At 37.2% G+C, this 72,089-nt stretch overlaps 1 pseudogene; it reads right to left on the minus strand.

The window, feature by feature from the left end:
- Positions 1–24,822: 24,822 nt before the first annotated feature.
- LOC123822873 lies at positions 24,823–54,988 on the minus strand (annotated as a pseudogene).
- Between the last annotated feature and the right edge of the window lie 17,101 nt (positions 54,989–72,089).

Below are 72,089 nucleotides of genomic sequence, written 5' to 3' on the forward strand. Positions count from 1 at the left end.
GATGAGAACTCTTAGCAACGTTAAAATATGCAGTACAGTATTGTTTACTATAGTCACCATCCCCAGAACTTATTTATTTTATAACTAGAAGTTTGTACCTTTCACTACCTTCACCCATTTTTATCTACCCCCCAGCTCTGGCAACCACTAATCAGTTCTTTATATTCATAAGCTCATTTCATTGCTGTTTTTAAATTCCACATATAAGCTAAATAATATAGTAGTATTTGTCTTCATCTGTTTGACTTATTTAACTTAGCTCAATGCCCCGAAGTTTTATCCATGTTGTTGCAAATAGCAAGATTTAATTTTTACGGCCAAATAATATTCCACTGTATATACATAGCATATTTTCTTTATCTATTCATCTATCAGTGGACACTTAGGTAGCTTCCACGTCTTGGCTATTGCTATGAACATGGGAATATATACATCTTTTAGCAGTTGTGTTTTAATTTTCTTTGGAAAAAATAGTTTAGCATTAATTTGGATAGATAACTTAGTATTGCTGGATCATATAATAGTTATACTTTTAATTTTGGGGGGGAAACTTCATATTGTTTTCCACAGTGGCTACACCAATTTACATTCCTACAAACAGTGCACAAGTGTTCCCTTTTCTCCACATCCTCTCCAATACTTCTTCTCCTTTTGTTAATAGCCACTCTAACTGGTGTAAGGATATCTTCTTGTGGTTTTGATTTGCATTTCCCTGATGACTAGTGATGTGGAGCATCTTTTCGTGTACATTCTTCTTGGCCATCTGTGTGTCTCGAATCTCACTTATTTTTGAAAGTAGAAAAAAAATGGTTGTCCTGGCTGATGTGGCTCAGCTGATTGGGTTTCAACTCACAAATTGAAAGGTCTCTTGTTCAATTCCCAGTCAGGCCACAGGTCTAGGTTGTAGGTTCATTTCCCATTTGGGGCAAAAAGCAACCAATCAATGTTTCTTTCTCAATGTCTCTCACTCTCTCTACTTCCCTTCCCCTGTCTTTAAAAAAGTGGTGGATTATTTCAGTATTTGATTTTATTTTGATCACACTTTTAACAGAAACAAAGATAAAATAAAATATTAGATGAAGATCAGTGTGATTAAGTGGATGTAAACTAAGAACAGGCATAGGATATAGAAATGGCTTGAGATTGTCTATAAAAGGTGTATATTCCTTCCAATATTTACTTGGTATTTTGTTTATTGGTTGATGATACTGATATGCTTATTATATAAAGCACAAAACAAACTACACAGCTCAGTCTGACTTTGCTTCCTAAATAATTTACCAATTCTTCTGTAGTTCTTACACTAGGAATGATAACAATAGAATATATACCTACCTGACTCCAATATAAATGAAAACTTCTGCCCCAAAGTGGTTTTAACCTTGAGATTCCTACCCCATCCCAGTTTGCCAACTTGCCTTAGTAAATCTGAGATGATTTTTATACATATTATTCCATGTTTTTCTTTTCTCTTTTGGTTGTATCCTCTTTGATATTAAGTGTGCATGACATTTGTCTGCATAATTCAACTTTCAAATAAAAATGGAAAGAAATGACAAACTAGAGAGAAGACTAATTCACTCAGTTCCATTTCAACCCTACTTTTTTTAAAAATAAGATTTACCTCTAAATCAGGTGGAATTTATATTCAAATTACACAAATTACAGGGATACATGTATGACAAGAGTTTGTTTGACCCAGGCTGTAGACTAGTAGTTAACTATAATTTTCTAAAAAGGTTAATTTTTAAAATGTTGCTGGAAACATCCCCCTAGTGTGTCCATATATATGTATGAAGTACATGAGAGTATTTTGTAAGAGACAAATACTTTAGAATTTGACACCATCTCTTCTACTTTCTTACCTGCCTTGTTTGTTTGGAACAAAAGTTTGAAGCCAGCTAAGAGTTTCAGTCTTTAAATGTCTCCAGTATTCCAATAAAAGAGGTCATTACTAAAATTTCTCTATTCTGGGACAGAAGCAATTTGTCTAAGGATTATTAAATGAAAAAGTAGTTTATTATTAGACATTTAGAAGCTTATTCCCTTTGCATGCACTGATCTTCTGTAATCTTGCTGCTTAGCTTGGTGTCCAGAATATAGTAATGTGCATTATTTTTTTCTATTCATTTATATCTTTATTTTTAAAACTGAATTTATTGGGATGACATTTGTTCACAAAAACACACAGGTTTTAAGTGCACCACTCAATAACATTACCTGCACACTATATCATGTGTCCATTGCCCCAAACAAAATCTCTTTCTGCCCCCATTATCCCCTACCCTTTGTCTACGTCCACCTATACCTCATCCCCTTTCCCTCTGGCTATCACCACATTGTTGTCTGTATCTTTGTGAAATATATAGATATATATAGATATATATAGATATAGATATAGATATATAATATATATCTATATATATCACAAATATATATATTGCTTAATTCCTTAAGCATATATATATATTCCTTAATTCCTTAATTGCTTAATTCCTTAAGCAAATATATATATTGCTTAATATATAACACAAATATATATATTGCTTAATTCCTTCTCCTTCTTTCATCCAGTCCCCCAAACCCCATCCCCTCTGACAGCTATCAGTCTGTTCCATATATCCATCCCTCTGTTTCTATTTTGTTCATCAGTTTATTTTGTTCATTAGTATGTGTGTCATTAAATATTTGTTATATTGAATGTCATCAATTTTGGGGGATGTTCCCTATTTTGGCTAATTCAAAGAAATTAGTAGGATGACCTTTCCAGATTTGTGTCTAGCTTGCTACACAGATTTTAACATTCAACATGATTTCACAGTCATTGGATCTTTTACAAAGTTTAGGACATTTTTTTATGAGCCTGCCTGGAGGGGCCTCTTCCCCCATGGAGTTCACAGAACATCTGCACCAAAGTGCACAGTGCATATGCAATTCACTACTAAGCTGCAGGGCTGGGGCAGGGTTGAATGTGACAGCCATCACTTTAGCAAACTTCTACATGTTTTGCTGCACAAAACAGTGTGAAAAGCATTGACTGGATCTTTCCTCGGCTTCCCCAGAACTGCTTGAAGTTGGATGTTACTGTTGGCTTTCTAATTCCTTTTCTTTTTTTAATTCTCATACCTTATAATATTCTAATACTGAAGAAAACTTGGTATAGTAGTCTGGGCCTGTCATGGATTCCATTCAAGGAAAAAAGGAAAAGAGTAATGGATGAGAGAGAAAAAAGATGATAAATCTGAGCAATTATTAGGTGCCAGGAATTTTCATGTATTACATATTTTAGGCATTAAATATTTATTTAACAATCATTATGTACCAGGGATTTCATATATTATATATTTGCTTCATTTGATGTTCAGAGGGACCTATGGGGTCAGTAGGATTATAATACTCTTTTTTGATACAAATAAGAAGTTGAAGTTCAAAGAAATGAAATGATTTCTCCATGGAATTTGAATCTGAGCTTGATTAACTTCAAAGACCAAGCAGTCTCCATTCCATCCCCCTCCTTAAAGAGGTTCTACAAACAAAAGAACCTGTCCAATTTCCTGCAAGCTTACAGAACTCCAAATTTACTTTCAGGACCCTAAATATTGAGGAAGGATTCAAATTCCTTCAGAGATTTTGGAAACACAGTTAAGTAATAATTTTGCTTGCCTCTCACTATTACATCTACTTTCTTTCTTGGCTACCTTCTATTTCTGTTGGGTAGAGGGGCCTTGGGTTAGCAGCAATAGATCCAAAATGAAAAAGGCAATGATAGGCAATACCTCCAGGGTAGCAAAACTGCTATTTTTAGTAGGAAGTATATATGTCTCTAGTTGCAGCGATTGGCTGTTGGCCAAGAACACCCAGCTAGGAGAGTAAATTGGCAATGTATTTCTGTCTTCTGCCTGGGAAGGTGCCTATTGTCTTCATGCTGAGGCTTGGCACCCTGGAGCACTTCCCTCTCCACACTGCAGTATTCCAATCAGTCTTACTCAATGTGGCTGACACCCATCATCCAAAATGATTCCTCTCTGCTCAGTTACACAATTATCATTTCTATTTCCAGCTGGCAACAGCTTGTCATCCGTTCTGGGTACATTTCCATCTTAACAAAGCTTTTATCATGCTAGTACTTTGCATAAAAATTTTCAATATTTTTCCATTGTAATTAGAATAAAACATAACTCCTTGCTGTGGCCTATAAGGCCTCATATGATCTAGCCCAGCTCTTCCATTTCATGTCCCATTACTCTTTTCCTCACTCTTGAGACCCAGCCACTTGCTTATTATCAAACAATCCAAACTCATTTTCATTTGCTATAACCTGGTTCCTTCTCATCATGCAAGGCTCAGCTCATTTGAAATCTCAAAGGGGACTTTGTTGATCTTCACCCTTATTCAGTATCTTTCCCACTCACATTGACTTCAGTTTTATCACATCACCCTTTCTGTTTTTTTCCAAATCAAGTTGTACAGTCAGAAGTCATGCTTTAGATTTGTTAATTGTGTTTTTTGACTCTTTCCATTGGACTGTAAGCTCCAATTGGCAGGAGCCATCTCTAGCTGTTTCATACTATAACCCTTGCTCATACTCAGTACATATTGATCAAATGTGACAATGTATCAACACCAAGGTATAGCTGACCTTCAGTGGAATTCTAGTTATTATGGTCAGTGGGCAAAAACTTTGCATAGAAATAGCAAACAGAGGTGGTGATTAGGTCCTCTTTTCTCCTGAACTTTTCTCTTAATTACTGGCTTATGCAAGTCAGAAACTGGCTTAATTACTGGCTTATCCAGGCAATCCTTGTTTTTCTTCATTTCAATATGAATGAATTTTTAGTTACCATAGTTTAGCTTAATATACCAGTCCACCACCAACATTGTTAAAATTTCAGTCACCACAATACATTACCTGTGAGTAATTGTATAAAGTAAAAATTTAACTGCTAATTCTTCAATGCATACATTATTATAAAAATAACAAATCTGATCACATTTTTCAAAATCTCTCAGTGATGGCTCACTGAGCTCTGTTACCAATTTCACACACAGACAGTAAAGTTGTGTTGCCTCCTTGTCTCCCAGTGATAAACTCTTGTGACATTTTGCAAAACTAGTTACAAAAGGAAATTGGTCAATAAAGATAAAAGTCACTAATGAAACAAAACTGGTAATGCTGGAAGTGAAATTTGTATCAAACATAAATGGAATTATGTTGGGAACCATCCTGCCTGGTTTCAGAAGCTGTAATCCCCCATGGCTAAAGCTGAGTAAAAATACCTTAGGACCATAAGCCACTAAGGAGACAAAACTTATTCTCCTGGCAGGGGCATAGCCTCTGCTCCCTTTACTTCACCCTGCTTGGCCCCTGGAGGGTGGCTGGGTAGTCAATGATGGGTAAGATTCCTCAAGGGAGGAACAACCTAAGACAGGCACAGTTGCCAAGGGACCATCAGGGAAGGACTTAGGGGACTATAGAAAAGGGGTGATGGACCTCTTTAATTCACCCCTTGGCTTTGTTATAGCCTGAATCCTCATTCTATCTGTAAGAAGTCTCCTAATCACTTGGCTGCCTTACTTCCCTTGCCTGACTTAAGGCTAAAACAATGCTGGAGGTGAGCGTGGCTCTGTGCTGAAAAGGGCAGTTCCCAGGGCACAGGCACGTGTAAGAAAAAATGCACAAAATCCTGTGAAAACTGCTTTGCTAAGAATTCCTTCAATTTAAATGTTAAGGGTCCAAGCATAAAATGAGTCTATTTCCCAAAGTTTTATGGCCCTGCAACATCACTCTATCTATCTGACCTTGACTCAGAATAAGCCCTTATAGTTCTTTGAATGTTAGCCATTCTTTGATCATTACTGCTTGACAATGATTGATGATCTTTATGCCCTATATTCCCTATATGCCCTATATTCCTATGCAAACTAAACCTAATAAAAGCCCATTGAGGAAGGGGCTCATGAGCCCCTGGTCAGAGGAAAAGGCTTTCCTCCCATGAGAGACTGGTCAGCCTTTCCTCCCCAAGATCATGTCTTGGTAGACTTATTCTCATCCACAGCAGGCAGGAGGGCTCTACTGGATGGAGCCCCCCCCCCCCAAATTACAGAAGAAATACCCAAATGTTGACAATACTGCCATCTGGGGGTTCTACAAGTGCAGCCTGAGGATCTTAGAGAAGGGAAATTACCAACATAAATAAGAAAAGAAGTTGTGAGAGAAGGATAATGATGTCCCAGAGGCCATGATGCTGGCAACATCTTCACATTGAAGGACTCCTGAAAGATATTTTGTTACATTGTTGGTAGTAAAATGGCACCAGAATGTAACTGGTGATTGAACCTTGGCTCAGCAACCTTGGTAGTTGAGTTCTGGTTAAAAAAGAATTCAGGGCCAAGACTCAAATATAAGCAAAAGTTTATTAGAAAGTCACAAAGGTGGAAGATGAGAGCCATGGAAGAAATGAGCCAGCTGGGCTGTATGGGCTCAGGAAACAAGCTACAGAGGCAAAAGAAGGGTTCTTGGAGCTTAAGAGAAAGAAATCAAGGAGCCACGCCTAAAGGAAGAAGACAGGGGGTGGGGGCAGGGGGAGAGAGAGAGAGAGAGAGAGAGAGAGAGAGAGAGAGAGAGAGAGAGAGAGAGAGAGAGAACCTTAAGTCCTATGTTTTAAGGGACTATTATTTTAGCACATGTCCCAGGGGAGGATATCAATAGAATAGTTATCAGCTTTCCTGGTGTGTCCTTTCAGGGTCATGGTATCCACTGATTAGTTGGCATCAGGACCAGGCTTCATTAATCATCACAGCGGGCCCTGATGTCAGCCATGGCATCACCCCACCTGGCTTTATTGCTTTTCTGGGTGTGGAACCAAAACAAAACTGAGGCCAAGATGTTATCTTTAGTTTGACTAAAATTCTGTCTCCATGGTCAGCATACTCAAGGCTTCATTCCTAAGATTATTTGTTGTGGGTTAGAACCTCATTGTCCTGGCGGCTTAATGCCTAAGGGAATGGCCATGCAAGGGCTCGTATGGAAGTCTTATTCTCTGACCTTCTGGTTCCTTCTCCAAGGGGGTTTACCACATGACTGGTGGCATATGAGGGGAGGAAAGGTCAGGGGAGAGTTAGTATTTTTATGGTTTTGAATCCAACATTCAAGTCTTTAATACATTTTGAGTTTATTCTTGTATATGGTGTAAAAAGGTGGAATACGTTTTTTTTTATACATATCTTGAAAGAAACTTTCAAAATTCATAGAACAGTCATCTTGTTTCCCTTTGATCATCATAGTTGCTGTGTGCATGGTTTCAGCATACTGAGCATGGTCATTTTTACAGCTGTGCACTGCCATGCTAATCAAGGACTGACTACAGAGTCATAGGCTCACTAGCACCTTCATACACCTGACTATGATTCCCAAAAAAGAACTAACAAGCAGTATTTTCACTTAAAGAAAAAAAATGTGTTTCCTTTAAAGAACAGAAATTTTCCAGTGAAAAATATATCACTGAAATGATTTCCTTAAGTGTTATTTATTTTTATATAACATGCTTTCATAATGGTAGATTGTTAAAAATTTGGAAACTAAATAAAAATGTGAAGAATAAAATACGAATCACACTTAATGCTACCACTGTCTAAAGAAAGCAATTATTAATATTTTGGAGGATATTATTCCAGGCCTTTTTTATGTAGATATTATAATGAGATTTGAAGCATACTGTACATGTTTTTAAATTTGAAAATTGTTTGATGTAAATGTTATGTAGATGTTTAGACCATATAAAAATGATACATGATCTGAGAAGGAAAAAAAGCAAAGATATGTATGTGGGTGAGTGTGACATAATGGATGTTAGTATCTCATTGTGGGAGTTTGTTATATTTTGTTAAGCATCAAAAATAGTTTTATTGGCAATCTCATATACTGTTGGTGAGAGTGAAAACTGGCACAGCTTTTCCAGAGAACAATTTGGCAGCATGTATCAAAATTTCAAAAGTGAACATCCTTTGATCTAGAGTAAATTCATTTCTAGGGATTTAATAATAGGAAGTAATGGGAAAACTGCAAGGGTATTCATCAAATCTTGGTTTGTAAAAGTGAAAATAGGAAACCACAACTTATATGCAACATAATATGTAATTAATCAGATAAATTTCATTCATGTGTATAATGCAACATCATGGAGGTGTTAAAACCTATGTTTTCAAGATGGAAAATTGTCCAAAGCATGTTAAAAAAGAAAGGTCTATTTTTTTGTGAAAAAAGCATATATCTATACATAAATATATAAATTCACTCATGTATATGGAGAACAAGAAATGTAAGATGTATAATCCTTTAGTACAGTGTTTAGATAGCAACGGCTTCTCTGCTGGGCAACAGTGAAGTCAGGTGTGGAGCTTTCTCTGTGTCAATTATGACCAACCTCTGGAGTTCCCCCTCTGGATGTGGCTCTGGAAGGTTCCTGTTTCTCTGAAGTTCCACCACTTGAATCATTGCACTGTATTTTTATAGGTACTTCTGTCTCTACTCCTCCTACATGCTTGTGTCAGGTGGGTTTCCCAAAGCCTAGCTTTGATGCTGTGTCCTGTTGGGTAGTCCTCTCTCCTCAGTGCAGGGGCTCTTTAAGTTGCTCTGCAGGACTTGCAGACTGCTTGGCTAGCCTCACACCCAGCATCTCCACTCACTACTTATTCCTACTCAGCTGTCCCAGCTATAAGTCTCTGTGTCCTGAGAACCTGGGTTCTAATCCTTATGCCTTCTTATTCCTCCAGGTGGCCTTCACTCATCTCTTGTCTGAATTTTCAATAAACATGAGTGTTTGTCTCAGGGCATAATCCTTCCTGCTGGAGCTAACTCATGTTCATCATTCTGTTGGAGTATAGAATTCACTTTTGTCCATCTTAGTACCTCTTAGAGTAGTACATAGAACAGAGGTGTGCTAAGTGTTCACTGCTAAATAATAAAAAGGGTACAGTAATTTATTGATTTCTCTTTAAAAGTTATTTTCTTTCCATTCTTTCTAGCTATTTATATATAATGATTTTTGAGGGAAGAAAGATTTTTTTGTAATCAAATCTAGAAAAAAATTTGTTTTTCAGTCTTGTGTTCATGCAGAATAAAATATTTATACTCTAAAAATAAATATTTACACTCTAAAAAAATAAAATATTTACACTCTAGTATTCACAATTTACCTCGCAAACATACCTTGGTTCATCCCACTAGTCTAGGAATCAATTAGAAACCCATTGCTAATTAAAGATTATAAATCTTTAACACAAATCTTAAATCTGTGTGCAGGTTCATCAGGATGCTCAGCATGCTAACTTACTTCAAACCATGATGCTAGTGATGTATATAGAAGCCTGCACTGTGTTCTAGGCACTGTGCTAATGCTTTATAAGTATTATTTAATTTAGCCATTATTGCAGTCTTATGGAGAGAAACTGATGATATTTTCTTTTCTAGAGGAGGAAACTGAGGCTTAGAAATGTTAAATATCTTGGCTAAAATTCATGTTCTTTTTTTGAATTGCCAAAATACTAATATTTATTTTTTAAATAAAAACTTGTGGAAAGCAGCATTTTGTAAGGATAATATTTTCTTTGAAGCATGCTGCATTTAATCAATCATTTTATTCCTTAAAAATCAACAAGAAAAGTGGAGAGTGGAAACACATTTCTCAGAGGTTTTGTAAGGATGATATGAGGTCCTCTGGCAATGAGGATATTGAATCTTTTGTCACTCTTTGATCAAAATAGGCTGGACACTAAAACTAATGCTAAATAGAATTATGATAAAGATGATGTTTTTCTTCAGAGGTCCTTTCATTCTTCTATGCTGGCTAATTTTATGCATCAATTTGACTGGCCATGTTTCGATTAAATATTATATGTGGATATGTCTGTGAGAGTTTTTCCAGAAAAGATTAGCATGAATACTCAAACTCAGCAAAGTGGATTCCATCTGCAATGTGAATGAGTATCATCCACTTTGGTGAAAGGTTGACTAGAACAAAAAATGAAAGAAGGAGGAATTCATCCCTTTCTTCCCTGCCTCACCGATGAACTGGGACATCTCATCTTCTGTACTTGGACTGGGATATACACCATTGACTCCTCTGGTTCTCAGGCCATTTACTTTCTTGAGTTTCCATTTGCAGATTGTGGGACTTCTCAGCCCCCTTAATCGCATGAGCCAATTCCTCATAATAAATATCTATATATTGAGTTGGCGAAAAGTATCATTCATTTTTTTCCTGTAAGGTGGCTCTTGTACTGCTTAGTTGTTTTTAAATTTATTTGAAAAAATTTTGTTAGATTCCATTGTGACAACTGTCATATCAGTGTGCATTAAAAAACTTATCAAAATTGGTGAATTTTTGTGAAGCCATTTTAATATTTTATTTTTAATGTTTTATTATTTATGCTGTTACAGTTGTACCAATTTTTCCCCTTTATCCCCCTCTGCCCAGTCTGCCTTCTACTTCCATAGTCAATCCCCACACCATTATTCATTTCCATGGGTCCTTTATACATAATTTTTTACTAAAAAACCTTCTTGACCATATTTATGCATGCAATACTTAATTCTCTACTTAAATGTATGAAAAACTTTCCTTTTTAAAAATAAGTTGTGATGGGCAATGAAAAGTGGATTCTCTACAATAATGTGGAATGGAAGAAATTGTGGGACAAATTAAATGAACCACCATCAACCACACCAAAGGCCAGTCCTCACCCAAAGAAGGTGATGTTGTGTATATGGTGAGATTGGAAGGGAGTCCTCTATTATGAGCTCCTTCTGGAAAACCAAACAATTCATTCCAACAAGCAGACCAACTGAAAGTGGCACTCGAGGAAAAGCAACAGGGATCAGTCAACAGAAAACAAATACTCTCGCATCAGGGTAATGCAAGACCACATGTTTCTTAGATAACCAGGCAAAAACTGTTACATCTTGGCTGGGAAGTTCTGACTCATCTGCTGTATTCCCCAGACATTGCACCTTCAGATTTCCATTTATTTCAGTCTTTATAAAATTCTCTTAATGGAAAAAATTTCAATTCCCTGGAAGACTGCAAAGGGCATCTGGAACAGTTTTTTGCCCTAAAAGATAAAAAAAGTTATGGGAAGATGGAATTATGAAGTTGCCTGAAAGACGGCAGAAAGTTGTGGGGGAAAATGGTGAATGCATTGTTCAATAAAGTTATTGGTAAAAATGAAAAATGTGTCTTTTATTTTTACTTAAAAATCAAATGAACATTTTGGCCAACTCAATATAGTATTGGGACTGTTTCTCCAGAGTAACCTGACTACAGGTTAATACACGCCCTCTTTTACCACAATAGTTACATTATTTTTTCCACCTTTCTTCCTAATGTTCTATCAAAGTCTGATATCTAGGGAAGATCAATGTTCATTCATATTTGAGTATAAATAACTGCTAATAGCTGAACATGATTACTTGGACTAAGGCAATACAATTTCAGAAGGGCAGTTACAGGCATTTTTTGGAGTAGTCTTTGGAGAAGTTCAAAGTCATATCACATAGGTGCTAGTTTGCTCTATTTTTGTTTCAGGAAATTAAACAGTTGTCATCTGAGTGTTTTAGTGGTGTTACTCACTTGACTCTTTTTTTCATTAGTTAATACTTGCATTGCTTGTCTTTTGATACTGTAACAAATTGCTATAAATTCGGTAGCTTAAAATGCTACAATTTTATTATCTCCTGCTTCTATAGGCCAGAGGTTCAACAAGAGACTGAAATTAAGGTGTCTTTAGAGCTGCATTCCCTACTGGACTCTGAGCTAGTTTTATTTTCAACTTTAGGAAATGAAGCTCTGTAGAGTTTTTTAGATATTAAAATGTTTTTCTTAATTAATGAGTAAACACATTTATATGCTTAGTTTCCTTTTATTCTGAGCCCTTTTTGAGAAATTATACAAAAACATTTAATTCACAATAAGATGAACCACCAATGGCCTTGTTGGCTCTAAGAGTAGGCAAGTCCTATGTTGACTAAATTTAGAGATTAGGAAATACCTCTGTGCTCCACAACATTTTTTCTCTTTCTGAAATTAGCATGTTATTTACTTATGTCTTTAAGTTAAAGCATTGAGAACAAATTTACAAATGTGGAATTTGGGGTGAATGGAAACAATTTTTTCTTTAATCAGTTATTGACAATGGAAATGACATGATTTATGACATGATTAACCATAGATTAACCTAGTCAACCATATGTCACTGGTAAGTGTGACAGAGATTGGGAGAAGCCTGGAGAATCATTGGTTCCCAGCTCTACACCTGGGTGGGTTGGAGTCTCCAAAGCAGGGGCCACTCCATACCCATGTTTGTGTCCTCTCAGCTCAGTTGAGAATCAGTCATTGTGTATCTCAGGGAGGAGGCACTGTATTTTGCCCCCTATTGCTGCATGCTGGGCCCAGAAGGGAGGTAGCCTGGTTGAGTAAGTACTAGCAATCTTGAAAATGGCGTTGGCCTTAGATGATGTGTTCAGATGTGTGGTGACACACAGGTCCAAGGTTCTTCTTTCTGTGATCAGATTTGTGGGCATTGACACATAGGCCCTCTGTGCCTTCCCTGGCTTTCAACACCCTCCTTGACTTAACTTCATTGTTTTTGACTTTGTACTCCTGCTCTGTCAGGGTGAGCCTGATTAAGTTAAGGACTTTCACCAGGGAAAAGGTGAATTCTTGGATCTTTCAGGGATATCTTGTGCTAAAACTTGCACCAATGGTTCTAACTATAATTAACATTGTGCTTCCATACCTATTGAATATCAGATTTTTACTCCACTACTTGCCCAGGTACACACCAAAGGTGTATAGTGTTCAGAGATTTTACTCTTCAATATAGCAAGTATGTTTATTTTTTAAAATTTATGCTTTTCAGTGTAAATAGCCAAATAATATATAACTTTTTATTGGGAGATTTTATGATGTTAACAATTTCCATCTTATTTATTTTCTAGCATGTCACAATTCCCATTTTCAATATTATACTGTAACTAGAAGTTAACTATTTTTTAAATTAAACTTTGTATTTTGAAATATTTTCATATTTAAAGAAAATTTGCAAAGATAATACAGAGAATTCCCATATACCATTTCCCAGTTTCCTCTGAAGTGAACAGCTTAACCTACATCTTTTTTATTCATCAGTATCTACAGAGAGACTGGAGTCAGCCAGCTTTCTCTGTACATGAGGCATAATCATCAAAGTTTCACTGAAAACTTTGTTGTGTAATATTTGTTTCTGGACTCTCACTGGTCATGTTGTTTTGACACTTTGTCTGGTTTTTGCATTTATTGTAAGTTGTTCTGGCCTTGGAATCAGAAGGCCTGATTTGTTTTGACTCTTGCCTACTAATTTTCTCCTCTGTAAACTGTGGAAAAGAATATTCACTCTGCCAAGCTGTTCTGAAAATTTGTCATGTCAGCTCTCTAATGATAATGGCCATGCTCATCTCATCCATCATTGCTTCCCCAGTGTCGTACAAAGGGTCAAAACGTAGCAAACACTTAACAAACATGGTTGTACTGAATGAATAATTAAATAAGGTAATGTCTATCAAGTTTACCATCAATTTAAAAATGGCATAGATATGTCAGGAGTTTTAACTACTCATCTATAAACAGGTGACATGTTTGTTGTTGGTGTGAGTCGTGTCATACCCCAAGATTGAAGCCAATACAACACTTCCTGCTTTGCTCATGATGGAGCCTGAACCCTTTACTGGTGCCTAGCAGGGAGTGCACATGACGAACTGCCTTTCAATCTTGTTAAGCTATTTTTTGAAATGCTAGGCAAAGTGGTTTGTTATTTTTGCTAATAAATACTTTCTGACAACAAATGAGAACTTGAAAGCCAATTTTGTTTTTTTTTCCAGATTTCTATCGCCCTCGAGTGCTAATTTGCATTCTTATGTATTTTTTGAGTAAATGTTTATAAACCATGCATCTGCCTTTCACTTATTTCCAAAGGGCAAAAATTACCTTTTTTTAATCTTTGCCTTTCACCTGTAATGAGTTTTTTGTTTCACTTTGATTTGATTTTCTTTCAGCTCTGCTACAACAGTAAGCAATGCTTGATATGATATATTTAGGATTCCTTTGCTGAAAGAGCAAACTTAACATTTCATTTAGTGCTATATCCCCTGGAGGCCCCATGGGGACAATGTCACTATTTCCATGCTCATGACTGTTGGGCAACAGTCCTTTGTGATTAGTAAATCTTCTGAATTTATTGGTTCTAGAGAAGAAGAGAGTGGTAAATATTTGAGTATTCCCTGCATATAGCAATCCAAAAGTGACACATCAGTTCAGTACCTCTAAGCATAAATCCATTTGCATGGAGAATAAGGGTACTGGGAAATAAAGCTGTCAGGAGTGTTAAGTCTGAATGTAAGAATGATATTCTGAGTTTGAAAATATACATACAAGAATGGAATTGACTCCCATGTAACCCCAAAGATTGCTCTGAATGACACTAATATTGTTATGCTGAGATAGATTATGGAGTTTTAGAACTGGGGGTTCTATTTTTATTCCCTCAGGAAGAAATGGAGACCCAGAGGGATTAGTAGCCTATCAAAAGACAGGCAGCCAGCTAGTGGCAAAGGCAATGTAGAAACTACAGATGATTTTTAAGAATTGTTAATTACTCAGTTTGGAGATTATCCAGGGTTGCTGCTTTTCCTCCTAGGTATCACCTCTGTGTTAAAACACTTACTAGTTTCACTGTAAAAAATTTTTATGGAACCATAAACCTGAATAGCTGCAGCAATTTTGAGAAAGAAGAGCAAAGTAGGAGGGATCATAATACCTGATGCCAAATTGTATTGGCCACTGTAATCACAACAGTCTGGTACTGGCATAAGAACAGACACATAGACCAATGGAACAGAACAGAGAGCCCAGAAATAAACCCAAGTCTCTACAGTCAATTAATATTCAACAAAGCGGGCAGCAGCATAAAATGGAGCAAAAATAGCCTCTTCAACAAATGGTGTTCAGGGACCTGGACAGCTACATGCAAAAAAATGAAACTTGATCACCAACTTACACCATACACAAAAATAAATTCAATGTGGATACAAGATTTAAATATGTCATGACACCACTAAAGTCCTAGGGAGAACATGGCAGGAAAATCTCAGATATTCCACGCACCAATATTTTCACTGATATGTCCCCTAGAGCAAGGGACATAAAGGAAAGAATAAACAAGTGGTATCTCATCAAAATAAAAAGCTTCTTCACGTCTAAAGAAAACAGCATTAAATGAAAAGAGACTCAACCGTATGGGAAAACATATTTGCCAATGATACCTCAGACAAGTGTTTAATCTCCAGAATGTATAAAGAACTCACACAACTCCACTCTGAAAAGACAAGCAACCCAGTTAAAAAATGGGCAAAGGACCTGAACAGACATTTCTCCAAGGAGGATATACTGAGGGTCCAGAGACACATGAAAAGATGCTCAGTATCACTAGCTATCAGAGAGATGCAAATTAAAACTGCAATGAGATACCACCTCACACTGTTGAGAATGGCCATAATAAACAAATAAACAGCAAGTGCTTGCAAGGTTGTGGAGAAAAGGGAACCCTAGTGCACTGTTGGTGGGATTGCACACTGGTGCAAGCACTATGGAAAACAGTATGGAATTTCCTCAGGAAATTAGAAATGGAACTTCCTTTTGACCTGGCAATTCCACTGCTAGGATTATATCCTAAAAACCCTAAAACACCAATCCGAAAGAACCTATGCACCCCAATGTTCATAGCAGCACAATTTACAATAGCCAAGTGTTGGAAGCAACCTAGATGCCCATCAGTAAATGAATGGATCAAAAAACTATGGTACATTTACATCATGGAATTCTTTGCAGCAGAAAGAAAGAAGGAGCTCCTACCCTTTGCAACAGCATGGATGAAAGTGGAGAGCATTATGCTAAGTGAAATAAGCCAAGCAGTGAAAGATAAATACTGTATGATGTCACTTTTAACAGGAACCTAATCAACAAAATGAACAAGCAAGCAAAATATAACCAAAGACACTGAAATAGGGAATAGGCTGACAGTGACCAGAGGGGAGAGGGGAGGGGATTATAGGGGAAAAGGGTGAAAATTTGCAGGAACAATTATAAAGGACACATGGACAATAACAAGGGGAGATGGAAAAAGGGGAGGGAGATGGGGAGGGCTGGGTGGTGGGGAGGGGTGGGGAGAAAAGGCAGAAAACTGTAATGAACAACAAAAAATGTTAAAACAAAGGCTAAACTACAAAAAAAAACCAAAACAAAAAACACTAGTTTTACCTATAGTGCTGGGAGGTAGATCCTCAATCAACTTTGTACTCTTTAGAGGATTTGGTAAAGTTTTAATGAGATGGATTTTTTTTAAGATAAAATAAACTTTGTAATCTATATTTTTATTGTTTTAAAATATTGCAATGTACAGACATCCCTACCATAAAAACACAGTCATATCAATGTATTATTAGAAATCTGGTAACAATCTGATTCCAAATGGTATTATCAATTAATGTGCTTTATTCTATGACATAAACGGAGGAAACAGAAAATAGTACTTTGCAATCTGTTTCAGTAGTCATACATGGATTGCAATAATGCATGTCAGTAAAAGTTGTAACGTGTCCTTTGGAATAAAATTAGAAGAAAGTTGAAATTAGAGATTTGTTAGAGACACTGTGCTTTATGGCAGAGGTTGAATTGATGAAAAAAGAGGTTTTAAAATATAATTTGAATGTTTATGTTGGTTGAATAAAATCATTTAAATTTTATCATATATGTTGTAGAGTCAACTATAAGAATTTTTGCCAGTTTTGCATGTATTTTTAAAAGAAGTTGCATAGCATTACCAAGGTCTTCATAATCAAATGGTTATTGTTAATATTCTTACACAAGAAATAAATTTAGAACTTACTCTGTCTTGGGTTAAAAAAAAAAGACTAGAAACATGTCCCAAAAGAAAAAAAAATAATGAAAGAAAGAGAGAAAGAGAGAGAGAGAGAGAGAGAGAGAGAGAGAGATCGATCCTTAGATCCTTATAGGGGATCATGTTTAAAAAACATAAATAATAAAGACAAAGTCACCATTCATAGATTGTTTTAAATATCTTGGCCACATTAAATGCATAGTATACTGATTAAAGATGTTTCTTTTATAATTCTTCCCTCTTCCAGCATCAATATTTTTCTTCTTCTTAATTACTTGTCCAATTTTTAAAACACAAAATCTCTCTACACTACTTTTGTGACTACCTTTTGTAGAAAAACTACTTAGTTGACTCCTTACTGTCTCTAATTCCTTTTTCTTCCCTCCAAATCTTTATACCTTTTATTTTCTTTTTTGTATTATTGTGTTAGCTAATACTTCCAACATGCTGTTGAAAAGGAGTGGAGAGAGGAGACATCCTTGTCATTTACCTGATCTTAGTTGGGAAAGCATCGAGTTTCTCTCCATTATGTATCATGTTAGCTATAGATTTTTGGTAGATATTCTTTACCAAATTAAGGAAATTCCTTTACTCCTAGTTTACTGAAAATTTTGATCATGAATTATTATACGATTTTATCAAATGCTTTTTCTGCATCTATTATTATAATTGCGATTTTTTCTTTGTCAGCATGTTGGTGTGATGAATTACATTGCTTTCCAAATGTACCAGCCTTATATACCTTGTATAAATCCCACTCAGTCATTGTTGATTTGATTTGACAATATTTTGTTCAGGATTTTTGCATTTCTGTTCATTCTAATTCCCTTTTTGTCATTCTCTCTTGAACAACTTGCAAGTGCTTTCACCATTGCTGTCTGGAGATTGCTTTTATCATGTCCCCACATACCTGCAATATGTTCAAAATATCTACAAAATCACTGGCCTTTTCCCATCCCCATCTGTTCTAACAGCAGAATTGGATGGTTGGTCACCTCTCCTCCTTCAAGCTTTTTCTTTACCTGGGTTTCCAGGATATCATGCTTTCCTTCCTTTCATCTCTTGTTATCCCACCTCATCTCTCTGACCTTGGGCCTCATCTCTATCATATAGAGGCTCATGGCATGAATTAAACACCAACTATACAGTGTCCACTCCCAAATCATTATCTTCAACTCAGAGTTCTCCTCTTAACTCTAATCATATATCCATTTTTCTATGTGAAATCTCCAAAATAGGCCCAAACCTTGCTCCTGATTCTCCCAAAACTCCTGTATCAAAGGAAATATCCAGTTGATTTTCCAGTTGGCCTGGCTCCAAATTCTGAATTACCTTTGATTCTTTTACTCTCTCACCTCAAATTCAATCATCAGGAAATTCTCTTGGATCTATCTTCAAAATATCCAGAAACTGATTACTTCTCTTTCCTCCAACTCCTGTGCTCTGGTTAAGACACCACCATCATCTTACTTAGGTTATTTTAATACATGCTTAACTCTTTTGCTTCCTTGTTCTCTTGCCTCTCCCTCATCCCTACCCCCCACTCTACTGTCCACACAGAAACCAGAGTGTCATTTTTATAGATAAATTCTAGGCATGTTGTTCTGCTCAAATGCTCCAACATCATCCAATCTCAGGGTAGAAGCTTCTCTGGCTTCATTTGTTGCTACTTTCTTTCTTCTGGCCACTTGGGTGCTCCTCCACCACTGGACACATTTTACCTCAGCGTCATGGTGACGTTCCTGTTCTGTTACCTGGATTGCTCTTTTCCTACATGTCTTCACAACATGTGTTCTCAGTCATAACTTCCAAGATTTTTCAGATGTCACCTTCATGATGAAGCCTTCTCATTTTATCCTTTATGAAGTCTTAGACCATATGAACAGTGGCATAGGCTGTTTATCTTCTCTGCTTTATTTTTAATTCCAAGGATTTATCTTCTAATGGTATATTGTTTATTTTACTTATTTGTGTATCTTTGTGTATTTTACATCTTCCCCTGCTAGAATGTAAGCCTCACCATGGCAAGTTTTATGCCTGTTTTGTTCACCATTTCAAACACAATGCCTAGAACAGTTAGTCTCTGTCAACCAGCAAACACTGATATGTTTGTTCACTGGATTCATGAATGGACATTGGGGATCTATAAATCTGCTGAGAATCCTGTTTGTGTTACCTGTGGTAGATAGTTGTACTCTTTTGGGACTAAGTTTATTTTTTTTAATATATTTTATTGATTATGCTATTACAGTTGTCCCAATTTTTCCCCCTTTTCCCTCTTCTACCCTGTACCTCCTATTCCCTCCAGCAATATGCCCCAGGCCATGTCCATGGGTCATGTATATAAGTTCTTTGGCTATTCTATTTCCTACACTGTTCTTAGCATCACTCTGTCTATTCTTTTTTTTTTAAGATTTTATTTATTTATTTTTAGAGAGGGAAGGGAGGGAGATAGAGAGAGAGAGAGAAACATCAATGTGAGGTTGCTGGGGGTCATGGCCTGCAACCCAGGCATGTACCCTGACTGGGAATCGAACCTGTGACAATTTGGTTCACAGCCCATGTTCAATCCACTGAGCTATGCCAGCTGGGGCTACTCTGTCTATTCTGTACCTACAAATTTGTACTACTTAATCCCTGCACCTGTTCCTCCACTCTGCCCCTTCCTCCACCCAACTGATAACCCTTCAAATGACATCCATATCTATGATTCTGATTCTGTTCTGCTTGTTAGCTTAGTTTGTTTTTTAGATTCAATTTTTGGTAGCTGTGAATTTATTGCCATTTTAATCATAGTTTTGATCTTCTTTTTCTTAAATAAGTCCCTTTAACATTTATTTCATAAAATAATGGCTTGGTGATGATAAACTCATTTAGCTTTACCTTGTCTGGGAAGCACTTTATTTGCCGTTCCATTCTAAATGATAGCTTTGCTGGGTAGAGTCACCTAGGTTGTAAGTCCTTGCTTTCCATCACTTTGAATACTTCTTGACAGTCCCTTCTAGGCTGAAAAGGTTTTTTTTGTGTGTGTGTTTTATTTTTGAGAAATCAGCTGACAGTCTTATGGGAACTCCTTTGTAGGTAACTCTCTGTTTTTCTGTTGCCGCTCTTAAGATTCTCTCTTTCTGTTTAACCTTTGGCATTTTAATTTTGATATGTATTGGTGTGGTCCTCTTTGGGTCCAAATTGTTTGGGACTCTCTGTGCTTTCTGGACTTTTATGCCTATTTCCTTTACCAAATTGGGGAAGTTTTCTTCCATTATTTTTAAAACACTTGCTCTTTCTCTTCTCCTTCCAGCACCCCTATGATTTGAATGTTGGTATGTTTGGCATTGTCCCAGAGGCTCCTTAGCTTATCCTTGTTTTTTTTTTTGGATCCTTTTTTCTTCTTGCTGTTCTGATTGAATTTTTTTTTCTTCCTTATGTTCCAAATCATTGATTTGATTCTTGGCTTCATCCACTCCACTGTTGATTACCTCTAAATTTTTCTTAATTTTCCTTAGTGTAAACTTCATTTCTGCCTGGGGTTTTTTTAATGCTGTTGAAGTACCCAATGAATTCCTCGAACATCTTAATAACCAGTGTTTTGAACTCTGCATCTCTTAGATTGCTTATCTTCATTTTGTTTAGTTCTTCTTGAGTTTTGTTCTGTTCTTTCATTTGGACCATATTTCTTTGTCCCTTCAGTTTGGCAGCCTCCCTGTGTTTGTTTCTGTGTATTAGGCAGAGCTTCTTTGACTCCCTGTCTTAGTAGCATGGCCTGTTGTAGAAAAGTTCACCAGTAAGTTGGATGTGGCAGAGCCTTAGGTAATCACCAGGGTGGGGCAACCCATGTAAACAGGTTGATGGAGCCTCTGATACAGTGTTGCTGTTCTGTGGCTCTGAGTAGGGGAGGACTCAGAAAGCGGAAATGCTGCTGCTTGGTTTTTTGAGTTTTGTCCAGGAGGAAGCTGTCCCCTGGCATTTGCCCTGATGTCAGACATTTCAATTTCTCCCCCTATGCCACTGGTGCCCTTCCAGCTACTGCCCCGGTGTTGGAACTCAGAAGTGAATCTGTGAAAGTCCTAACTCTGTTTTGGGCCCTTTAAGAGGAGATGTCTGAGAATCTCACAGTTTCCTCTGCCACCCCAACCCCACTGGTTTTTGCAACCAGAAGTTATGGGGACTTATCTTCTTGGCACAAGAACCCTGGGCTGAGTGGTCTGCTGTGGGGCTGGGAACACTCATTCCCAAATATCCTTTCTGATTTTTATCTACCACATGTGTGTGTGAAACCACTGTTACACATCTCTGTGTCTTTGCACCTCTCCATGTGTCTCTGCATCTTTGACACTCCTACCTATCTGTATGAATGTAATTTCTTTTATTCCTTGGTGTAGGACTTTGATACAGCTTGATTTTCTGATGATTTTGGTTGACAGTTGTTTTGTAGTGTAGTTGTAACTTTTGCTGTGGTTGTATGAGAAGGTGAGCTGTGTTTACCTATACTTCTATCTTGTGAGAACCACAACTATGTTCTTGACTTGTAAAATAGGAACAAGAAAAATTTTCATATGTTGTTTTAAGAAACAAATTATGTAACTGTACACAAAGTGCATAGTAGTATAAGTAAGTTCTCTACATGCAGTTATGTGTGTGAATGTTTTTAAATCACTTACCACCAGAATCTTCTTTCAGTAATGCTTTTTTAATATTTATACAATAAAATTTTAGTGACTGTTTTCTTCTCTGGCTGTTATTTCACTTATAACATTAAGATCTTTGTAGCTATAATTATAGCTAAAAATAGAACACCTTGAGTTATTTTTCCTAACAATTAATTTTGTTTAAGAAAATTTCAATTTAAGTATAATTTATTTTTCCAGAAAATATTAGCACATGTTTTGGTAGCACTGTTTGTGGTTGAGAAATACACAGTTGGTCTCTGGATATGCTGGTATCTCAGCAATTGTTATGTTGGGCTAAATAAGCATTTCTTATTTCCTTTTACAAGCCACAATAAAAGTAATTTTTAGAAAATTAGTTACTTTTTAAAAAATATATATGTATTTGATTTATTGTTCAGTTACAGTTGTCCCAACTTTTTCCCCATTGCTCACCGCTACCCTGCCCCCCATATCCCACAGTCAATCCCCACCATTGTCCGTGTCCATGAGTCCTCATTTCATGTTCCTTTGCTTGTCCCCTCACCTTCTTTTCCCCACTACCCCACTCCCACTTCCCCTCCAGTTACTGTCAGTTTGTTCTTTATTCCAATGTCTCCAGTTCTATTTTGCATATTTGTTTGTTTTGTTGATTAGGTTCCAGTTATAGGTGAGAGCATATGGTATTTGTCTTTCACCACTTCTCTTATTTCACTTAGAACAATGCTCTCTGATTCCATCCATGTTGTTGCAAAGGGCAAGAGTTCCTTCTTCCTTTCGCTGCATAGTATTCCATCGTGTAAATATACCATAGTTTTTTTATCCACTCATTTACTGATGGGCACTTAGGCTGTTTCCAGCACTTGGCTATTGTAAATAATGCTGCTATGAACATTGGGGTGTATAGGTTCTTTTGGATTGGTGTTTCAGAATTCTTAGGGTAGAGTCCCAGCAGTGGGATCACTGAATCTAAACTCAGTTCCATCTTTAGTTTTCTGAGAAAATTCCATACCATCTCCCACAGTGGCTGCACAAGTCTGCATTCCCACCAACAGTTTACTAGGGTTCCTTTTCTCCACAACCTTGCCAGCATTTGTTGTTTGTCAATATATTAATGATGGCCATTCTGACTGGTGTGAAGTGGTATCTCATTGTTACTTTAATTTGCATCTCTCTGATGGCTAGTGATGCTGAACATCTTTTTGTATGTCTCTGGGCCCTCTGTATGTCCTCCTCAGAGAAGTGCCTGTTCAAGTCCTTTGCGAATTTTTTAATTGGATTTTTTGCCTTCTTGGTGTGGAATCATGTAAGTTACTTATATATTTTCAACATCAAATCCTTGTCCAAGGTATCATTGGCAAATATGTTTTCTTATACGGCTGGTTCCCTTTCCATTTTTGTTGATGTTTTCTTTAGTGTACAGAAGCTTTTTAGTTTGATGTAGTCCATTTGTTTATTTTCTTTATATCCTTGCCTTAGGGGATGTGTTGGTGAAAATGTTGCTGTGTGGGGCATCTAAAATTTTCCTGCCTCTTTTCCTCTAGGACTTTTATGGTGTCATGGCCTATATTTAAGTCTTTTATCCATCTTGAATTTATTTGATGTATAGTGTAAGTTGGTGGTCTAGTTTCATTTTTTACATATACTTGTCCAGATCTCCCAACACCATTTATTGAAGAGTCTATTTTTACTCCATGTTATGTTCCTGACCCATTTGTCAAATATTAACTGACCATTTTGACATGAGTTTATGTCTTAGCTCTCTATTCTGTTCCATTGGTCTATGTGTCTGTTTTTATGCCAGTACCAGGCTGTTTTGATTACAGTGGTCTTGTAATACAGTTTGATATTAAGTATTGTGATCCCTCCTACTTTGTTCTTCTTTCTCAAAATTGCTAAGGCTATTCAGGGTTGTTTATGGTTCCATATAAATTTTTGAAATGCTTATTTTATATCTGTGAAGTATGTCATTGGTATTTTAATAGGGATTGCATTGAATCTATAGGTTGCTTTGGGTAGTATGCACATTTTAATGATGTTAATTCTTCCAATCCATGAACATGGTATATGCTTCTATTTATTTGTGTCTTGGTAAAAAGTAAGTAATATTAATTCTAGTTTTTTTTCTTTATTGCTAAAATTTGATGACAGCTTTGGATTTCAAAAATAAGTTACTAATACTTTTCTAAGTGGTAGACATACTATTTAATATTTTATTCAACAGTTAGTATTATATTAACATTTACTATTACTGCTTATACTTATTTTACCTAAAATTTTAAAAACAAACTTTACTATGAATACTACAGCTTTTAAAGACATAGCACTATAATAGTACATAGCTGTCTAAAAAATTTTGTTGGAACTTAGAATTATTTACCTCATTTGTATTTTTATATGATTTTGACAAAATTCTATAGATACTTCAGATATACTTAGTCTAAAACAAACTGTGTATTTCCTTGTAACTTTCTCTTGTGTTCCTTACTTTGACTAAAGGCATCATCACAAAGTTGGTTGTTGGAGTGATCAGCTGGGAATGAGTTTGAACTTCTTTCTCTCTCTCCACTCAGACAACAGCTGGTCAAGAAGAACGATCAATGTTTACATCCAAATATTAGATTAATTTGAGTTGTTATATCCTGTAAAAACTAGTTTGAAGACAAGCTTTTAGTTGAGCCCCTAGCTTTGACTGACCCCTTTCATCATTTCTACATCCAGTTACCAGAGTGAGATGCCTGTTGCAGGCTAGATTCTTAGTTGCCTGTATGCTCCTGTACAAACTGGTTAGCACAGCATGTACCATATCATGTCCAGTCACTTAGGGCTGAAGTTCTATTAGGTGTGGAGCACTGAGTAAAGGCCTTGGGCAGTGCAGATACATCTCCCTGGGCCATCCAGAGCATGCCATATGGCCAGTACAAAAGCAGTAGTCCATAAAGGATAAGTTGCTGGGAAGGAGTGGGTCAGTAGAAGGTAGAGCCACACAGGTGAAGTGATGTTCCAAAGCCAGGACAGGATGAAAGAAAAAATAAAAGACTGTATAATGAAGCAGGAAGTAAAGAGAAGAGATTCTTTTTTAACATTTTACTTAAAATTAATAAAATGATACACAGTTGCAGGTGAATGGCAGTTCAGTGAATTTAGTAAACATTTTCACAACCATATAGATTCTTCACTGACATTAAACATTTTAGTCTATATAATCAAAGTCTTTTGGAATTTCAAAAAATTTTATATTTTATTTTCCTCAAATACAAATTTGCTTTTGACCCAAGATTTCAAAAAAGAATTTATTTATTTATTTATTAATTTATTTATTTATACAGAGAGGGGAAGGGAGGAAGAAAAGGAGGTAGAGAAATGTTGCTGTGAGAGAGAAACATCGATAGGTAGCCTCTCACATGTGCCCTAATGGGAATGAACCTGCAAAGCAGGCATGTGCCCTGACCAGGACTGGGACAGGTGACCTTTCACTTTGCAGGACACCCAACCAACAACCACACTGGTCAGGGCTTGGCTCAAGATTTTATTGCAAACACATTATTTTCCATCTGTTAGCAGCTTCTTTTGGCTGCTTAATTTGCTTGGCATGTTTCTTCAACAACTTGAGGGGTTCATTCTTTGTATTTTTCTACTTCTGCCTTTAGCCATTTCCTTTGGTCTCTGATTGAAGAAACTCCTTGCTAGCATGGTTTGTTTTCTTAAACTTGTGTCTTAGCCAATTTTTGCTTTCTGCAGGTTTGTGTGTTTTTTTCCTCAGATAACAGATTCTAGAACCTACAGCTTCCATTTCCTTACATGAAAAGCTTTACTTGGAAAAGCCTGATAATAATTAGATATTCCAATCGTCTCACAGTCAACCATACTATCACTTACTAAGCTTTGGAGGACTTGACTGACACAGAAAGAAAGTAATACCTTTCTTTTCAGAAGTAATGTTTTCCATGTCTTCTACTGAAATACATCTTCCATCTCAAAAAATAATTCCATCATGTGGGCTATTTTTTCCCCTTGCACTAGTCCTTTATTCTTTGACAGGACTTAACTCCATGGCCTGCAAGGTGTGGTGCTTACCTAATAAAGCAACTAACTCTCTACCAACCAGCAGTTTCTGCTCCTTGATAAAAACCAACAGAATTTTACAGAAATTGTCTGTCATAAAGTGAAGATTTGTTAGATTACTTTTGAAATTGTGAGCAATTCTGAAATGTGCTGTATGTGTTATAGTTCATAAAACCACTCAATTGTAAAAAATCAAGACAGCCATATTTAGGTTCTAGGGTGTCCAACTGTACCTCCTCCCCACTGCCACTGGTACTTTCTTCACTTGCTCTCTTTTTAAAAATTGAGGTAACATTTGTTAATAATACTAAAATTTTAAGTATACAACGTGATTTTTATTATATTTTATTGATTATTGTGGAGAGCCACACAGGACAATGCATGCCAAGGGAGTTGGAAGTAGGCCTCTGGTTCAACACAGCTGCTCTGGGCCACGGACGACTGCCTGATAGATTGTTATAAGGAAAGAATGACTTGGCTGCTTGCTATATCACTGTACCAAGAAGGAGCAGCAAATGTTCTTAAAAAATAAAAATGTACCTAGTCTTGCAGTTTGTCTTTCTCACACTATGCTTCAAAGCTGGCTCGATATATAAAGCCTGACTTCAGCAATAAACAGTTCCCTCCTCTGCGTCCCAGAGAAGGGACTCCACCTGGCCCCACTTTGACTCTGTCTCTTTATGTTTTAACCCCGTCGCCTTCCCTCACCTTCCCTCGGGACCTGACCCATCCAGCCACACCGGTCGCATGATGTTATTACACTTGTCTTGATGTTCCCCTCTCTTCCCCCTTCTACCCAGAATCCTCCAGTCCCTCAGGCAATCCTCCCACATTGTTCATGTCCATGGGTCATTCCTATAAATTCTTTGGCTACTCTATTTCCTATACTGTACTTTATATCCCCATGGCTATTCTGTAACTACCTATTTGTACTTTTTCATCCCCTCACCTCTTCATCCATTTAACCTGTCCCCCCTCCCACCTGGCAACCATCTGGTAACTAACTTCTTTTCTCTTGTTTTTAAGAATCTCTCTTTACCTTTAAACTTTGGCCTTTTAATAATGACATGTCTTGGATTGGGCCTCTTTGCATCCATCATAATTGGGACTCTCTGTGCTTCCTAGACTTGCCTACTTCCTTCACCAAATTGAAGTTTTCTTTCACTATGTTTTTCAGATAGATTTCCAATTTCTTGCTCTTTCTCTTGTCCTTCTGGCACCACTATGAGGCAAATATTGGACTCTTATAGTTGTCCCAGAGGTTGTTTATGCTATCCTCCATTTTTTTTGGATTCTTTTTTCTTCTCCTTGTTCTTCATAGTTGATTTTTGGTTCCTTATGTTCCAAATTGTTGATCTGATCCTTGGTTTCATCTATTCTACTGCTGTTTTCCTGTAAATTGTTCTTTATTCCAATTATTGTATTTTTTGTTTCTGACTGGATCTTTTTTATGCTGCTGAGGTCCTCTATAAGTTACTTGAACATCCTTATAAACAATGTTTTGAACTCTACATCTGATAGTTTACTTATCTCCATTTGATTTAGCTCTTTTTCTGGAGTTTTAATCTGTCCTTTCATTTGGGCCATGATTCTTTGTCTCCTCATTTTGGCAGCCTCCCTGTGTTTGCTTCTATGTATTAGGTAGACCTGCTTTGACTCTGTGTCTTGGTATTGTGGCCTAATGCAGTATGTGTTGTGTATGGTTCAGTGGCACATCCTCCCCTATCACCAAAGCTGGGTACTCAAGATGCGCCCTTTGCATGGGTTGAGTGTACCCTCCTGTTGTAGTTGAACCTTGGTTGCTATTGGCAGATCAATGGGAGAGATTTCCCTGGCCAGTCAGCTGTAAGGATTGACTGTGACCACTTACTACCAACAGTGAAGGGGCAGGTGGTGGTGCTCTGAAGTGGTCTGTAGCTGTTCACTGGGTGCACTGGTCCTGGGATTTCCATGGTGGTGCAGTCCAAGGTCAGCCCCACCTCTGTTTTGCCCAGGGCATTCTGCCTGAGCTGTAAAGCAATCTGAGATGGCTGCTACTTACACTGAGCTTGGAGGTTCCCAAGTAAAACCAGCTGTGAATCTAATCTGGTTGCTACTAGGGCTGATTGAAGCCAGCTGTTGCTTGTTTAATAGGATTTAGGAGTCTAGAACATTTTTATGGAAAAGCAGCTTGGGTGGGCCTATATGTTGGGTGGGGCAAGTGTCTGTGGATCTGAAAGGTCGGTCACACAATATTAATGAGGTTGATGGAATCTCAGATAAGGCACCACTCTACTGGCTCTGTGGGTGGAGGGCTTAGCAAAGGGATAATGGCCTCTTCTCTCTCCTCTATACCACTGGTGCCCTTCAAACTGCTACCCCAGTGCTGGAACTCAAAGGGAGTGAGTCTGAGTAGGTGAGTTCATGTGTGCATTCCACAAGAGGAATGGTTTAGGTCTCCAGCAGCCTCCCCACCCTCTCAATCCCTGTTGGTTCTCACATCCAGAAGTTGTGGGGACTTATCTTCCTGGCACTGGAATCCTGGGCTGGGGGTCCTAGTGTGAGTCTGGGACTGCTCACTCCTGAGATATCCCTCCCAAATTTTTATCCACGTGGGCGTGGGTCGAGCCCAGTCCACGTCCATGTCCCTCCTACCAGTCTGGATGGCTGTGGTTTCTTCAATTCCGTAGTTGTCATACTTGCTGCATTCAGCTCAGTTTTTGATGTTTCCGAGTGATGGTTGTTCTATGTTTTAGTTGTAATTTTGATGTGGTTGTGCTAAGAAGATGGCCATGTCTGCCTATGTCACCCTCTTAATTGAAAGCCATGTCTGCTCCTATTATTTGTTTTTTTCCATGCAGTAGTATGTCTTGAAAACCTTATTTATTTATTTTTAAAATATATTTTATTGATTATGCTATTACAGTTGTCCCATTTTCCCCCCTTCATTCCCCTCCACCCTGCACAACCCCTCCTACCTACATTCCCCCCTTTTGTTCATATCAATTGGTTATACATATAAGTTCTTTGGCTTCTACATTTCCCATACTATTCTTAACCTCCCCCTATTTTCTATCTACCACTTATGCCACTTATTCCCTGTACCTTCTCCCCCTTTCTCCCCCTTGTACTTCCCCACTGATAACCCTCCATGTGATCTCCATTTCTGTGATTCTGTTCCTGTTCTAATTGTTTGCTTAGTTTGTTTTCATTTTTAGGTTTGGTTGTTAATAGTTGTGAGCTTGATGTCATTTTACTGTTCATAGTTTTGATCTTCTTTTTCTTAGATAAGTCCCTTTAACATTTCATATAATAAGGGCTTGGTGATGATGAACTCCTTTAACTTGACCTTATCTGGGAAGCACTTTATCTGTGCTTCCATCCTAAATGATAGCTTTGCTGTATAGAGTAATCTTAGATGTAGGTCCTTGCCTTTCAGGACTTTGAATATTTCTTTCTAGCCCCTTCTTGCCTGCAAGATTTCTTTTGAGAAATCAGCTGATCATCTAACGGGAACTCCTCTATAGGTAACTGTCTCTCTTTTTCTTGCTGCTTTCAAGATTCTCTCATCCTTCATCTTGGCTAATGTAATTATGATGCACCTTGGTGTGTTCCTCCTTGGGTCCAACTTCTTTGGGACTCTCTGAGCTTCCTGGACTTTCTGGAAGTCTATTTCCTTTGCCAGAATGGGGAAGTTCTCCTTTATTATCTGTTCAAATAAGTTTCCAATTTCTTGCTCTTTCTTTTCTCCTTCTAGCACCTCTATGATTTGAATGTTGGAATGTTTAAAGAGGTCCTGGAGGTTCCTAAGCCTCTCCTCATTTTTTTGAATTTTTGTTTCTTCATTCTGTTCCAGTTGAATGTTTCTTTCTTCCTTCTGGTCCAAACCATTTATCAGAGTCCCAGTTTCCTTTCCATCACTGTTGGCTCCCTGTACATATTTTTTTATTTCATAGGCTTCATTTTTTCCTCTAACTTGTGACCATATTCAATAAATTCTGTGAGCATCCAGATTACCAGTGTTTTGAACTGTGCATCTGATAGGTTGGCTAGCTCTTTATCACTTAGTGTATTTTTTGTGAAGCTTTGATTGTTCTTTCATTTGGGCCATTTTTTTTGTCTTGGTGGTTCTGTTATGTAGTAAGTGGCGGGGCCTTAGGTGTTCACCAGAGCAGGGCAACCCACTCTGCGTTGTGAAGCTGTATGTGGGGGATGGGTCTGAGAGTGAACAATGCCACTTGCTCTGCTGGTTTTTAGTCACTTACCCCACTACCCACAATCAAATTGGGCCCTTCTGCTGCTGATTCCTGGGTGGGTGGGTTTGTGTATATTTTAGGACCCTGTGGGTCTCTCCAATGAACTCTCCTGTGAAGCTGAGAGTTTCTCTCACTGATGCAACCCCTACAGGTGTTTTCAGTCAGAGGCTTTGAGGTTTTATTTCTCCACACTGGAACCCTCAGTTGCATGGTCTGTCTTGCTCCCCAGTTCCTCCCAGTTTATCTGCACACAAATGTGGGACCACCCAATATGCAAGCTGCTACCTGGAACGGTCTGACAGCCACTGCCTTACCAAGGGTCCTCTCCACTCAGCTGCTAGTTTCTGCTCCTCCTACTGGTCTGGATGAATGTTTCTTCTTTAACTCCTTGATTGTTGGGCTTCCATACAGTCCAATTTTCTGTCAGTTCTGGTTGACTTTTGTTTTTAAATTTGTGGTTGCCCTTCTTTTGGTTGTATGAGGAGGCACAGTGTGTCTACCTATGCCTCCATCTTGGCTGGAAGTCCCCCTGTCTTGGAAACTTTAAATGTCAGTGCAAATAAATCTATCTTACTCTTTTTAGTGGTTGAATGCTGTTTCATAGTGTTACACTGTGATTTTCAACTGCTGCCATAATAAACATGCAGGCCTTTTCAAGTTGTTTTGCTCTTCTTACAGTTTCAGAAAGTAGAATTGTTAGTTTTTTTTAATGTATAGACTTCAATTTGTATAAAATGTATTTTTATATTCAATATGAAATAAGACTTTTACTCACTCATACATGAACAGCCCATTTTTTATCATCAATGTAAAATGCCACTTTATTATATTTTATAATATTATTTGTAATTCTGCTTCTTGTCTCACTTTTCTTATTTCTTATTTCTTATTTCAAGGCCACACTGTGTTAATTACTTTATAATAATAAAGTGTTTGCATATCTGTACAGCAAATTAATCTATGTTGTAATTCTTTTCTAAAGTATTAAGATATTTTTGCTATGTGCTTTATTTCTTTAATAAACTAGAAACAATTTGTAAAAATGTGGAATGTTTTTATTTAGATTTAGATTGATAGAATAATTGAGTAGCATTGACATTTAAAAAATGCATTGACTTCAGAGAGAGGAAGGGGGAGAAAAAGAGAGACATTGATTTGTTGTTCCTCTTATTTTTGCACTTATTGGTTGATTCTGTATGTACTCTAATGGGGGACCAAACCTGCAACCTTGGTATATAGGGATGATACTCTAACTATCTGAACTACCTTGCCTGGGCTGGTAGCATTGACTTTTACAGTACTGAGATAGTTACAATAAGGATGGTATTTCTCTATTTTTTTTTCTAGTTTTCTTTGCTGTCCTTAAGGTCAGTTTTCCTTATAATGACCTTGTGCACTTTTTTTTTACTTACATTGTTAGGTATACTATTGTTTTGCTGTTAAAAATGGGATCAGAGCCTGGATAGCTCAGCTGGTAGGGCATCAGACTTTAAAAATGGGATCTTTTTCCTATACATTTTATAACTGATTACTGCTTTTATGTAGGAAAGCCATTGCTTTCTTTGCATATTTATCTTGCCTTTTATTAAGAAACAGTTCTATTTCTGGAGTTTACAAGTTTAACCCAAAGAAAGACCAATATTTAAATTAGAATATAAGAGTAATCAGAGGCACAATTGTGTTAGCTAATATATAAATTATGTAGAGAATTCTAAATGATTCAAGGAACCTTAGCATGATCATAAAGGGTTTATTGGACGAGAAACTTAGACTTGGGCTTTCAAGAAGAGGCAGCTCTCTAAGCAATAAACTATGTGAATAGTGACATAGAAATGAGATTGAGTGTGATACATGTTTAAAGGGATGATTAGCATTTTTGGCAGATCAAAGGATAAAATCTAAAAGCCAGTGAGAACAGTAGACAGAAATAAAATGTGGGAGTGATTATGGAGGCTCTTCAAAGTCAAGCTAAGTGTTTTGGATTGAATTAAATAAATAATGGAGTCATTCTGGAGTTAGAGAAGTGACATTCAGAAAGTAGATTTCTAGAGTTCTTTTTGGCATACCAGAGACAATCTAGAATTAAGGTATTCCACCAGAAAGCTATTCCATTAATACCATTTTACAAAGAAAAGGAGATGCAACAAACAGTGGTAAATAAATAAGGCATTTCCAAAAAAAGGAGAACTTAAAAAAATTAATACAAAAAAGTAAAATATCTATATTTTTATTTTAGTAGAATGAAATAACAAGGATACGGTTATCAGAAGTGGTTGGGAAGGTGTCTTACACAAGCAAGGATACACAAGCAAGGTTTGGATTAGACTATGTTTAGATAAATATTAAAATAGTAGAAAAGTATATTTGGTATGAAAATGAGTCTGGGTGATTAGTGTACTAAAATAATTCAACAACATAGAACAGCCTTGTTCTTGGGAAACTCACTGTCTCCTAATCTGCTTTTGATTTGTGGTATTATAACACTTAATTCTGTGGGGTTTCTACTGATGTGATTGAAAGTTCTATGTTTTTGCTTTTGTTTTCATGGAAAATTTTCAAACTGGTAAAAAATGATTAACTGGAATAAGTTCACAGAGAATGTGATTTTCTAAAAAGTGAAATTATGTTCAAGTTAAGGTCTTCATAAAGGGTATTTTGTTCTATAAAGGGTAAAGACATTAGATTTCTTTTAAACTTAAAGGTCAGATGTATTGCGGGGTAGGAGGGAAAATGAGCAATGCTTCCAAGAAGTACCCCAAAGGAATTATTTCTGTAGATAAAAAGTATAAATTTTTAGCCCTGGTTGGTATGGCTCAGTGGACTGAGCACTGGCCTACAAAGCAAAGGGTCGCTGGTTTGATCCCCAGTTAGGGCACATGCCCGGGCAGCAGGCCAGATGCCCAGTAGGGGGCACGTGAGAGGGAACCACACATTGATGTTTCTCTTCTTCTCTTTGACCCTCTCTTCCCCTCTGTCTAGAAATAAATGAATAAAACCTTTTTTAAAAAGTATAGATTTTTAACCTGCACCCCCCCATACCCACACATACACACACACACACACACACACACACACACACACACACACCATATTTTTTGGACCATAAGATGCACCTAGGTTTTAGAGGAGGTAAATATAAAAAAAAATTTGAAGCAAAAATGTTGTAAAATATTTAATAACATAAATAACATAATATTTCACCAATATAAATGTAAACAGAACTCAACAGCAGCATTAACAACCATTATTCCTTCCAAACTTGGGGAAAAAATAGTGCATCTTATAGTCCGAAAAATATGGTATATGTGTATACACACACACAAACACACACACACATATAAACACACACAGAGCAATATACATATGTTTGCTTCTTTATTTCAATCAATAACAATTATTACCATTAAATATTAAAAACACTTCAATTTTATGAAAATAACCTCAAGAAATCTCAAAAATAAAAGAGAAAATATTGGATTAACAACAAAATTTTGCTATATTTCTAGAATCCCAGAGTACAACTCTTTTATTTGATGGTTAATTCTAATTACCATTGACGAAAAATAGTTGAAAGTATATGGAGAACCTTGATTAAGCCATCAAGTTTTTGGACTTTTCAATTTTGATGTGGTTCTTCTATTTTTAACACATGTATAGATTAATGTAGCCACCGCCACAATAAATATATAGAATACTTCTATCACTAAAATCACCCACCAGCTCCTTGTAACTTCTACTCTCTGTCTCTGTGAATTTATTTGCCTATTGTAGATACCTCCTATAAGGAGAATTAGGCAATATTTATCCTCTTCTGGTTTTGGGCTGCCTTCAGTCTATGCCAGAGTATACTGGAGGGAAAAAATGGAAATTATTCACTGGCTTGCAGAAGAAGAGGCAGGATAGAGTGCACTTATTCCATCAGACCTGGAAGTAGAACCTCTTACTTTCAAAGTAATAGTGGTATCACAGCTTATTTAGAAAAATTTATAATGGAAAAGTTTTCAAGAAAATAGTTATAAATTAGAAGTTAAATTTATTCTTAAAATTAGTTTTAATTATACAGTTGATATATTGATAATTCTTATTGCAATGGTTACTTAATTTAGTTAGGGCTAAAAGATTCCTTTAACCAAATCTTTTAGTCTCAGTCTCCTTTCCATTTTTCCAGAAGTTACTGCTTTAAACAGTAATTTTTTTTCTTTCAATAATATGTCTCAGAGAGCTAGACATATTAACCTATACAGAATGACCATACATTTAACCGATTCACTGTATTTTATAGTTTTGATTTACCTCAGTTCATTTGGCCATTCTCCTAGGCTTTTCTAAATGAAGGACATGTTTCCTTAGAAATAACATTAGCATTTGTGTTATAAATTATCTCTTAATCTACAACTCAATTAGTCTGGTCCTGTGACTTTTATGTTTTTTGCTGAAATTCTTAATCTGATTGCTAAAAGCTCACATATTTTGTTTTTCAGAGTCAAACCATAGTTTCAACATTATTAAACCAAGTGTCAAGTCCATTTGCTCAAAAGCAATGTGACCAATTGAATGGCAGTGGAAATCATCTTTAATTGAATTTCAATAGCTTTCTTAAGAGCATAATTAAAATAGTTGGCTCAGTCCACAGTCATAAAAATTCAGTCTAGAATAATGTAGTTTGTCCTATAATATTGATTCCTATACAAACTGGCTTTTTGTTTTACCACAGATTCTCATCTAACATCATCATCATCATTATTTTGCCATGACATGGTTCTGCTTCTTGGATTTTTGAAAACACATTTTACTTCAGCTGAAATATTGGTATTCTCTTAAAGTTTATACATGAAATACCCAACATGTTTAGCAATCAATTAGAAATTTGATGGTACATGGTGAATCAATTCATGAACACATCTCTACTCTTTCTCTGAAGTCCACTGAAATGACAGTAAAGAAAAAAAAGCTATAACCCATGAGGACAAAAAGACAAGAGAAAAGATAAATAAAATTGCTGTGAGGTCAAAATGTTTGCAACAGCAAATGAAGGAATGGTAACTAGTAGTTAGTAGCTGAAAGCAACAAAGAAGAAGTATATATAGAGAAAAAAGACATGGGCTTATGCCCAAGAACCCAAGAAAATTTAGGAGATAAGAGCATAGTGGGAGAACAGGCAGGGCTGAAAATATTTCAAATGAGCATACCCCATTCCCCCTTAAGTCTCCTTCCTAACTGCACACCAATAGAAGTTCCTTCCTTTTCCTTTGCCTCCACTCTTCCCCAGATTACTGTAGATTCACTCTCTGGATATATTGAACAGGGACACTCTTGACTCAGGACATCAAGCATAGCTGAATGTGGAGAGAGGTGCATGCAGTATATTCTGAAATATTGAGAAGTTCGAGCTTAAATACCAAATAAGGAGTGTCTTCCAGCTTCTTCCGCTCATCTTTACTTGCTTATCTCCTAGAACATCATCACCCAGGTTTATATTCTCTGAGCATGAGATTGCCCAACTTCTTTTGGGAGAAAGTGATTGGTCTCCCCGCAAATCTTCATAGATTCTGACAACTTGTGATCTTCTAATGAAATGACAAGATACCCACCCAGTCACTGTAAATGAAGCTCAAGAATCAACAAGTGTGTCCTAGCATTTAGAGAGTCCAATAATTCTTTAGTGTCTTATTCTTACATATGAACCAAGAACTAATAATCCCATTTGAGGAAAATCTCTAACATGAAAGCAGAGAACCCCCAAAACAAACACTAGGAAAGAACAATGCCAGCAAAACAGGGTATAGAAAAAAACTTCAAAAAAGTATACTATTATGTGCTCAAAGAGAGTAGTTATTTATTCTATGCATGAAAAAAGAATGGGTTATAAACAGAAGTGCTCAGAATAATTAAATATAATATTACAAATTAAAAATCAATGAAAGTATAATTTCATTGGATATTAAAGTCATTTCATAGGATCTTAAAACAAAAATGAAAACAAATAAAAATGAAAGAAAAAATAAAGAAATTTAGAGGATTTATTAAGGAGGCTTAATGAGATTTAAACGATTTCCAGAAAGAACAAGAAAAGTGGAGAGAATGATATACTAAAATAAATAAATGAGTCAATAAAAATGTGACCTGGGTGAATGCGGTAGTCTTGAGCTTGGGAAACAGAATTTGCTGCTTCTTGACTCCTAGACTTCCAGTACTTGGGAAAGGGGCTACATGTGCTTGGCCAAGGAGCATCACTTGTTGCTCCAGTTCAGTATACAGAGGAGGCAGGGAGATCATTTGCTACTTGATTTAGATACAGTTAGCTTTGTGGAGTAAGTAGAAAATTATAAAACCTGGAGAAGAAGAAGCTATGAAAAACCTAAAAATGGAGTGAATGGAGGAAGTGATGCTTGAAAACATCAGGAATGGAAGTAATAATTACAGTCTCAGAATACAACTTAAAATAACTGTTTTATTGGGTTGGCCAAAAATTTCATTTAGTTTTTATCATATGATAGTTTAGCAGTGCTTAGTTGTCTTTAACTTATTTTGAAACAATTTTGTTAGATTCCATTGTGACAGCTGTTATATCAGCATGCATTAAAAAAAACTTATCCAAATACCATATGATCTCATCTTTAACTGGAACATAATCAACAAAAGAAAAAAGCAAACAAAATATAACTAGAGTCATTGAAATTAAGAACAATCTAACAATAGCCAGAGGGGAGGTGGGAGGGGACAGTGGGAAGAAGGGTTTTCAGGAACTACTATAAAGGATACATGGACAAAACCAAGGGGGAGGGTGGAAGCAAGGGAGGGAGGTGGGTTTGCAGGGGGTGAGGGGAAGGGGTGGGGAGAAAATGCAGACAACTGTAAATGAACAACAATAAAATAAATAAAAAAAAACTTATCCAAGATGGTGAATTTTTGTGCAGCCATTTTAATATTGAAGATGGAAGAAAATACACAATATTTTCAGTGTATTATGCCTTATATTTTCAGGAAACATAAAAACTAAACTGCAATGTAATAAAGGATTTGTGCAGTGTATGAAGAAGGTGCTGTGACTGATCGAACATGTCAAAAGTGTTTTGCGTAGTTTATCAGCACTATTGATATTTTGGCCAAATAAGTCTTGGCCAATTGGCCAAGATGTTTAGCAGCACCCCTAGTCTCTAACCATTAGAAACCAATAGCAGGACATAGTTGACATATTCAAAATATTCAAATCAATAAAGTTATTGATAAAAATGGAAAATGTGTCTTTTATTTTACAGGAAAAACTAAACAGACTTTTTGACCAACCCATACTTCTTAATTATTATACTAAGCTCTTTGGGTATAAGCAAATATAACCATAAAACATAAAGAAATTTCAACATTCATTGCTATCTAAGTAGCCTGTTAAGTAGTCAGAGAATGGTGCTTATGTTTGGAGAGAGTGCACATGCGTGCCTGCATGTGTGGTGTATCATGTGCGTGGCTGGAAGTAACAGACATGTAGAAGAGCAGAACTAAACTGGAGAAAATCATGGCAGGTCTTTTGCTGCTGGACCTCAGTTTTGGGAGTACAGCATGTGGGAAGAGGCCACCAAAACCAGAGGGGTCCCTTGGCCCTTCTGAACAAGGAGGCCCTAGTAGCCTAGTGGCCTTCTTGCTCCATTTTGCTTTCAGGTGAGTAAATGCTACAGGAGAAAGGCAGCTGGCAGCATTGGAGCCACTACAATTGTAGTTCTTCTGAAGAGCCTTTAATTTTTTTTTTTTTGCTACTTAGTGTTCTCTCTTGTGGCCTTCATAGTAGCTATTTTATATTTCCTGCAATATCTGGCCCCTTGTTTTTTTTTTTTTTTACTAAGTATTGGGAAATAACTTCATTTATCATTTTTATAAAGAAAAGTGATTTCATAAGCTTTTATTATGCACAGACTCTATTACTGCCTCTGTATTGAGGAGATAACAAGTATGTCTCCTGAGCCTGCATTCTACAGATAATTCCAACTCAACCTACTCAAAACTGAACTCACTTTACCCACCTGCCTTGTACTCAGTGCCCTACATACAATACTCAAGCCAGAGCCCTGGGAAGGGATCATTCTTGATGCTCCCCTGTTCTTAAAACCATGTACGCTTACAGCCATTACCACATCTTTCTTATTTATTTATTTATTTATTTGTTTATTTATTTGATTTTTGAGAATATGTTTATTAAAGCTGGGGACCTTGAAACAGGAAGGGCTTAGGAGAGAAGAAACAACAGAAGAAACCCTAGGCAGGGCTGCTGTTGGCTCAATGAAAAGTCAGAGAAAAGGAGGCCCATTTCTCTCCTGGTTGCAAGTCTCATGGGACTCTTTAGAGTTTAGGAGAGAAAAGTAAAGATGTGTGCCTGAGAGGGAAGAAAGGCATGGGCATGCTCCTGAGACAGAAAACCTGACTCATATCCCATTTAATCAATCCCAAGTTCTGCTTTCTATTTCTTTTCAGCTCTCTGTTCCCTAGATGCCTTTCTATCCCAGTCTTGCCCAGTTCAATCCTTTCTTTCACACTGTCATCAGAATGATGACAGAATTCTGTCATCAATTTTTCTAAAGTAGAATTCTGTTCCCTTTATGCTCTTATATAAATCTTGACTTTGGTTTCTTTATTGTACTCAAGAAGATCTTAAGTCCCAAATCCTTAGTGTTCAAGGACTTTGTGGTCCAACATTACCCTTCTTTCCTAAAGCACTTCTTCCCTCCCCACACTTATGCTATGCTAAAGGATATAAAATCTAGTGTGCGTAGCAATCATCTAGAATGCTTATTTAAAAAAGAAAGTCTGGGGCTCCAGATTCTATTGTAGATGCCCTTCAGGACTCAGGAAGCTACATTTCAATAAGCAAGTCAGCAATTTGCATGCAGGTGGACAATACCTGGAGGAAATCTGCTGATCAGTCTTAAAGCGAGGTATTTCCTGAAGCTTCATGCATTTCCACACATGCTGCATTCACTATCTAGAATACTTGGTCCCTTTCTCATCCTTCCCTTTTCTTATTTCCATACCTACTTGGCCCTTTTGGTATCTTTGCACAGCCATTTCAAAGTTCAATATGTAAACTCCTTTTCTTTGTATATGTCAAGGCTCATATTACACTCTCATGGCCCGTTTACTATTTTCTCCTGTATGACCTTAGGTGCTCCTCTGGGCCTACCTTTAATTGGTGTATCTTTCAAACAGTAACATTTTAAAAACAATGGTAGTATTATATGAGGGTTGTCATGGAAGTCTTATCTCCTGATAGCAATAACACTAGCGAAATGGCATGGTGTGTTGCAGCCTATCAGGGTCTGGCAGGTCCACTCTAGATTTGGGCAGACAGAAGAAAATGTGTGGAGCTGTGGGGATGCTTGACATGCCTTTATTCATGGGTGGATAAGCCATGCATACTGCAAGCTGCATGTCTGCAGTGAGAAGCCCCTATGTCCTTCAGTACTAGAGACAAACAAAGCTGGCAGAGAAAGCCGAAATATTGTATAACATAGTGTGATTCTGTGCATGCAAGCCCACTTCATGTTATGGGAACAGTTTATCGGACCCAGTGTCAAGGCTATGAGAACACTACATATCAGGCCCATTCAAGGTTATGGGAAATTGCTTCCCTTAAAAACCCAGATTTCTGGATGAGGAAGCCAGACTACTTCTGCTTACCCTACACATAGTGACCTCCTTTCATACTTCTTTTCAACATAATGCCAATGGCAAATTTCCCTTACCTTAGGTATGCATCATGTTGGCTTCACTTGTGGAAGCATGGAAACATCCCCAAAGATGCTGAGTATTGAGCTCAGAATCAACTAACTTTTCAACAAGACATTTCAAGGGAAGAAAATTAACTTCATTTTTAAGTAGATGTGTTTCTTTGTAAATATATTTACAAAATGGAAGCCCTAATTTTGCATAGTAGTATTTAAATAAAGATGAAATGAAAATCCTCAGTCATTGAGGGTTGTGTGTTTGCAGGTTTCCATTGGAAGAGGGGAGCACCTCTGACAATAGCTAGAGCTATAGGCAATAATATTAAAAAGTGATTAGTATTTGCGCTTTCAGGAGAGAACATTGTTGAATTAAAAAGCCACTGCACTTCCAGTCAAGGTGGTGGTATAGGTAAACATGGCTTGCCTCCTTGCATAACCACTTCAAAATTACAACTAAGATGTAGAACAACCATCATTCAGAACCATCAGAAACAGAGTGGAATGAAAGTCTGACAACTACAGAATTTAAAAAACCATGTCCATCCTAAGTGGTAGGTGAGGCAGAGATGCAAAATGGGCTAGTCCCATATCCACGTGTGGTGGATAAAAATTCGGGATGGATATCTTGGGAGTGAGGAGTCCCAGTCCCACACCAGAGCCCCTAGCCCAGGGTTCCAGTGCCAGGAAGGTAAGTCCCCATAACTTCTTGCTGCAAAAAACAGTGGGGATTGAGTGGGTGGAAAAAACTGCTGGAATCCCAAGCAGTTCCCCTTAAAGAACCCACACATGGCCCCTGAACCCTGTTGTGGCTCAGTGGATTGATTGCCAGTGAGCTAAGTGGTTGCCAGTTCGATTCCTGATCAGGATACATGCTGGGGTTACCAGCCAGGTCCCCATTTGGTGGCATATGAGAGGCAACCAATCAATGTATCTCTCACACCTCAATGTTTCTCTCCCTCTTTTTCTCCCTCCCTTCCCCTTTTGCTAAAAAATAAAATAAAAAAGAATCCACACATGGACTTACTCAGATTTACTGCCTCTGAGCCCCAGTACCAGGGTAGTAGCTTGAAAGACACCAGTGGCATACATGGAAAAATTGAAGTGTCTGCCATAAAGGCAGGCACTGAGGACAGCTTTCTCACTGACAACAAGGCACCAGAGTCCATTGTCCTTTTGTAGAGCCCTCCCTGAGGACTAAGCAAAGGAGACTCAAAGAACTTAGGACCTCAGCAGCACAAAAAGACCCAGTCAGAAAAGAAGGACGGACTAATTGAAATACAGAGCCACAGAGCCAGCTGGCAGTTGCCAAATTTAAGACTTCATCAACCTGGCAAACACTGTTTGCCCTGCTCTGGAAATCCCCTGAGATTCCATCTCACCCAATTTATAGGCCCACCCAAACTATTAACTATGACATTTCCATATGAATGGCTGGTTTTGAATCATGCTTCACAACTTCCTAAATCCTCTCAAACAAGCAACAGCTGGCCTCAGTAAGCCCCCAGCCCCTCTGCCTCTTGGTAAGTGACCCAGGCCTGGCACTAGCAGCAGCCAGCCCAGATTCACAGCTTGTTTTTGCCTACGAGCCTCCAAGTCCAGCACAAGTAATAGCCATCTCAGATTGCTTTATAGCTTATGCAGGGTGGCCCTGGGCGGAACAGAGGACGGGACTGACCTTGGTCCACACCACCTGGGAAACCCCAGAGCCTGTATACCCTGTGGACAATTATAGACTATGTTGGAGCACTGCCACCTTCCCCCTGCACAATTATCCTCCATGGAGGGCAAAGGTTGGTTGTTAGTGGTCACAGCCAGTTCTCGCAGGTGGCTGGCCTGAGTAAATCCCTCCCATTGATCTGCCAACATCAATCAAGACTCAACTACAAGAGGAGGAGGAGTACACAGCTCACATGAAGGATTCACCGTGAGTATCCAGCTTGGGTGATAGGGGAGGTCATGCCACTGAACCCTACAGGATACCTACTACACTGGGCCACACCACCAAGACAGGGAGTCATAGCAGCTCTATCTAATACATAGAAACAAACACAGAGAGGTGGCCAAAATGAAGAGACAAAGAACCATGGCCCAAATGAGAGAACAGATCAAAACTCCAGAAAAAGAGCTAAACAAGATGGAGAGAAGCAATCAATCAGATGCAGAGTTCAAAACGTGGGTTTTTAGGATGCTCAAGGAACTTAGTGAGGACCTCAGCTGCATAAAAAAGAAATAGTCAGAAATGAAGGACACAGTAATTAAAATACAGAAAAATTTATAGGGAAACAACAGTAGAGTGGATGAAGTTTAGAATCAAATCAACAATTTTGAACATAAGAAAGCAAAAAACAACCTATTAGAAAAAGGAGAAAAAAGAATCCAAAAAACATGAGGGAAGTGTAAGCAGCCTCTGAGACAACTTCAAACATTCTAACACTCACATAATAAGGGTGCCAGAAGGAGAAGAGAAAGATCAAGAAATTGGAAATTTATTTGAAAAAATAATGGAAACTTCCCTGATTTGGAGAAGAAAATAGACATGCAAGTTCAGGAAGCACAGAGAGTCCCAAACAAGATGGATACAAAGAGGCCCACTCCAAGGCACATTATAATTAAAGTGACAAAGATGAAAGATAAGAGAGAATCTTAAAAGCAGCCAGAGAAAAGAAGTTAGTTACCTATAAGGGAGCTGTCATAACACTGTAAGGTGATTTCTGGAAAGAAACTTTGCAGGCTAGAAGGGATTAGAATGAAATATTTTAAGTCATGAAAAGCAGGAACCAACAGCCAATATTACTCTACCCTAAATGATAAAAAGATATCATTTAGAATTGAAGGGCAGATAAAGACCTTCCCAGACAAGAAAAATACTAAAGGAGTTCATCATCACCAAACCATTATTATATGAAATATTAAAGGTACTTAAAAAAAAGGACAAGATCAAAACTCTGAACAATAAAATGGCAATAAATACATGTCAACAATTGAATCTTAAAAATGAACTAAACAAACAAGAACAGAGACAGAATAAAGGATATGGAGAGCATTTTGATAGCTGCCAGAGGGGATGGGGGTCTACTGGGAATGGGTGAAGAGATGAGGATGTTGAGAAGTACAAATGGGTAGAAATAGAATAGCCATGGGATGTTAACTACAGTATAGGAAATGGAATAGCCAAAGAACTTATATGTGTGACCCAGGGACATGAACAATGGTTTTAGGATTGCCTGAGGGAGTCAAGGGTGTTTGGTGGAGTGGGGCAAAGAAGGAAAAATTGGGACAACTGTAATAGTATAATCAATAAAATAAATTTTTTTTTCTTTTTATTAATTATTGTTCATATACAGTTTTCTCCTTTTTACTCCCAATCCAGTTCCCCCTCCCACCCACCCCCCTTCCCTCCCATTACCACCCTCCCCTTAGTCTATGACCATGTGTCCTTTAAGTTTGTTCCTGTGAACCCTTCCCACTGTCCCCCTTAAATTCCCTCTTCTCTCCCCTCCGGTCACCATCAGCCTGTCCTCTATTTCAGTGTCTTTGGTTACATTTTGCTTGTTTCTTTGTTTTGTTATTTAGGTTCCTGTTAAAGGTGAGATCATATGGTATTTGTCTTTCACTGCCTGGCTTGTTTCGCTTAGCATAATGTTTTCCAGCTCCATCCACGCTGTTGCATAGGGTAGGAGCTCCTTCTTTCTTTCTGCTGCATAGAATTCCATCGTGTAAATGTACCATAGTTTTTTGATCCATTCATTTACTGATGGGCATCTAGGTTGCTTCCAGCATCTAGCTATTGTAAATTGTGCTGCTATGAACATTGGGATGCATAGGTTCTTTTGAATTGGTGTTTTAGTATTCTTAGGATAGAGTCCCAGTAGTGGAATTGCAGGGTCAAAAGGCAGATCCATTTTTAGTTTTCTGAGGAAGTTCCATATTGCTTTCCATAGTGGTTGTACCAGTCTGCAGTCCCACCAACAGTGCACTAGGGTCCCCTTTTTCTCCACAACCTCTCCAACACTTGTTGTTTGTTGCTTTGTTTATGATGGCCATTCTGTCTGGTGTGAAGTGGTATCTCATTGTGGTTTTAATTTGCATCTCTCTGACAGCTAGCGATATTGAACATCGTTTCATGTGTCTTTGGATCCTCTGTATGTCCTCCTTGGAGAAGTGTCTATTCAAGTCCTTTGCCCACTTTTTTAATTGGATTCCTTGTCTTCTTAGAGTACAGTCGTGTAAGTTCTCTATATATTTTGGAGATTAGACCCTTGTCTGAGGTGTCATTGGCAAATATGTTTTCCCATACAGTTGGTTCTCTTTTAATTTTCATACTGTTTTCTTTAGCTGTGCAGAAGCTTTTAATTTTGATGAGGTCCCATTTGTTTATTCTTTCCTTTATGTCCCTTGCTCTAGGGGACACGTCATTAAAAAAGTCTCTTCGTGAAATATCTGAGATTTTCTTACCTACGTTCTCCTCTAGGACTTTAATGGTGTCATGTTTTATATTTAAGTCTTTTATCCACCTTGAATTAATTTTTTGTATATGGTGTAAGTTGGTGCTCAAGTTTCATTTTTTTTGCACGTGGCTGTCCAGTTCTCCCAACACCATTTGTTGAAGAGGCTATTTTTATTCCATTTTATGTTGCTGCCTCCTTTGTCAAATATTAATTGACCATAGAGACTTGGGCTTATTTCTGGGCTCTCTGTTCTGTTCCATTGGTCTATGTGCCTGTTTTTATGCCAGTACCAGGCTGTTTTGATTATAGTAGCCTTGTAATATAGTTTAGTGTCGGGTATTGTGATCCCTCCTACTTTACTCTTCTTTCTCAATATTGCAGCAGCTATTCGGGGTCGTTTATAATTCCATATAAATTTTTGAAGTGTTTGTTCTATGTCTGTGAAATATGCCAATGGTACTTTAATAGGAATTGCATTGAATGTGTAAATTGCTTTGGGTAGTATGGACATTTTGATGATATTAATTCTTCCAATCCATGAACACGGTATATGTTTCCATTTGTTTGTGTCTTCCTTGATTTCTTTCTTCAGTGTTGTGTAGTTTTCTGAATACAGGTCTTTTACCTCTTTGGTTAGGTTTATTCCTAGATATTTTATTTTTGTTTTTGCTATTTCAAATGGGATTTTTTTCCTTGATCTCTGCTTCTGCTGTTTCATTGTTGGTGTACAGAAATGCCTTTGATTTCTGGATATTGACTTTGTATCCCGCTGTTTTGCCAAATTCATTTATTAGGTCAAGCAGTTTTTTGGTAGAGTCAATAGGATTTTCTATGTATACTATCATGTCGTCTGCAAACAGTGATAGTTTTGTTTCCTCCTTTCCGATTTGGATGCCTTTTATTTCTTTTTTCTTGTCTGATTGCTGTGGCTAAAACTTCCAGTACTATATTGAATAGAAGTGGTGAAAGTGGACAGCCTTGTCTTGTTCCTGATCTTAATGGAAAAGGTTTTAATTTTTTGCCCATTGAGAATGATGTTGGCTGAAGGTCTCTCATATATGGCCTTTATTATGTTGAGGAATGCTCCCTCTATTCCCACTTTGCCGAGTGTTTTTATCATGAATGGGTGCTGTACCTTATCAAATGCTTTTTCTGCATCAATTGATATGATCATGTGGTTTTTGTCTTTGCTTTTGTTTATGTGATGTATTACATTTACTGACTTGCGAATATTGAACCATCCTTGCATCCCTGGAATGAATCCCACTTGGTCATGGTGTATAATCTTTTTAATGTATTGTTGGATGCGGTTTGCCAGTATTTTGTTGAGGATTTTAGTGTCAATGTTCATCAGTGATATTGGCCTGAAGTTTTCTTTTCTTTGTTGTGTCTTTATTTGGTTTTGGAATTAGGATGATGTTGGCCTCATAAAAAGAGTTTGGGAGACTCCCATCTTTTTTGGATTTTTTTGGAATAGTCTGTGAAGGATAGGGGTTAGCTCTTCCTTAAATGCTTTGTAGAATTCTCCTGTGAAACCATCTGGTCCCGGGCTTTTGTGTGTTGGGAGTTTTTTTGATTACTGCTTCAATTTCTTTTGTTGTTATTGGTCTGTTCAGACTTTCTGCTTCTTTTTCATTGAGTTTTGGAAGATTATATTTTTCTAGAAAGTTGTCCATTTCATCTAGGTTTTCAAATTTTTTTGGCATACAGTTCTTCGTAGTAATTTCTTACAATCCTTTGTATTTCTGTGGTATCTGTTGTAATCTCTCCTCTTTCATTTCTGATTGTGTTTATTTGGGTCTTTTCTCTTTTTTTCTTGATGAGTCTGCTTAAAGGCTTGTCTATTTTGTTTATCTTTTCAAAGAACCAGCTCTTGGATTCATTCATCCTTAGAATTGTGCTTTTAGTCTCTATATCATTTAATTCTGCTCTGATCTTGGTTATTTCCTTCCTTCTGCTTGCTCTGGGCTGTCTTTGTTGTTGTTCCTCGAGTTCTTGTAGATGTAGGGTTAGGTTGTTTGTTTGGAAAGTTTCTAACCTTTTTAGGTGGGCCTGTCTCGCTATGAACTTCCCTCTCAGGACTGCCTTGGCTGTGTCCCATAAGTTTTGGGTTGTAGTGAGTTCGTTTTCATTTGTTTCCAGAAATCTTTTGAATTCTTCCCTAATATCATTCTTGACCCATTCATTGTTTAATAGCATGCTATTTAATCTCCATGATTTTGAGTATTTTTTGGTTTTTTTCCTTCGGGGTTGGTTTCTAGCTTCAGTCCCTTGTGGTCTGAGAAAATGCTTGGTATGATTTCAATTTTCTTGAAATTGTTGAGGCTTGTTTTGTGTCCTATCATGTGGTCTATCTTTGAGAATGTTCCATGTACATTTGAAAAGAATGTATATTTAGCTTCTTTTGGATGGAGGGCTCGGTAGATATCAGTAAAATCCATTTCATCAAGGGTATTGTTCAATGCCACAATATCTTTGTTGATATTTTGTTTAGAAGATCCGTCCATTTTTGATAGTGGGGTGTTAAAATCTCCCACTATAATTGTGTTGCTGTCCATATCTTTCTTGAAGTCCTCTAAGATTTTCTTTATGTGTTTCGGTGCTCCTATGTTGAGTGCATATATATTTACAATATTTATGTCTTCTTGATGGATTCTTCCCTTGAGTATTATGAAGTGACCTTCTGGGTCTCTCTTTATGGACCTTTTTTGGAAATCTATTTTGTCTGATATGAGTATTGCTACCCCAGCTTTTTTTTCCTTGACCATTTGCTTGGAAGATTTGTTTCCAGCCCTTCACTTTCAGCCTGTGTAGGTCTTTTATCCTGAGGTGGGTCTCTTGTAGACAGCAGATATGTGGGTCATTTTTTTCTTATCCAATCAGCTATTCTATGTCTTTTGATTGGAGCATTTAATCCATTTACGTTTAAGGTTATTATTGATAGGTACTTATTCATTGTCTTTTATGTATGTGTGTTCCCTCTCTCTCTCTCTCTCTCTCTCTCTCTCTCTCTCCTCCTTAAAGCAGTCCTTTTAGAATCTCTTGCAGAGCTGGTTTGGTCGAGGTGTATTCTTTTAGACTTTTTTTGTCTGGGAAGCTTCTTATTTGGCCTTCTATCTTGATCGAGAGCCTTGCTGGGTATAGTAGCCTTGGTTGCAGACCTCTGGTTCTCATTACCTGAAGTATTTCTTGCCATTCTCTTCTGGCTTGAAGTGTTTCCATTGAGAAGTCAGCTGTTAGCCTTATTGGGGCTCCCTTGTATGTTATTTCCTTCTTCTCCCTTGCTGCCTTTAAGATTCTCTCTTTGTCTTGAAATTTTTGTCATTTTAATTATGATGTGCCTTGGGGTGGGTCTCTTTGGGTTCCTCTTGATTGGGACTCTCTGTGTTTCCTGGATTTGTGTGACTTTTTTCTCTCGTCAAATTAGGGAAGTTCTCCTTCATTACTTGTTCAACCAGGTTTTCGATCCCTTGCTCTTCTTCTTCACCTTCTGGTATCCCTATTATACGGATATTATTGCGTTTCATATTGTCTTGCATTTCTCTTAATCCCTCCTCATTCTTTCTGAGCCTCTTTTCCTTTTCTTGCTCTTTCTGGATGCTGTTTTCTACTTTGTCCTCCAGCTCACTAATCCGATCTTCTGCTTCATCGATCCTGCTTTTCATTCCTTCTACTGTGTTCTTCAGTTCAGAAATTGTATTCTTCATTTCCTCTTGACCTTTGTTGAGAGTTTCTATTTCCTTTTTCATGTTTATATAGTTTGCAGTGAGATTGATGTAGTTTCCCTCTAATTTCTGAAAGCTCATTGTGAGTTCATTGAACTTCCTGGTAATCATTGTTTTGAACTCACTGTCTGATAGTTGGGTTGCCTCTATTTCATTTAGCATTTTTCCTGAGGCTTCCTCGTTTCCCTTCAGTTGGGGGGTTGTTTCTTTGTTTTTCTCATTGTTCGTGGGTTTCTTCTTTGTTCTTTTTGTTTGTTAATTTGAACTGTTCTGGTTCCCTGTATTTATGGTGTGAACTTCTGTGGTAGAATTTTTTGTGTGTTTCAGTGGTGCAATCTCCTTCGTGTATCCTGGTGGTCACAGCTTCCCCCTACTCTTTTTTGGGATCAGTTGGAGGAGTAAGGCAAAAATGGTTTAAAACAGCAAGATAGTATACTATGATATTTACTTTAGCAGCCAGTAGAGAAGAGATGGGTTATCTTTTGGCTCCTTATAGGGTGAACCATGATCCTCCACCCCCCTATCCACGTTTTAGAAAGGATGGAAAGAAGGTAAGACTCTTACTGGGGACGAGAGGATTGTTAGTTGGATCTAGAAAGCTGTGAGGCTGTGGGAGGTCAGCTTCTAAGGTAGGGTTGGACTAAAGATTAGTATATAGGAGTAGTGAGTAACAGAATAGAGACAACCCCCACAATAGTATAGTTCAGAAAATTGCAAAGTGGGCTGAGATCAGGTAGGGGTATTGAGAAGCATTTACAATTGTATAGACTAGGTCTTACTAGCAGTAATAGTAAAGTGACAGTCTTGTGGCAGAATCGATGAGGTCTAGATAACAAGAATAAAGAGTATAGAACCTTGAGAAGTGTATTAATAGAACACAGATGAAGGATAGTAACTTATCAATATCTTGTGACTGAGATACCAGGGGGAACCTATCAAATGACAGTATAACCAGCCAAGCAAAGAAGATTATACAGAAAGAGAAAGAGTACCAAAATATTATTAAAATAAAAAATGTCGTAAAAGTGAGAAAAAGATAATACAAATTTACAGAAACTTGCAAGATTAAAACAAAAGGAAAGAAAAGCAGAAGATGTGGTGCAGGAGAGCTAAATTTGGAGTGGAAAGAATAATATTAGGTTGAATGGAAGAGAAACGTAAGGGATTGCGATATAAAAAATAATGAGAATTGAAAAAAAAGTCACATAAAACACAAGATAAAATCAGTCAACCAACAACAGCCAGAGAAACCAATAAAAACCAAACAAAACCAAAAAAACTAACAAACCAACAAACAACAAACAAACAAAAAACCTCTTGTTGGTTTCTAACTGGCCAGACCAGTTTTTTCTGATCTTGCTAGCTTCAGCTGGCTGAGGGGCCTTTGAAATGCTTCTCTCTCTCACAACCAGAACTCAGCAAGTCTGTCAGGTACCCGGGGCACTCCAAGACACACTGGTGCGAGAGAGTGTCTTCCCGATGAAGGTTCGGGAGCCCAGCGGTTTCCAGCTCCGTGTTCCCCGCCAAACGGCTCTCCGACGGAATGTTGGCACCTTTCCCGGCTCTCCGGTCGGGCTGGCTGGAAATCTCTGGGCCACCACTGAAGGAACGCGCCAAGCCCCTCGTCCCTCCTGGGATTCCTGCCTCCCTATGGGGCGCGAGCCGAGCGCGGCCGGCTTGTGCTCACTACCGCTCTGCACTTCCACCGGGCTAAAGATGCCCCTGGTCCTGTTGGCTAGAGGCTCTCACTTCTCGGCCTCTGGGCGGGATTTTATATTCCCTGGGCGATTTTTTTTCTCAGTCCAACTGGCCAATCTGTTCCTTCTAGCAACCCGTTCTCCCCTGGAGTTGCTCACCCCCGTATTCGGGGGAGGGAGGGAGCAGCAACTTCCCTCTCCCGGGATCCCTGGGGCAGAGCCCGGAGCACCAGGTGGGCCTGGGGTCTGCGCGCTCCAGAGCCCGCGCTGATTCTTGGGCCCCTTTTGTCCTGTATCCGCCTTCTTACCGTCTGGTTTTCCAATAATTTCTGATGTCCTGCTTTCAAAAGTGATTCGGCAACCCAGCCCACTTGCTCTGCCTCTCCACCGATCCGCGAGTTTCCCCCCTCTTCACAGAAGCCGAGAAAAACGCTGCCTACAGTAAGGCCGCCATCTTCCTCATCCAAATAAAATTTTTTTAAAAGCCACTGCGCAACTGTCAGCAAACCAGAGTCAATTGAACAATTATAATAGGATGCTTTTAGATTTCCAGAGTAGAAGTAATTTTTCCTTAAGCCTAATTTTTGAACTGTTTGTTTATTTTTTTCAATAAATTAAGAAATAATTGTGTGACTCACTTCCAACATTCCTGTACTTATTACTAATATATTTCACTAACTCCTCTCAAGCAGTGTGTCAGATTTTTGCAAACAGTGACTGTGTTAGGTGTTTTCAACGGAGTTGTGATGTGGAGTGTGGAAACTGTCTTCACTTGTTTTTCCCCTCCAGGGTAGGTGCAGCTTATTGCTTTCTATATGTTACCGTTGTGTGGGAGAGAACTTTAAATGTGTCATAGATAAGATTTTAATGAGAAAACTAAAATTAAAGTAAAGAATGTGATTGAATGCACCCTCAGGATTTTATAGAAAACATTTTCTGTTCTCAGGGAATGCTCTTTGATTTTATTTACTGCACCAGATACACCGTATCTCAAGTATATTTTACTCAAGAAGTATATTTTAACCCATGGTTCCATCTCAGTGACTTCTTCCAAAGCATTCTTGTTTGATGTATAGAATGTAATCACTGATACTTAACACTTTTCTATAGTCATTATAGATAATACCATATTTTTGTGGCACAGGAAGTGTTTAGCATATTTGCTGTTTTATGCCATTCATAGCTACTGAGCACAAATCAGCACTCTGAAAGACATAAATCAAGAGTGACAACTAACTTTATAAATAGAAAGTTTTTCATGTACTCTTCAGGCACCATTTCAACCTTTGGTTATCCCATTCCTTCCTCAGAGTGTTAGACCAGAGTCCCAATGCTAAATTCAGTGGCCCTGAGACTGTCACCATGTCAACCTTTCTGGAGATGCTCTCTCCCTCAATACCCAAGTGCTCCAGAAAATCCTCTCTCTCTTTGAAGTCCAATTTCCTCAAAAAAAAAAAACGATGCAGATAAACGCATTTGTATTTTTAGCCCACATGATGCTGATTCACATTTCTGCAATTCTGTTTTGCCTTATCAAACAGAATTGTTGGTCAATTCAGTGGGAGGGTCCTATACTATTTCCTCATGTCCTTAAACAGATGATGAAGAGACCAGGAAAGTAAACATTCAGCTTCTGTGGTAAAATATCTAACTTTGTTCATACAGAGATGGTTTCATAAGTGAAAGATGATTAAAGTTAATATGAGAGCATACCAACTCTCACTAAACTTCAAATTAGCTTACCCACTTTTTGGCACTGAGATCTTGATCTAGGGATTAGAAAGAACCTTGAATGTAGTTACTTAGCAACAAGCTTTAGATTATAATGAGATTTTATAAATTTGCCCAGAATCCAAATGGTATCAAGAATAAACAGCTGGCCAGGATTAACTAAAATCCATTAACTTGAAAAGCCCTGCAAATCAAGGTTGTCTTCTCATGTATAAAATATATTGCTTTAAAGAAGACAAATAATGTTGATTTTTTGAGCATTTACTACATGTTCTACTCTATATTTGTTTTCTTTTTTCTATAATTTTTAGTCTGCTTGTTCTTGACTTCCTTGTCCCCTCTCTTTTCACACATCTAGTCAATCACTAAGTCTTGTCAACTTTCCCTTCGAAACGTCTCTGACATTGATTTCTCTTTCATGTTTGCTCTTACCTGGCTCTAGTTCATGCAACCATCACCTCTCATTGTTCTCTGTATCTTCAGTATGACCAGAATATTTAAGAATCAGTCCACAAAGATGAAATGCAAACAAATTAATTTGGTTTAGACTTTTTTGTTCCTGTTTCTACTTCTCTGTGACATCAGAATTTCCTGTGAAATGTAATTCTGAGATTCCAAAGCTCAGAGTTAAGGCAATTGTGCAAGCAGGAGCTCAAATGGGATTGAGTGGGAAGAATTCATTAATACAATCTTGTTTATTCCTCCTGTGACCTGGAATACATGTTTCCTGAGGACTGCTGAGAAAGGATTCTCTCTTCTTCTCACCCACCTCTCTGGCTGAGCTGCCTATCCATATGTGTCTAGGCAGATATGCATCAGTAGACTGCAGGTGTATTTTTCTCTGGGTCATCAATATTGGGGTCATCATTATTTGATCATTTTCTTTGTTCTGCTAATGGAGTAATCTAGTGTTCTTACTAGGAACTAATGTTGACTTCCTAATCATTAGAGTATTTAGGATGACTGGTATGATATATACCAAAAAGTTGATTAGTTTGTTATGATGAATAGAATGATGGGTGCTTTTTACATTTTTCTTTTTGTTCATGTATAATGTTCTATTGTCCATAAAGGCTACATAAATTTTTGACAAAAGAAAAGGTATTAAAATAAGATTTTTAAGCTTTTACTTTGAAATGATTTCAAATGTGCAGAAAAGTTGAAAGAATAATACAAATGATTTCTGTATACCCTTCATATACTCTCTTCTCTCTATCTTCATACCTAAACACACAGTATTATTATAGCATATTTTTCTGAATCATTTGAGATTAAATAGCATACACAATACTCTATTACCCTTAAACATATCAGTGTATATTTCCTAAAAACAAAGACACACATAACCACATTATACACACATCAAAATAAGGAAGTCAACACTGATATAAGGCTACCCATCCAAACCACAGACTTCATTTAAATATCATTAGTTGACACAAACATCTTTTCTTTTGAGAAAAAGCTTCAATCCCAGAACTCATGTTTCATTTGCTACTACCCTGTTTTATTCTCCTTCACTCTAGAGCAGTTCCTCACATTTTCCTTGTCTTTTGTGATGCTGACAGCATTAAAGAATTCAAGCCAGTTGTTTTCTTTATTTTTATGTGTGTGTATATATATATATTTAATTCTCCCCAGAGGTTATGTAGTTATTGCTTTTTTGAGAAGAGGAAGGGAGAGGAGAAGAGAGGAGAGGAGAGGAGAGGAGAGGAGGGGAGAGGAGAGGAGAGGAGAGGAGAGGAGAGGAGAAACATTGATTGGTTGCCTCCCATACACCTGCAACTTAGGTATATGCCCTGACTGGGAAAGAAACCTGCAAACTGAGCCACCCAGCCAGGGCACCATGTGTTTTGATTGGAGTACTTAATCCACTTTCATTTAAAGTAATTGTTGATAGATACATAGTTACTGCCATTTGATTATATTTTGATCATTTTTTTTCTTAAAGAAGACCCTTTAATATTTCTTGTAATGATGGTTTAGTGGTGATACACTCCTTTAGCTTTTTCTTTTCTGAGAAGCTCTTTATCTGTCTTTCAGTCCTAAACAACAGCTTCTCTGGGTAGAATACCTTGCTTTTCATCACTTTGAATATTTTGTGCCAATCCCTTCTGGCCTGCAAAGTTTCTGTTAAGAAATCAACTGACAATCTCATGGAAGCTCCCTGTAGGTAACTAACTTCTTTTCTCTTGGTGCTTTTAAGATTCTCTCTTTGTCTTTAATCTTTGGCATTTTAATTATGACATGTATTAATGTGGGCCTCTTTGAATTTACCTTTCTGGGGATTCCCTGTGCTTTCTGGGCTTGTATGTCTATCCCCTTTGCCAGTTTAAGGAGGCTTTCAGTCATTATTTCCTCTTGCTCTCTCTTTTCCTTTTTCAATTACCCTAGAATGTGAATGTTTGTATGCTGAATGTTGTTCCTGAGGCCCCTTAAACCATTCTTGTTTTTTTAGATATACTTTTCTTTTTTCTATTCTGATTGGGTGTTTTTTGCTACCTTATCTTCCAAATCACTGCTTCAATTCTTTGTCTAATCTAATGTTGATTATCTCTAATGTATTCTTCATTTCAGTTATTGTACTCCTCATTTCTGACTTTTTTGTGTGTATTTTCTATCTCTATTTTTATGTTTTCTATCTCTTCATTGAAGTTTTCACTGGGGTCATTGAACATCCTTAAAACTATTGTTTTGAGCTCTGCATCTGGTAGGTTGCTTTTCTCTATTTTGTTCACTTTAAAAAATTTTTGTTCATTTGGTATATGTTTTTTTGTCTTCTCATTTTGGCTGTGTCCTTGTGTTTGTGTTTCTGTGCATTAGGTAGTACTGCTACATATCCTGTTCTTGGCAGGATGACCTTATATAGTAAATGTTTTGTAGGGCCCAGTAGTATATTTTCTCTGGTCACCTGAGCTGGGTGTTCCATATGTGTCCCTTGTGTATGTTATGTGTGCCTCCTGTAGTAGCTGAGTCTTGATTGCTGTTCATATGTCAATAGGAGGGATTGACCTCAGGCTGATTGGTTGTGAGGACTGGCCATGACTACAATAAAGTAGCTGTTGTGAAGGAGCTGACATTATAGTAGAGTCACTTTTGCAGGGCTCTGGTAGCTGCCAAGTCTGTCCTTTGAGTGCCTTATTGTGGAGGTAGCTTTGTGATACTCTGGTGTGCTCTGATGCTGGCTACCAAGTGTGGTTCTGAGGCCTTTTGAGAGGTGCAGGCCCAGGTCAGCCATTGTCTGTGCCCTGCTAGGTATAATTTAGTATGCTGCAAAAGGATCTGCAGACTGTTGCCAGTTATGCTGTGCTGGAGGTGCTGAGAGAGGCTAAGCTGAAAACTGAGTCAAGCAAAGGCCAGATGCTGCTTTTGTGTGTGTAGTGGTGGTATGGGGGAGGGGAGGGTTTGTGAACCTTTGAGAGATTTTTAGGGAAGTCCAAAGCATGATCCAAAACAGGCCATTTGTTTAGAAGAACCCCTGGAAATCACTTGGGTGGGCTGCAAATCAGGTGGGGTAAGGTTTCAGGGAATCAGCAGGGCAGATGGTGCTGTGTTAGCCAGGTTCATGGAAACTCAGATATGGCATCCACTCACTGGCTCTGTCAGGAGAAGGCTCAGCAAAAATACAATAGCCTCTGCCAGCACTTCTGTCTGGAAGTAAACTTCCCCTTCAGCCCTCACCTGTAGCCAGACAATTCAGTTTTTTCCCATATGTTCTTGGTGCCTTTTGAGCTGTTGCCCCCATGCCGGAGCTTAGAGGGAGTGAGTTTGAGTAAATCAGCATAAGGGCACTTTAAGAGGATTCCTGGGACTCCAGGAGCCTTCTGTCTCAGACACAAAGTCTGTTGGTTTTTACAGTCCTGAGTTATGAGGACTTCTCTTTCTTGCACAGGAACTTTGGTCTGGGAAGCCTTGTATGAGACTGGGACTCCTTGCTTTTAAGGAGAAACCTCCACAGCCTATTTATCCCTCCTGATTTTTAACCACAACATATCTCTGACCCTCTTACCAGTCTTGATGTGGCTTTTTTTATATATCCTTAGTTACAGGACCTCTGTTTAGCTGGACTTCATGTGGTTCTCAGTGATTGTTGTTCTATAGTTTAATTGTAATTTTGATGTGATTGTGAAAGAGGGTGAGTACAGCATTTACCTATTCTGCCACCCTGACAGGAAGGCTCATTATCACCCTGGTATTCTATTGTTGTTCTTTTTCTCTTTAGCAAATTTTTTTAGTTTTTTTTTTTAAAGGTAGGTCTATTGGTAATGTAACCTCTTAGTTTTTAGTCATTTGAGAATAACTAAATTTCCTCTTAATTCTTATGGAATACTTTCCCAGTATATTGAGTTTAGAGTTGACAGTTATTTCAGTTTTTGAAAAATGTGCAACTTCCATTTGGCATCCATGGTTTCTTTTTTCTTTTTTAAAGATTTTATTTATTTATTTTTAGAGAGAAGGGAAGAGAGGGAGAAAAAGATGGAAAGAAACATTGATGTGTGAGAGAAACGTTGATCAAATGCCTCTTGCACGCCCCCAGCTGGGGACCTGGACCACAACCCAGGCATGTGTCCTGATGAGGAATTGAACCAGAGACTTTTAGGGTTGCAGGAATCTACCCAACCCATTGGGACATACCACTTAGGGAATGGCATCCATGGTTTCTGATGAAAATCACTACCATTAGAAATATTTTTTCCTAATGTAAGTTGTTATTTCTTACTTACTGCTTCAATGATTCTTTTTTTTTTTGTCTTCAGAGTTTAAATACGGTATGTTTTGGTGGAGGTTTCTTTGGGTTTATCCTATTTTTAATACACTCAGATTCTTTCTGTAGCTTATGTCTTTTGCTAAATTTGAGAAGTTTTCAGCCATTATTTTTTCAGTATACTTCTAGCTCTGTCCTCTTTTTTTTCTGCTTTTGGGACTCTGATGGCTAGAATGTTATACATATTGTTATAGTCCCTGGGTTGTTGACATTTTTTGTTTGCTTTTTTGTTTTGAATAGATTTTCTCTTTGCTGTTCAGATTAGGTTATTTTGATTGTTTATCTTCCAGTATACTGATTATTTTCTCCTCTATTATTCTGCTAAGACCATTCATTGAGTTTTTCACTTTTAGTTACTGTATTTTTCAATTCTAAAGTTTCCATTTAGTTTTTCTTTATATTTTTGCTGAGACATTTAATTTTTTAATTTATTTCAAGCATGTTAGACTTTTTAAAAATTGTGATCACTTTAAATATTTGTCAAAGAATTCTAACCTTTTGCCATCTCTGTCTTGGCATCTACTGATTATTATCTCTTTGTATACAGTTGAGATTTTTCTTAAAATTCTTAGTATAACAAATATCTTTTATTGAAACCTACACATTTCAGCTAATAATCTATGAGATTCTGGATCTTATTTAAAGCTTCTATTTAAACTGGCCTCTGTCTGACACCATTGCTTTGAGGGGAAGAAGATACCGCTTATTTACTGCCATGTGAGGGTAGAAGTCCAGGCATCTAACTCTGCCTCCATGTTGACACCAGTTCATCATTACTGCTAGGCAAAGGTGGGAATTTTAGCTCCCAACTAGGTCTTCACTGATATCTTCTTAGCTGGGAGGGAAAGTGGTACATTTTTATAGGTCCCCATATGGCTTCCACTGATACCATTCTGAGGGGAGGAGGCTAGCAAGTCTGGGGATGACAGTCTTGGTTCCAGCTGGTCCACCTTCTCTGAAACCAGCCACCCTTGCAGGGGACAGGTATGTTGGGATAGAGACCTAGGCTCCCTACTTGGCCTTGATAGTGAGAGTGGAGAAGGCCAGTTTTTTCTTTGGTATTAGTTATAGTAAAACTATTATTGTGTAAGAGTTTTCTGCCCCTTTCTAGGTCTTTTGACCTGAGATAGCAGGTTCTCCTTGAGTTTTGTTTCTTGTTTGTGCTCCTTGGCACTGTAGGTATGTCAATTTCCCCAGTATGTAGGCTGAGATATGAGGCAAAAAGAAAATGCAGAAAACTTATTACCTTGTTGTTCCTTTGGTCCCAAGGTCTCTTTTTAAAAAAATTATTTTAATTTAATCTTTATTGCATTTTTCCCATTACCATTTAACTACCTTATAATCCTCCCTCAGCAACAATCACCACACTGTTGTCCATGTCCATGAGTCTTTTTTTCCTTTTTGCTCAAACCCTCTACCCATTCACCTCCCCCTGCACTAGCTGTCATCTGTTCTTCATCTATGAGTCTGTCTCTATTTTGCTTGTTAGTTCAGTTTGTTCATTAGATTCCACATATGAGTGAAATTGTGTGGTATTTGTCTTTTTCTGACTGGTATATTTCATTTAGCATAATGTTCTCCAGGTCCATCCATACTGTCACAAAAAGTAAAATTTTCTTCTTTTTTGCAGTTGAGTAGAATTCCATTCTGTAAATATCCTATATGGATATTTAGGATACTGATGGACACTTGGGCTGCTTCCATATCTTGGTGATTATAAGTAATGCTGCAATGAACATAAGAGTGCTTATATTCTTTCAAATTAGTGTTTTGGGTTCCTTCAGATATATTCCCAGAAGTAGGATCCCTGGGTCAAAAGGCAGATCATCCATTTTTAATTTTCTGAGGTATCTCCGTACTGCTTTCCACTGTGGCTACACCAGTCTGCATTCCCACCAACAGTGCAAAAGGATTCCCCTTTCTCCACATCCTCACCAAGACCTGTTTCTTGATTTATTGATGATAACCATTCAGAAAAGTGTGAGATGGTATCTCATTGTTTTAATTTGCATTTCTCTATTGGTTAGTGACATTGAGCATTTTTTTCATATGTCTATTGGCCCTCTGTTTGTCCTCTTTGGATAAATGTCTGTTCAGGTCTTTAGCCCATTTTTTAAGTTGGGTTGTTTGCCTTTTGGTGTTGATTTTTGTAAGTACTTTATACATTTTGAATATTAACCCCTTATCAGATGTATCAGAGAATATGTTCTCCCATTCTGTGGGTTGTCTTTTTATTTTGTTGGTGGTTTCCTTTGCTGTGCAAAAACCTTTTGGTTGCACATAGCCCCATTTGCTTATTTTTTTCTTTTGTTTCCTTTGCCTGGAGAGATATATCCAATAAAAAATTGCTACTAGAAATGTCCAAGATTTTGCTGCCTATTTTTTCTTCTATGATTCATATGGTTTCAGGTCTAACATTTAAGTCTTTGATCCATTTTGAATTTATTCTTGTGTGTTAGAAGGTGGTGTTGTTTCATTTTTCTGCATGTATCTGTCCAATTTTCCCAACATCATTTATTGAATAGACTATCTTTAGCCCATTGTATGTTCTTGCTTCCTCTGTAGAATATTAATTGACTATAAAGTTGTGGGTTTATTTCTGGGCTCTCTCTTCTGTTCCATTGATCTATGTGTCTGTTTTTATGCCAGTACCATGTTGTTTTGATTACTATGGCCTTATAGTATAGTTTGATATTAGGTAGTGTGATTCCTTCAATTTTGTTCTTCTTTCTCAGATTGCTGTTGCTATGTGGAGCTTTTTGTGGTTTCATATATATATATTTGAAATATTTGTTCTAATTACATGAAAATGTCATTTGAATCTTGATAGGAATTGCATTGAATGTATTGATTGCTTTGGGTAGTATGAACATTTTAATAATGTTAATTCTTCCTACCCATGAGCACAGTATGTGATTCCACTTATTTGTAGCTTCCTCAATTTCTTTCTTCTGTATCTTATTATTTTCTGAGTACAGGTCTTTTACATCCTTATTTAGGTTTATTCCTAGGTGTTTTATTCTTTTTGAAGCAATTGTGAATGGGATTGTTTTGTTGATTTCCCTTTCAGTTTGTTATTGGCATATAAATGCAACTGTCTTCTAGATATTAATTTTGTACTTGCTACTTTGCTGAATTCATTGATCAGTTTTAGTAGTTTCTTGGTGGAATCTTTGGGGTTCTCTTTGTACATTATCATGTCATCTGAGAATAAAAAATAGTTTTACTACTTCCTTTCCAATATGGATGCCTTGTATTTCTTCTTGTTTGATTCCTGTGGCTAGACTTCTACACTATGTTCAGTAAGAGAGGTGGATGTGGACATCCACCTTTCAATAATCTTAAGAGGAACATTTGTAGTTTTTGTTTGTTAAATATGATCTGGCAGTGGTTTTGTCAAATATGGCCTTTATTATGTTTAAGTATGTTCCCTCTATTCCCATTTTGCTGAAGTTTTTATCATAAATGGTGCTAGATTTTATCAAAAGCCCTTTCTTCATCTATTTATATGATCATGCAGTTTTTAGCTTTCATTTTATGTGGTGAACCACATTTATTGATTTACAAATGTTGTACCAGCCTTGCATTCCCAGAATAAATCCCCCTTGATCATGATGTGTGATCTTTTTGATACATTGCTGTATTCAGTTTGCTCATATATTTTTGAGGGCTTTAGTACCTATGTTCATCAGGGATATTGGCCTATAATTTTCTTTCCTTGTAGTGTCTTTATCTGGTGTTGGAATTAGGATAATGCTGGCCTCATAAAATGAGTTTGCGATTTTGAAATTTATGAAGTAGTTTGAGGAGAGGTGTTAGTTCTTCTCAGAATGTATGGTAAAATTCACCTGTGAAGTCATCTGTTCCAGGGCTTTTGTTTGTTGGGAGTTTTTTTGATTACTCTCTCAATTTCACTACCCATAATCTATCTATTCAGATTCTCTGATTCTTCCTGATTTAGTTTTGGAAGACTGTATGTATCTAGGAATTTAACCATTTTGTCCAGGTTGTCCAATTTATTGGCATATAGTTTTTCATAATATTTCCTTATAACCCTTCCTATTTCTTTGTTGTTAGTTGTTATTTTTCCTCTTTCATTTCTGACTATTTATTTGGGCCCTTTCTCTTTTTTCTTGATGAGTCTGGTTAAAGGTTTGTCAATATTGTTTATCTTGTCAAAGAACCAGCTATTGGATTCATTGATCTTTGGCATAATTTTTTAGACTCTGTTTTGTTTAATTCTGCTCTGATCTTTAATATTTCCTTTCTTCTACTCACTTTGGGCTTTGTAGTTTGTTTGTTTTTCAAATTCTTTTAAGTATAAACTTAGATTATTTATTTAAGCTCTTTCTTGTTTTTAAGATAGGCCTGTAATGCTATAAATTTTCCTCTTAAGATTGCTTTCCCTGTGTCCCACAGGTTTTGGGTTGTTTTGACTTCATTTTCATTTGTTTCATGGTGCCTGTTGATTTTATCATTGATCTTGTTTTTAACCAATTCATTGTTTAATTACATGTTATTTAGCTTCTATGTCTTTGTATGTTTTCCAGTGTTCTTCTTGTGATTGACTTCTAGTTTCATAGCATTGTGATCAGATAAGATGCTTGATACGATTTCAGTGTTCTTAAATTTATTGAGGCTTGTTCTGTGTCCTAAAATGTGGTCTATCCTAGAAAATGTTTCACGTGCAATTGAAAAATATATACATTCTGCTGCTTTGGGGTGAAATGCTCTGAAGATATCAATTAAGTCCACTTGATGTAGTGTGCCATTTAAGGCCACTGTCTCCTTATTGATTTTCTGACTGGAAGATCTATCCATTGAAGTCAATGGGGTGTTAAAATCTCTGACTATGACAGTATTTCTGTTGATTTCTCTTTTTATGTACATCAAGATTTGCTTCACATATTTGGGTGCTCCTATGTTGGGTAAATAAATGTTTACTAGAGTTATATCCTCTTGTTAGAGTGTCCCCTTTATCATTATGTAGTGTCCTTCCTTGTCTCTTACTATAGCCTTGGTTTTAATGACTATTTTGTCAAATATAAGTATTGCTACTCCAGTTTTTTCCTTTCCATTTTCAATAAATGTCTTTTTCCATCCCTTTATTTTTAGTCTATGTGTATCTTTTGATCTGTGGTGGGCTTATACTAGAGGCAACATATATATGGGTCTTGTTTTCTTATGTACTCAGCTACCCTATGTCTTTTGTTGGGAGCATTTAAGCTGATTATTTAAGGTGATACATTTAAGGTGACTTTTTTAAAGGTTTTATTTTATTTACTTTTAGAGAGGGAAGGGAGGGAGAAAGAGAGAGACAAACATCAACGTGGGGTTGCTGGGGGTCATGGCCTGCAACCCAGGCATGTACCCTGACTGGGAATCAAACCTGCAACACTTTGGTTCGCAGCCTGCGCTCAATCCATTGAGCTACGCCAGCCAGGGCTCACTTAAGGTGATTTTTGATGGCTATGTATGTAGTGCCTATTTATTATTAGACTATTTTCCTCTGTTTTCTTTTTCTTTCTATTTTTCTTCTTCAAGCAAACTCTTTAACATTTGTTGCAGTACTGGTGTGGTATTAACAATCTCCTTTAGCTTTTTCTTATCTGGGAAGTTCCTTATTTCTCCTTTGATTTTAAATGATAGCCTTGCCACTCCCTTATGGCCTGAAATGTTTCTGTTGAGAAATCAGATGCCAGTCTAACTGGTGCTCCCTTGTAGGTAAACACCTGTTCTTTTCTTGCAGCTTTAGGATTTTTGCTGGTCTTTAAGCCTTGTTATTTTAATTATGATGTATCTCAGTGTAGGTTTCTTTGGGTCCAACTTGTGTGGGACTCTGTTTCCTGAACTTGTGTCTTTTCCCTTCACCAGATTAGGTGAGTTTTCAAATAAATAAATAGTAAATAAGTATTATTCAAATAAATCTCAATCCTTTGCTCACTCTTTCTCCTTCTGGTATTCCTGTGATGTGGATGTTGTTATGCTTCACGTTGTCTAATATGTTTCTTAAGTTCTCTTCGTTTTTTAAAAAATTCTTTCTTTTTTTTGCTGCTCTGCCTGGGTGTTTATTTTTTCTACTTGTCTTTCAAATCACTGATTTGGTCCTCTGCTTCACCTAACCTACTTTTTATTCTTTCCAGTGTATTATTTACTTCACATATTGCATTCTTTATTTGTGACTGGTCCTTTTTCATGGTTTCTATGTCTTTTTTTTATGCTGTTAAGTATCCTTATAATCATTACTCTAAACACTCTATCTGATCAATTGCTTTCTTACATTTCATCTAGTTCTTCTTCTGGAGAATTCTCTCTGTTTTTTTTTTTTTCATTTGGGGTCTCTTTCTTTGTCTTCTATTTTGGCTGCTTTGTACTTTCCAACTTAGTTGTTAAACTAATCAGTCATTTAGGCTAATTGGCTGTTAAACTAATCAAGCTGTAATCAGCTGCCAGGCTTAAGCACCACAGGGTAGGGCAGAATAATTCCTATGGGAAGGGCTATTGCTTTCCCTCAGGCTAATGCCAGTTGGAGGGGAGTGTTCTGGCTGAGAAAGACGGCTTCTGCAGTATAGGGAATGATTCATCACAGGGATCCTGGCAGTTGTTGCTTCAGTTCTCTCCCCAGAACCACGAACTCTGGACTCTCCTCAAGTGTTTCTAGTTCACTCTGCCCTCCCTCTGCTGGAGCCCCAGGTAAGTGGCTGCAAATGAAATTTTTGTATTGGCCCTTTAAGAGGCTCTCTGCATCTCCAGCCATTTCTCCCTGGCAGACAGAAACCCTGATGCTTTTCATAGCTGAATGTTATCTGGGTTCCTTTCTGGGTCTGGTGCTGTAGGCTGGGGAACCCAGCTTAGTGTTTAGACCCCACACTTTTCAGGTGAAACCCCTCAGCTGCTGAAATGTCATTCTGGAAATTAGCTGCCACCTGTGGGAGCCCAGCCAGCCCTCTTGCACTTCCTCTGCACTCCCTACCAGTCTTGGGGTGAAGTGGTTTCTTCTGTCTGTCCTTGGTTGTAAGGCTTCTCTCCAGCTAGTGTTCAGTTGGTTATTCAGGATGATTTCTCTACAGTTTAGTTGTAATTCCAGATTGGTCCTGGGAAGAAGTTAGTGTATCTTCCATTACTCCTCCACCAACTTGAATCTTCCCCAAGGTTTCTCATCAGTCTGCTTTCTCTCTTCTTTCAAAGTTTTTCAATGTTTGTTTTATGGAATCATAATACATTTATATAATATTTAATATTTAGTGGGAGGACTAGAGGAAGCTATGTCTACTTTATCTTGCATGATAAAGGATAAACCTTTATATTTCTGACAGAAGTGTATTTACTATGAAGGCAGAAAATCTATTTTACCTTAACATTGTTATTTGTTGCCCTATGTGGGAAGACAAATTATAATCAGAAGATTGTTGAGTAAGTTTGAAATCAGGATGCAGGTGGTTAGATTAACAAAGGTTGAAGGCCCTAGACTAATGCAGCTTGATGCCACCATCCTTGCAATAGAAACTTCATTGTCAACTTTTGCATCTTTCCTCTGTAACCATCAAGAGACAATACAGCATGGTCAATAAAAGTGTGGGCTAGGGCCAGATTGGCTGGCTTTGAATTCTGACACCGTGTATTACAAATTCTGGTCTTGGGCAGGTCATTTAGCTTCTCCATTTCCTCCTGTGTAAAATAAACACAGTACCCCCAAATGCCTGCTTTATAAGGTTGTTTTAAAAATGAAATACTTAAAACATGTAAAGTATTCAGAGAAGTCTCCAGCACATACTGAACACCCAATGAAGGTTAACTCTCATTAGTGCTTACCAAGCTTCCTAAAAGATATAATTGTGTAATAAAAGTGTTAATAGAGTCAAATGATGATTCAGTCTTGTTGCACTTTTGTTTCCTCAGAATGTTTCTGCTCTCCTTTGATTTACTTAGGTTAATTTTATGATTGAGTATTTAGAAATCTGTCTAATTTCCCTCATTGACAAGTTCTTATAATGGTAGATCTAGTGCACCAACAGTAATACTTGGAGAAATGGCAAGAGCCAAAGGGCATTTCAGGTGAAAAATATGTGAAAGTAGTCTACTCATAGCATGAGTGAGCAGAACTGGTACAGATGGATCAGGTTTATGCTGGGAAAAGGGGCCAGATTATCACAAGTCTTGAATTTCAGGTTAAGAAATATGGGTTTTGGTTTTTTAACAACTGTAAAACATTAGGTAAGTTGGTTTAGAGCATGGATTTTTAATCATTGTATATGTCATTATACCCTTAGAAAATATAGTTCATAAACTAATTATCAGAATAATGTTCTAAATGCATAAAGTTAATACAAGAATTATGAAGGAAATAAGTTATAATGAAATAGTTTCAAATATTTAAGATAATATGTGCTTTATTTCAATAGTAAGTAACAAGATCCATCAACTACTATAAATTCACTTAACTATTACATTTAATTATTATAGTTTCAGTGTACTGAGAATATAAATAATATTTTGTAATATCTACAATAATTAATGTGTGTTTTTTATTTTAAAATATTTTATTTATTTATGTTTAGAGAGAGGGCAGAGAGAAAGAAACATCAATGTGTATTTGTTTCTCATGCGCCCTCTACTGGAGACCTGACCCAAAACCCAGCCATGTGCCTTGACTGGGAATTGAACCACTGACCCTTTGGTTCGCAGGCTGGTACTCAATCCACTGAGCCATACCAGCCACAGATAATATATGTTTTATGCTGGTCTCAGCTTATGGATAACCAGTGTGTAGCTATACCAGCCTTTGTGGTTCTTATTATGATTGCAAGATGCCTTTCAGCAATAACCATCAGGAAACTTTGAAAAGATACAGGTTTATCACTTACAGAATCTGGAAATTACATAAAACACTTGGGGCCACACAGTGAGTCTCAGGTAGGGACAGAAAGGGTGTGGACCCGGGGTTCTGGGGTCAAGAGTGGGGGCTTAGACTTTGCATCTTTATTGGAGAATTTAAAACATAAGAGTGAATTTAAGCAAACAAGTAGCTTTAAAGGTCAGTTATTAAAATCAACCAAGATCTCTAAGACAAAGGAACTTCAGTGTGGTGGTGGGGAAGCAGCCCACCACCACACTGAACATAGAATTGTGGCTGGCAGTGTGTTCATTCCAGATAGCAGCCTTTGAGAAGTGGATACCTTTTTGAAATGGATGGCTTGCCAATCAAAGCTAAAGTCAGGCTCTTGGTTACAAAACAGACTAGTAAACAAAAACCAAATATCAGAACTTACACTGCATTGTGACCTAAAAATATCAGTGATTTCTATTAATGACAAAAACATAAGTAATGATAATACTACTGTGATTTGTCACCCATATGTATAATTAAACAAAAATGCTGAATTTAAGTTATAGGCTAGTGAAAATTAAATATCTGTTCATTTTCTTCCATCTAACTAACTCTATGTCTGTGGATTGTATCCATGAAGTTCTTGCAGCCCTGTAGACCTCAGGTTAAAAATCTCTGGGTGGTAGTTTGCTCAGTTTGACAAACCATAGCTCATTAAGCCCATAGTAGACTATACATGTGACCTAGACCCAATCTCTGATACGTGTCAGTCCCAACAGCTATTTCATTGCCTCAAAAACTGAAGAACTTGAAAATATAATGAAGTGAAGAGTATATAATGCCATCCTTGATCTGGATGTAAGCAGACTATGAGGCATAATTAACTAACATGAAATTTTATATGTAGTATTTTGATAACTTTGTTAGGAAGTAATTTCTTTAATCTTTTAAAAAATTTTAAAAGATTTTATTTATTTATTTTTAGAGAAAGGGGAAGAGAGGGAGAAAAACATCAATATGTGGTTTCTTCTTGCACACCTCTAATCAGAGACCTGGTCAGCAACCCAGGCATATGCCCTGACTGGGAATTGAACCAGAGATACTCTGGTTGACAAGCTTGTGCTCAATCCACAGAGCCATACCAGCCAGGGCTCTTTAACTTTTAAACACATTAAACTGAAGATGAATAAGGGATGAGAGACTGAATGACTTTAAAAGCAGTACTAAAGCATATGATCTATTTATGTAAGAACTAAAATAAACCCACCAGTAACTGTGTGTTAACTCCATGATTGGCACTCAGAGAAAAAAGAGAGTATGTCTGAAACTCAGATTGAATAAGTAAATTATTGAATTTTCATGATAAATTGATGTCCCAAGCTATTGCCTAGACACCAGCACCCTAAATTGATGGTGACCATTCCATGGTGACTCAGGAAACTTAAATAAAAACAGAATGAAGCAAATTTAGCCAATTTGAGGTTGTACCTTCTACTAAAAGATTGGTTACTTGTTTATTTAAGACATCAATTCTCTGGCTATCTCTCCACTTTACAAGGAACAAACTCCCTGTTGCACCAAAAAGACCTAAGTACACAGACCTACATAAAAGTGGCTATTTAGAAGTTGAAGGAATAAAATTGCCTGATAGAGTGGTCCATACATATATGTATTTGTGATTTATACAAGCTTACAATTTTCATCATCAATATCAGTAGTGTTGAGGGGTTTTTCTTTAGGGAATGCTTCATGTGTGTATTCAGAAGTGAGAGAAAATTTTAACTATAAGGTATTAGTTTCTAAATACTTCATTGGATTTCCATTGCTACCTACTATTTATTGAATACTTCTTACTGCTCGGACACTATACTGAATACTTTACAGACACTAACTTATTTGTTCTCTTCAACAAAATTAATATGTCATCTTATTTTACAAAGAAAAAAGTTGAAGCAGCAAATGGCTCAGTAACTTCTCCACATAACTAGTAAGAGGTAGAACTGGCTTTAAGTCCAGACTCTAGAGGCTGCACATAACCATTATGCCTCTTACCTTCTTAAGTGAAAGGTGGCCTTGTTAGACAAAAACTGATTCCTATTGTTTTCTATAACATAATAATTTGTGATGCTGGGAGTAGTATTCAGACAAGAGTATATAAGGAAACTGATAAATATTTAAACATTTCTTCTGGAAAGAAACTAATAAAATGGGAGCTATAGATTATGAATAGAAATTCAAATAGCTATGACATGTTTAAGCTTCAAGTTTTGGACACTTTGTAATCTTTGTATTCTCAGTTAAAACATTTGCTACTATAATGTTACAAGCAACACAGCAAGATTAATCAAGGTGTGGCTCAGTGGATTGAGTGCAGGCCTGCAAACCAAAGAGTTGTTCAATTCCCAGTCAGGGCACATGCCTGGGTTGTGGGCCAGGTCCCCAATGTGAGGGGGGCATAAGAGGCAACCACATTTTGATGTTTCTCTCCCTCTCTTTCTCTCTTCTTTCCCCTCTCTCTAAAAATAAATAAATAAAATCTTAAAAAAAAAGAACATGAATTAACCAAAGCCTAGATAAATGTATAGGCCTTGATTGATCTGGGGATCCTGCTAAATATATAAATTCTTGCCAAACTATTTAATTAAGCAACAAATAGTTATCATTTGAAAACTTTAATTTTTATCATATTTTCTTTTTACAGACTTCTGGGGCAGAGTTGAGTTTATTTTACTTTCCACTTCACGGAAGACTCTCACCATCCCCTTGTATAAGGTCTCTTTGATGCTATTTCATAGACTTTTTTTCTCTTTTATGCTTTGTCCCCACTTCCAGTGCTCTCATCCTCTGCTATGAACATGGATTCTAATGTGTTTAATGTTCTTGGACTTATATGCATTCTTGAAGGATCAACACTGTTTTGTGTATAGGTTTTTGATCTGCATAGAAAAGATGGTACTGTAGATCTCTGTTACACATTTTTCACACAATGCTATTTTTAAGGTCTACCCAGGTTGCCAATGAGTAAAATTTATTGCTTCTGCAGCCATATTTAATCATTGCACTCCACAGATCTGTCGATCATGTTTGTACACATCTGGTTCATTAGGTGGCCTCCATATCCTTGCTTGCCTAAACAGTGATGCAACAAACATCTTTATGCATGTCCTGCCACAAGTTTCTTCTGGTGACATACTCAGTAGCAGCACATGGGTTCCCCTTTACACATGTTATGATCAACATTTGGTTTTACTTGAATTTCTAATTTTTGTAACCTGATTTGTAAAATCACATTGTTGTTTTAATTTTGCTTTCTACTAGTTGAAGCTATCCAGTTTCTTCCTTCTGTGAATAATCTTTTATCCTTTGTTGCTATTTCTATTGGTTTTAAAAACATTTTTCTTCTTGATTTTCAGTAAGACATATTATGTGTGTGTTTTTTTACACTCTAAAAATAGGTGTTTATTATGTTTATGGTCTTTTTAATTTTAGTCCAATTCCCATGAACATGTGGTCCCAATACTTTTACTGCTTCCTATTAATATCCATTTTTGACTTATTTTTGAAGTGATTTCATTCCTAATATCTCTTTATCAATACCTGTTCTTCTGATAGTCACATTTTTCCATGAGATATGGATTTTAACGATGATAAAATTTTGAAATTTTAATTAATCACAAATGAAATACACATTACTTCTTGCATTCTCTTCCATTACTAAAACTCTTTAGACACACATTATGTATTTAGTAAACTGAAACACATCTTTTAGTAAACAGACTTTGAACGAGTGTAATTTAAAGTTATAAGTTAAATATTTTTTTGTTTGTTTGCAAACTCTGCCATTCCTTTTAGCTGCATGGGGTTTACTGATGTCTAGCACTTCCAGTGACTTGGTTCAAAGTGTGAACAGTATCACATCAGAAAAGCTATCTTGGGCAGAGCCTAGTTTTTGGAATCAGACACATACTTACTTAAATCCTAAGGACTGTCACCTGGGGTTGGGACAATGGGAATGGGGAAATTTATTTAATTTCAGTTTATTCTTTGTAAAAAGGGCACAATTATAATGTTCATTTCTTAGGGTTGCTGGGAGGATTAAATGATACAGTGTATAAATAGTACTTACAGAATTACACACTCAGTAATTATTAGTTATTATTATTACTCATCATTCAACAACAACAATAAAAAAATTCAGGTCCCATGAGGGCAGAGCTATGTTTACATATAGCAATTATTAATATGTTTTTAGGAAATAGAAGGCACTCAATAATATCATTGAAAAAGTGAATGCTGATGAATTTGAATTTATTTTCTCTTTAAATAAAGTGTCTTATGTCACTTATTTTCTTTGTATATGATAGTTATGGAATCTAAACCAATGGTAAGTTGTACTAAACTGCAACAGTTTGGAAACCATGTTAGTATGATTCTTATCATACCTATTTTATGGAGTCACTATTATCTAACACTGAAATAAACTGAGCACTCATCTGGTCTGACCCACATCATGAATAAGAGCACTAGGTTCACTCAATAAGCAGAGAACAAAGGCTCATTTGCTGATGTCTTTATACCAAAAGAACATGGAGGGAGGGTTAAAAGTTTTTCTCAGTGCATTAGAGAATGACATGAAGACCTATCATTGTAGTTCACTGGGAGAAAGACAATAGACTATCTCTGTGTTACCAATGCTGTATGCAAAAAGCAGATGCAAAGTTTAGCACTATTTACAATGAGAATAGATTTTTAAAAAAATATATGAGAGAAGTCAGACTTTCTGCTAAGGAATGCAGAAGTTGAATAATATCTGTGGTTCTCAAACCTCACTGGATGTCAGAATCATACTGGGAGCTTAGCAAATACAGACGCCTGGGTTCATTCCCATAGGTTCTGCCTGATTTGGTATAGGACAGGCCTGAGCATCTCCCACAGTGAGGCCAGCATACATCCAGGGGCCAGAGATGAGATGAGCCACCATAAAGCTCTATCTCTGCCTTGTCATTATCTCTGGACAACACTTTGGGAGTGTTTTTGTCCCTTAGCATAAGTGTCCTACGGCATATGCTGCATACCTTCAGAGATTACAAGGATACATGGCTAAAAGTGAAATGAATTCAGCACAGTCCATAGGACTAATATATCTTCTGGGCTGACAAAGAAAAAAGTTGAAAGAGTCATTTGGCTAGAGAATGTCCTCTTCTTGAGATAGGTACTGTAGCTTTGTAAGTGGGTCTGAACAAACGCACATTTCTCAGCTGAAGAAAATTACATTGTTCTAAAATGATTGGTGGTAGAAGGAAGAGATGCACCTGATATTAATTGCTGAAAGTTACTTTTTAAAAATCCTCACATGAGGTCGTGCTTATTGATTTTAGAGAGAGGGGAAGGGAAGGAGAGAGAGGAAGAGAAACATTGACATGAGAGAGAAATGTTGATCGATTGCCCCTCATGTGTGTCCCAACAGGGGACTGAACCTGCAACCTGGGTATGTGCCCTGACTGGGAATCAAACCTGTGACCTTTCAGGGTATGGGACCACACTTCAATCAATTGAACCACACAGCCCACTGTGAAAATAACAATTTTAAGTGCATGTTTGTTTTCTTTGCAAAGGCTGTTTACTTAAAAATCCCAACTACCCACTTCCACTTGAGGGAATAAGCTACCCTTTCTTTTTCAATTAAGACCTAATCTGAGAAGCCTAATCAACTAAAGAAGAAATACAGAAATAAACAGTAGTTGATTTAGATTGTGAAATGTCAGTGAATACATTTCATATTAACTTTTATTCTGATGATCTTTTTTAAAAAATTATTTATTTATTTTTAGATAGAAGGGAAGGAAGGGGAAAAGAGAAGGAAAGAAACATCAGTGTGTGGTGGCCTTTCCTGCTCCCCGCACTGGGACCTGGCCCACAGTCCAGGCATGTACCCTGACTGGAATTCGAACCTGCAACCCTTTGGTTCACAGGCCTGCACTCAATCCACTGAGCTACACCACCTGGGACTCTTCTGGTGATCTTAAACTACATAAAAAGTTGTTCTTTTAATTATAAAACAGAAATGATGTAATTTTGCATATCATGTAATTTTACCTTTTATGTAAGGAGAGTGGTACGTAACAAAATTATAGGACAATTTCAGATTAAAAATAATTTTAAGTTCTTATCAGGATTTTCTTAGCTCCTATTTTTTCAATGCTTTGTCATAACTGTTCCTGTCTTAGTAGTCGCCATGCAAAAAATGAAAATAGTACATTGTTGAGAGTGTAGGCACGTGGGCACATTAAGCTGCAGAAACAGAGAGAGAAAACATAGTGACAAAGTGGAGAGGGAAGCTAGAATGACATAGTAGAAACTGTTTTTCCCAGCACAGTTCAGGAATCAGAAATTATCCTGAAAATCGAGGATAAAGAAATAAATCATCACCACCAGCAACGGAGATGTGGGGAGGAAAGAAAGATTTAAGGAGAAACATAAGCAGTTTGGTCATTTTTATCTTGAATTGGTAGTGACATAAAGCATTCAAATAGAAATGCAGTCAGAAATACGCAACTAGACAGGTATCAAACCAGCCTCATAAATTAACTTTTACAAAACAGGTACCAGTATCTACTAGAACAGAAGAAAAAAAATTAAAGTTATTTTTCTTGCTTTGTGTTTGAAAGCAGGCAGACTGATGCTACATTTTAGGGAAGTTTAGTCAATGTTTTCTACTTTTTATAAGACTTCAAAAATACTGAGAGTTTGAGTTTACACATGAAAGAGTATACCTCTTCTCCAGCAACTTAATTTATGAATCCAAGAAAATAGTTGGTAATACCATAACTCAAAATGTTAGATGGAAACATCTAACAGTGTTGGGGAAAAAGGCAGTGATTTACAGTTTTTTAAGATAGATTTCTTAGTAAACACAAAAGGAAAGTGGACTATGATTTCAAAGTTTGCACGATTGTGTGATTTTTTTTTCTAGGGAGGAGACAGTATAAAATTAATTGATGGCTAAGTTATTCATCCTGAACTGTTCCTGAGTGTTCACTGGGAACCAGGGACTTTGCTGGTGTTGAGGACAGAGTTGCTAAAATGAAGTCTGATTCCTGCTTCAACGTTGCTCCTAGCTCACACTGGGACTGGAAGGTATAAACCAATATTAGCACCATAGTAGATGTCCAAACACATTACATATTAATTTTTATTGCTCATGCAAATTTTCTTTTGTTCTTAGGTCTCTTTTTGTTATTTTTCTGATATCCT

Source organism: Phyllostomus hastatus, unplaced genomic scaffold, assembly GCF_019186645.2.
Source record: "Phyllostomus hastatus isolate PE091 unplaced genomic scaffold, TTU_PhHast_1.1 phas_contig_449, whole genome shotgun sequence".
NCBI classification, from domain to species: Eukaryota; Metazoa; Chordata; class Mammalia; order Chiroptera; family Phyllostomidae; genus Phyllostomus; species Phyllostomus hastatus.